The sequence below is a fragment of the Egretta garzetta genome, unplaced genomic scaffold (assembly GCF_000687185.1).
Source record: "Egretta garzetta isolate BGI_Z169 unplaced genomic scaffold, ASM68718v1 scaffold397, whole genome shotgun sequence".
NCBI classification, from domain to species: domain Eukaryota; kingdom Metazoa; phylum Chordata; class Aves; order Pelecaniformes; family Ardeidae; genus Egretta; species Egretta garzetta.
The window spans coordinates 9,083,338-9,144,747 of NW_009260493.1; the positions used below are offsets into that span (position 1 = coordinate 9,083,338).

At 39.7% G+C, this 61,410-nt stretch overlaps 1 protein-coding gene across 1 annotated transcript; it reads right to left on the reverse strand.

Moving 5' to 3' along the window:
• Window positions 1–11,387: 11,387 nt before the first annotated feature.
• ENPP3 (ectonucleotide pyrophosphatase/phosphodiesterase 3) lies at window positions 11,388–51,657 on the reverse strand. The gene is made up of 25 exons (XM_009644362.2): window positions 51,532–51,657; window positions 47,975–48,053; window positions 44,216–44,338; window positions 43,148–43,273; window positions 41,631–41,691; window positions 39,215–39,312; window positions 36,140–36,219; window positions 35,459–35,578; window positions 33,974–34,083; window positions 32,909–32,974; window positions 31,971–32,043; window positions 30,472–30,580; window positions 30,180–30,308; window positions 28,763–28,794; window positions 25,752–25,879; window positions 23,817–23,883; window positions 22,180–22,267; window positions 21,293–21,462; window positions 21,134–21,185; window positions 20,159–20,313; window positions 16,462–16,591; window positions 15,870–15,947; window positions 14,987–15,119; window positions 13,137–13,293; window positions 11,388–11,561 (listed from the first exon to the last, which is right to left on the reverse strand). The coding sequence occupies exons 1-25, from the start codon at window positions 51,646–51,648 to the stop codon at window positions 11,388–11,390; spliced, it is 2,655 nt and encodes an 884-aa protein (XP_009642657.1). The 5' UTR covers window positions 51,649–51,657.
• Window positions 51,658–61,410: the final 9,753 nt, after the last annotated feature.

Consider the following 61,410-nt stretch of genomic DNA (forward strand, 5'->3'; position numbering starts at 1 on the left):
ACCCCCCCACCACCTTTTCCTTCAGTCCTCCACAAACATAACTTCCCAACCTCACAAACACAGCTGGAAGTAAAGCAAGGGAGCAGTTTTTGTATCCAAGTTGATGGATGATTCACAAGCAATGAAAGCAGAGCAGGAGCTAGGACTGCTGAAACGGCAGCACGAGCAGTGCTCATACAAACCCTGGCGACACAGATACTTTTTATTTACATTGCCATAAACGCAGGTAAGTTTCTCAAGTTCCTGGCCATGAGGATTTTCAGTGTTAATCTCCATTAAATATCTTTGAGCACTGTCTCAATCAAACAGATTTTGCGTTACCTTTCTACAGTAAAAATGCCTTTTTTTTGGTCTTCCATTTAATCGTTAATTCACTGAGGCAAAGAACACAGCTCCAGTTGAGGCAGTTCCCTGTTATCATGGGTAACTGTTTAATTCAGGCTGATTCATAGGTTGACCAAGCTCTTTCTTAAAAGTATTTTTGGTTATCCCTTGCAATTTCCATTGAGTAGCTGTTCCAGAAGTTCGCTGGTGAGAATCTGTCTTCAACTTCCAGCTGGAATCTTCTGCTGGCAAATTTCTATATCATTCTAATTATCTGGTGCCAACATTGTTCCATACTGTAGATGGTTCTTTTTTTCTTTCTCTGCTGTTCATCACTGCTATTACTCCCAGTAATAGAGCTAGAAAGAGTGGTTTATCTCCTCTCAGGTTCTGGGTTTGCTTTGCTAAACAAGACAAGCTTTTAAGATCTCTTACTGTTTGGGAAGAGATTAAAGTAGGTAAGAACATAGGGACTTAATTTTCCGTATCATAGCAGGAGCCTTCCTTCGTTCCTGCTCCAAATTGAAATCACCTCTTCAGGAAGTGGAATTACAATGTTCCCTTACAGTCTGAAGCCCCCTTCACATACTGAACAGCAGCAAAAATGTATTATCAGTGTGCATTCGCCAGCCTTACATCAGCTCTGCTCTGTCTCTACCCACAACAGCTACCCCTGGAGACCGTGTGGACAACTGTTTGACAAGCTGCTCAGCTACTGACAACTGGCAATCCAAGACGGGGAGGTGTCACCACTGACCCTGAACAGCACCCTTTTCCACTTTGAAGCAAGCTTTTGGTTTGAACAGCACCCTTTTCCACTTTGAAGCAAGCTTTTGGTTAGGTAAGAGACCACTGCAGCTCTGGGTGAAATCTGTACAGGCTTCAGGATGACTAAGACCGCTTTCTTGGAAGTTTCACTGCCACTGATGGTCATTCCAGGTCTACAAAATAATCCTTGTGCCATCTAGTCTAAGCTGGCCAAACCTGTAAGTAGCTATATGTGAAACCACTCGGAATTAATATCTAAAGAAAAAAATATGTGATTCTTTGTTTCCTCTTCCCTACTTGGCCATTAGGGCATCGCTGCAGTTGCCACTCAGTCCAGCCAAGCCCGTGTGACTATATAAACACCAACACACATGGAACACCTCATTAGTATTCAAAGTCATATGTAGAAGTTGACAGCAATTCACAAATGACACCGAGCAGTTAAAAAGCAGATGGATTATCAGAGACGAGGAGGAAATCATTGCTTTCTTCAGTTTAACCTCAAACCTCAGTAAACAGTCCAAGATGTCACACAGGAAAATCCCTGAGCACAAACAACAAACTGGTGTGTCATGTCCCATATATCATTATCCCATGCTATAGCTGTCCAGAATGCTGTGCAGCTTTGTTGGACAAGAAGTAGACTGTGGATTCAGTGACTCATAAAGCAGAAGCTTGAGCCAGAACATACAAAGGTTCTCAGTGCTGTTTCTCTCTGCAGTTACTGTGCGTTGATCACAGTATAGAAACGTATCATAGAAAATAGGGAATCAATTCCTATGAAGAAATATAATCTTTCTTACAGCGGGTTTCATAAAGTTCCTGAGCTATTCCAGAAATCAGCTAGGCAACTTCCCCTTTGACTTTACGTCATTCATCAGTTGTGTTTCACAAGGACCCGTTTTTTACAGCAAGCAATCAGTAAATTTGTCAAGCGATATTACAGCAATGTGTCCATGGTCGTATTAAGTTGCTCATGACTGGAAAAGTCGGAACTTTCCATAACTGCACAAACAGCAGGTATCAATTTCTGCCTGCTACTTTGAAATATGCACCGCTTGTCTTTGTGCGAGATACAAAAAACTTTTATTCTATTTTTATTTCTATTTCTAGAAAGCTTTCACATGCTTTTATGCACATCTTTTAACATTTGGTAGCTTTTAATAACTAGAACATTTGGTAGTACCACTGACAACATTTCCGCTGGGTTATTTCTCTTCAAATTTTGCACGTGAGGAAGATACTGAAAGAAAGACTACGTATATGTCTGTAACCCATACAGTTTTACAGCATTTCTCATACAGTGATGTTTACTTAGAAATTCTCACTCACAAGTCATTCAGACCAGCAGAAATTTTCTAAGGGTCTTTACACCAGTATATTAATTGAAATCGGTACCTCAGAAAATAGTTATAATGACATACATGTTATCATAAAATGTTGAAGTCTTTTGTTATTGAAAATGCTTATTTCTGAACTTCTCATAGCTCATCCTATTCCTTTGGCAGCAGCCGTGTGATTTTAATGAGTAAATTTATCACTTTTACACTAAGCTTTCTGAAAGTCCCAAGTTGCAGAAGCAGCATGATTTCTGGTCTGAGAAAGCACAGGTGGCAGTGGTCACAGTCCCAAAGACCAAGCAGGAAGAGCTAGCTTATAGCCTGGCTTTATTCCAAATTAATTGTTTAGGGAGTATGGTTGGCACATGAACAGTTGGGCCAGATGCCAAGGGCCAGGTTGGAGAAAGGGATGGGGACTCCTTTTATTGCAAGTGGAAACAGCTGGAGAAGCCAAGGATCACATTGAGCCACAGGTGCTGGGGGGAAACATGACTGGGGCTGGCAAGAGCAAAAGACACTGGAGTAAGAGAAATGATAAGCAGGAACCATGGGAAAGGAAGATGCAGGACAGGAGATGCAGCCAGTAGTGCTTGGCATAAAAAATAGAAACTGATGTGGTTGCTTCTTATACCCAATGTTGTGGGTCAGCTGCAAAGAGGGGCCAAGTCCTTGTTTCCTCCACAGCCCACAGTCTCCTAGGGAAACGTTACCAGTCCTTTTTGCAACGTGCCTCACTGCCAGGTCCTTCTCTTTTCTCATTTCTCTGCTTTCCCACCAGACAGTGTCCTGTTTTCTGTCACTCCATCTGACTATGCCTTTAGGAACCAGGATTACAGGGAATTATTTGCTTCCAAACCACCAGAAACATGTTTGATATGCCAAATAGAGCCTGAAAGTTGTTGGCAATGTTCATAAATAAAAATCTACTCAAACAAATATGAGATCATACCATGTATGTTTCCTAGGACTATGCAGTTAAACTGTTTCCAAAACTGTGCACTACTCATAAGATTAAGTCGCATACCACATAAAATGTGATCTAACTCATAACTGGGGAAAGGAAATGAGGAATGATTTCTCATTCTGTGAAAGAATTAGAGTAAGCAACAGATTGAACTCACCTTTCCCATGGGTCTGCAGTTAAGCTTTTAAAAATGTCAAGGAATAAAACCTGAATATTTTGGTTTTTCTGCATTCAGACGGTGTTTTTTTCTGCCCTTCTTCCTCCTTGTAACTGAAGACTGATCCAAAATGCTCAGTGGTGCTAGGGAGATATCCAGCATCTGTAATATGAACAAAAAATTTAGAAGAATATAAACTGGTGAGATAAAAAGATGTGGACAATGCCCCTTAGGGAAGACTGGAAGGGAGGACTGCAAACTAATTTGTTTTGAATCTGGTGCCACATGAAAATGTGCTCCCAAATACAGAAAAGGTATCCTTTTGCCTAAAATAGAGGAGAAATTCATAAGGAGTAATTAAAACCAGCTATCATTTCTGAAGCATGTTTTGCATTCCTGGCTGATGCGAATATCCTTCAAATGTTCTAGAGATGATGGTATTCACAGCTGTAGTTTTGGTAGTTAGACATAAATCTATCAGCTTTTCTCCTGCAAACAAATGGCAATGGGGAAAAAAAAATCCAAACCAGAACAGCTGAATAGATGGAAATTACATTCCCTGGATTGCCTGCAAAGTAAAAGGAGCATTCATTTCCAAAGTGCTTTTTCTCAGCCATTTTCCATCAATCCTCTTTCTTCCCCTGGAGAGTTGGTTACTACTCCTGAGATTTGAGAGAGAATTCTGTGGCAAGGTCTGCATACAATAACGAGAAGGACAGAGAGATTGTTAGTTCCCATAGTTATTAAGAAAAGGTTTTTTGGTTGATCAAGTTGAGTGTTTTATATTTACAGCTGACTGATACAGCTTCCATCTGTGCGGATGAGTATTAAGCAGCTCACTCAAAAAAGTCTGGCATATCTGAAATGCAGGACTTTGAGAAAACTCTTTTATCTCTTTTATCCTGCCTACAGAATAACAGGCTTGTATTCTTTCACGAAGAGAATTTCATAACAATAAATAAAACCAATGGCTTCAAAAAGCATTCCTGAAAAAGCACAGTGATTAACCTTGCAACCTTTGAGGCATTCCCATTGCTGAGTAGTCACCAGTGGTCTATGCTGGGTCTGATAGCATTCAACATCTTCATTAATGATCTCGATGATGAGGCAGAGCGTACCCTCAGCAAGTTTGCTGATGACACCAAACTGGGAGGAGTGGCTGATAATGCCAGAGGGGCGTGCTGCCATCCAGAGGGACCTCAACAGGCTGGAGGAATGGGCTGACAGGAACCACATGAAGTTCAACAAAGGGAAGTGCAAAGTCCTGCATCTGGGGAGGACCAACCCCAGACACCACCATATTCTGGGAGCCACCCAGCTGGAAAAGAGCTTGGCAGAAAAGGACCTGAGGTGGACACCAAGTTGAACATGAGCCAGCAGTGTGCCTTTGGGGCAAAGAAGGCCAGCGGTATCCTGGGCTGCATGAGGGGGAGTGTTGCCAGCAGGTGGAGGGAGGGGATCCTTCCCCTCTTCTCAGCACTGGTGAGGCCACACCTGGAGTTCTGGGTCCAGTTCTGGGCTCCTCAGTGCAGGAAAGACATGGACATACTGGAGAAAGTTCAGAGAAGGGCTTCTACAGTGATTAAGGGACTGGAGCATCTCTTCTACAAGGAAAGGCTGAGAGAGCTGGGACTGTTCAGCCTGATGAAGAGAAGGCTCAGGGGGATTCTTATCCATGTGTACAAATACCTGAAGGGAGGGTGCAAAGAAGACAGAGCCAAGCTCTTTTCAGTGGTGCCCAGGAACAGGACAAGAGACAATGGACACAAACTGAAACACAGGAAATTCAACTAAAACATAAAAAGCTTCTTTGGTGTATTATGATCCACTGTTTGCAGTGATCTAGAAAATGCATCTAGACTAACCTTCAAGTTACAGGTTAACTTTTCCTCCATCTTACCCTATGCCATCCTTGTAGGCACTCAGAGATCCTCCTGAATTACTGTGGATATCCTGCCTGGTGCCTGCTTAGAAGGAGACAGGTTGCTAAAGGGCAGAACTAGGGAAAAAAAGGAAATGAAAGAACTTAACTGTAGCTCATCATGCCCCTGTCAAAGTGTGGAGCCTAACCAATAGCTCATTTCTCTTTCAGCTACACGGCACTACAGACAGTCATGCAAATTATTAAAAAGCCCTCAAGCTGCCTTTCTAGTGTGCCTTGCAAACACAGCTGGAGTTGGTATGGTTGGCATATCTGTTTGTGAACTGGTGATCTCCCTGAAGTCACAATGTGGTCAAAATTCACTTGTCCAGCCATGACTGGATTCTAAATCGTCTCCTGCTGTCATTGTAACTGCGAACAACATCTGTTGTTGAGGTACAACCAGCTAGAGGAATGGCTTTCTTACTGCCAAATATCAGATTAGTTGAGCCTCTTCTTTGGTAGGAGGGAAAGACTGTGCCCACCGTCTGCCCAGATGATACCATTCTGCCTCTTAGCTTGTAACACCACTCTCTCAATCCCTAATCTTGTGCAAAACCACACATGCCTTTCCTGAGTCATTCCGTCCTTCAGGCAGCAATTTGAGTCAGTGATAAGAGGCAGGCTAGACAGTAAACAAAACTCTGAAAATTTGTCTTTTCTTGGAGAACCTCTGGAAAACTGGAGTCCTCTTCTCCTCAGCCACATTTCTCTCCCATGGGGTAAGACCTGGAGATCTGCCCTTCCCTTGCAGCCAGTCTTGGGAAGCACTTGCTCTCCTTCCAACTTCCAACCATCACAGGCAAAGCAGGCTGTGGCTGAGCTTCCTGGACAGTGGGCAGTTTAGTTTATGTGCCACATCAGTTGCCAGGTCTCCTGACTATACATTTGTAAGTAATTTGGGTCCTTGGCAAAAAACTCCTCCCGCTTCATGTCTGATTGATCTCAAACCCAAAGCTGTCCTAAGCCCTGACCCTGGCTGATACCAAATCACATTCCACCCACCAGTTTTCATCCTTCTGAAGACACTCCTGTTCTTTGGTTCCTGCTCGAAGGGACTGGGAAGGATTCAAATTTCCTGCTAACTTCCACACTATGGGAAGGAAAGTCATTCCAGTAGTCTTCAGTAGTCTCCCAAGGGAAATGTGATGGGGCAGGGAAGTGCTGCTCAATTAAGAGGACACTTCTGAACCTCCATTTCTGCCAAGACATCAGGTCCAGAGCCATGACAGATTTGCCCGCCTCCTTACTGACAGCTCTTCACCCAGGGCAGGAACTGCACAGAAACAACAGTTAGGGTAGAAAAAATCTGTACTTATAAACACAATTGCACATTTTGCATATGAAAAATCCCATCATCCAATGTACAAATATTGCAGGACCAGTATGGCATGTAATTTGAAAAAACAGCCCTTTCTATATCCATTAATACTATTTTCCTTAAGAAAGAACGTCCAAGGTAGGAGTCACAGGTATTCTGTGCCATTAAATGTCTGCACTCAACTTTGAAGGCAGCCTTCAGTGAGGTACTGACAAAAAGCCAGCGGCCTCTGTAATAATAAGTTTGGTTTATATGATGACAGTCTCACAGAGCCAGGGTGTGGTGTTAGGGAAACAGCAGCACTTGCATAAAAAAAAAAAAAAAAATCAGTTAACCTTTTCCTTGCTTTGGCTGTAGGATTTTCTGGAGGAGGGTAGGCTGTGTTTCCCTTGCCTGCTCTCTTTTGTTATTACTCTGCCTTGCTACAGAGAGAAGACTAGCTATAGGTAGTGTCAAATTTCTGTATTTGCTTACAGCTTTGGTTCTAATACTCTAAAACTCAAAAAACCCCCAAGAATAAGAGAGGGAAACAGCCAGATCCTCCTGAGTTCAGATTTTGAATGGCTACAGGAGCGCTCAGTTTCTCAGCTTCAGTAGCGGTCTATGGAAAATCACATCTTACAGAATTTACATTTTCAATTCTCACACATTAGGTGACAGTGAGAGCTGGGACTTGGCAACATCAGCTTTTACAGTCAGCAGATTGATTTATGGCTGTTCCACTCCAGCTTCATACTCAGGGGTCCCAAAACTGGCTAAAACCCACACAAACAAAAGGCTTGCCATTTTTGGGAAGTTATGCCCACATCCTCTAGGAAATAGGAGAAGTTTGAAACTTTCAGAAACAACATTATTTCTTAGTTCTCTGAACAAAGCAGAGTGGTTATCAAAGGAGTATGTTTTTAAATTAAATATTTGCCATATGCTGGTTTTGCTATGTGTTATTGTCTGTTAGCTGTTACTTTTACTGTTTCTTTATTTTAACTTCTGAATTTCTCAGCATTTCTGAGTGAAAAAAATAACCAATTTTATACATTCAGTCAACTGTTCTTTTGTCCTTCTTTTCTATAGCAAGGAACATGTCCCAGGTAGACTTCTTACAATGTCACACACAGTTTCACTGCCTTTGAACTGCAAGGTAGAATTTATTCCCCTCCTACTCTCCCCTACATACCAGAACATTTGTATATTTGATAATTTCAGTGAAGAAGAAGTACTCTTTGCTTTTGAAATGCAAACCAGGACAACCAGTTGAGAGTCTTGAAACATATATGGCTGAAATGTTCCAGGTCAATGTTATTTGAATAAAATAATTTTTTTTTAGATTCTTGGATCAACTTTGCTGTAGTTTGTAGCTTTGGCAGCGCATGAATTCTGTTTGAAATAGCTGTTCATTTCCATCTCCATGCAAACTGAAGAAGTTACTCTATTTCAAAAAGGAAAAAATGTGTACAAGTATCTTAGGGAACTGCATAAGCTTCAGGCTGTATCTCTACTGGTAACACAACCATATGTACACAGTACTGAGGGTTTTCTTATCAATGGGCAAGATTTTTTAATTTTTATTTCTATAAATGGATAAGGTGCTACGTTTATTTTCAAATTTAAACAAAACACCTATGCAAACCTATGAACCTACTAAAAATTTTAGATAAGGTCACCAAAGCTCAAACACTAATGAGCTTCCCTTGCATAAATCTCCAGGGTTTGAGGGCTGCACTTCCTCCCATGTGCAGCTTTAATTACGTGATACAAGGGTGGTGCACAGAGCCAGATCTGTCCCCTCATCATCATCCTATCAACTTCACTACGAGTTCTCCCCATCTCCAATGCAGGCACTGGCTTGTGTAACTGGGGAATGGAAAGCAAGAAAACTTAGCCAACAGGTTACCACCAAATCAGTCAGAAATCTAGATTTGTTCTAAAGCAGTCAAAGACTTGGCTCCCTGCTTGAACTTAGTGGTGATGGGGGAATGAAAACTTCCCATGACTGTTCCTGTAGGCAACAAAAAATGCAACAGGTTTAAGGAGGCCTGTGAAACCACAAGATGGATGTTACAGCCTCTGGGGAGAAGGAGAGGGAACACAGCACTGCCAGAAGCAGTTTATAGCAGAGCTTATGTCACGGGGCGTGACAGAAGCTGCGTGGTACTGCATAGAGTTGGCACTGAGAGAGCTGGAGACGCTGCAACATGAAGAGTGTACCCAGGTATCGGCACCAAGGGAAGACTAAAGGGCTAAGAACCGAGCCCTTTACTCACAGAAAGTTTTCAATTAGGTATTCCTATGTGATCTCCATAGTTTTATCTGTAAATGACCCACTACACTTCTGAATGTTAGGTATGATGACAGCTGAATGAATAGCAGGGGAAATAAGCATGACAGTAGCAAAACCACTTTCATTTTTGCTGTCTTAGGGTAACTGCAACTTCAGAGTCCATTACCACAAAAGTCTGTGTAAAACCCAAGTATGTGATCAGGATCCTCTTGTGTTAGGTGCTATACAAAATACCGAACAAGAAATACAGTTTTTGGCAGCCTGATAGGCAGGGATCTTTATGCAGAAGGTGACAGCTTTTATCAGCAGGGGTGCTTTTGGGTGGGGTGCTTTTGGGTGGGGAGGTTGGACATTTTGATAAAGAAGAATATCAAAGAATCTTGTGAAGGAGGACAGTGAATTAATTTTGCTGCTATGTAAGTCATGCATGAGAGCATGGATGAAATTAATTCTCAGAAGTCTGGGCAAACGCCAACGACGTTATTTCATTATGCAGGTATCCAAGGATATATATAATTCAAACATGAGCATAACTGTTCACAAAGGTGTATCTACACCAGAAATTTGCTTTCGTAATTGAACTAGAGTATTGGCCGGAAGCTTGTATTACTGCCACGGTTGGTGATACAGGGGTTAATTCAAATTTAAATACATTGAGTCACAACAACATCACATCAGATAAGCTGGTCTACTTTAAATTGCTAATGTAGACATACCAAATATTATACTCTTAAGAAATTGTTTGTTTCTTCTTATCTCTGAAATTAATTTTATGAACCTGGACTAGTTAATTTACATGTCTAAATTAGTATGTGTTATGTAGATTCATTGACTAGAGGTAGGGTATGATTTACTATGCAGTGAAAAATCAGTTGTAGTCTTAACTGAGGCAGTTTAGCAGAAGTCTCATATTTAGCTGGACAGACTTAGATGCCACAGTGTCTCAGGGTGAAATACAATTCCATATTCAAGGAGATGGTGTAATGGTTTGACCAAAGATACAAATCTTGACATTCAGCTTCGTCCTACATCTTGATGGAAGATAAATATTGCTAAGCTACATTTGGAGTGCATGTGCATACACTGATGATCTAAGATGTGGGGAAAAAAATGTCCTGTGGTGGTTTTGTTTGGGTTTTTTTTTTTTCTATATAGGCTTTTAAAGCTTCCTTTTTTTAAACAGACATATCTCCTTCAGTCCACAGTTAGTTACAGATTGAAACACTCTTTGACATGTTTCTTTAAAACTCTCCCACCATGCCTGTAAATCAGACAAATGGTCAATTGTCTGCTGTTATTCAGACCTGCACTTAGCAGCATTTTCAGTGGAGAAAATCAGCTCAACACTCAATTAACGCGTGACATTTCTGTAATAGCAGAATCTGGGAATTTCCACTGCCTTGTCCCACTTACCTGCCCTCAGCAGCAATTTGTGTACAGCACAGTGCGAGTTAGGGAGTGTCTGTGTATAAAGTCACTACAGAAAGGAACAATATTTTTCTGATGTCACCACTAATTTTGTGCTCTAATCTCAGGTTTAACTACTTAAAAATAGACACAAACTTTTAGGCATTGCCAGGCATTTGGAAATCGTTGCAAATACAGGGAAAAATCCAGGCAAAGTTCTTCTGGCTAGAGCATTTCTTTTACCTCTTCATGTTCAGAACGCTTTAAGGTTTCTGAAGGCTATAAAATACAGCTCATTTACTCCAACTTCACTTCACTTGTTACTAGCATAATGAATTAACCCAAATGTAAAACACGGGGGTTAGTCATAGAAGACACTTCCACTATACGCAAGCTTATTGCGAGCCTGACTTTTTTTTAAATATGTAGCAGTTTCCATGTGAATTAATAGGTGAGAAAGAGAAATTCAGAACATTTGAGGACATACTAGTATTACATAATCATAACCTCTCTGATAAACACAAGGCAAACCCTACACACACTCCTCTCAAACTGTTTCACTTTCCAACTCCATTATAGAAATACTTTCTATACAGTTCACAATTTTGAGGTCTCTACTACGACACATGTTCCTTCTGCAGGTTTTTTTCAAACCACTGCTAATAAAATATTCTGTTTTGAAAGCCTGGCTCAGCAATGATGATTTAGTTTACTTCAGGTAATTTTTATTCAATTGGCACAAAACAGTTGACCAAAGAACACAAATTTGAAAACAGGAATTAGCTCTTCTAAGTGTATTTTCCTATAGAAGAGTCGTAGTCATGTTTACTACATACTTTAGCAAGGAAAAAGGTTAAATCACTTAAATTTGCTTTCTTCCAAGCACTGACACTTTTTAAACAAACACTCAGTTAATTTCAGTCTCAAATATTGGCAAAAATGTCTTTAGCTGTAAGATCTTGGAGATGGGTTCCTTTCTTTCCTGGTAAAAGTCAAGCCCCGTTAGCAGCTCCACATCCCGAACACGTGCAGAATGAGCCTGAACTCTTTCCTCAACCCATTCGGAAAGTGTCTTATTTTCCTGCCAAAACAAACAAGAACAATGTTCAAACACATAAAAGACACTCTGTTGTTTGGTGGTGGTGTTAGACAATGACCAGTGGTCATCAAACCTGAACTGGTTTGTCAGACTAAAGGCCTCCAGTTGGTAAAACTTCTTTCAGGTTTTCCTAGACTTCTTTACAGCCTTGCATTTAGGGATCTCATTTAAACAGAAACAAATTATGTCCCCTCTCCCTCCTCCCCACCTCCAAAGTAACAGAAAAGCAAAATTATGCTGAAATGTCAAGCATGACTTAACTAAAAAGTACAGTTGAGTCATTTTAAAACACAAGTAAGGACAGTTTTAGCTCCAGTATAAATGAGCTGCAGTGCTCAGGTTAGCCAAACAACAGGCACCTGACGATCTGAACAAAGTCCTTACAGCAGCTCGGTCCTGGTTGTTGGACAGCAATAATAATTGCTAGATAGACAGGGAAAACAATGGAAAAGTAAGCACTAATCAACCAAAAATGTTATTGTTCAATTATTTTACTACCAAGTTTTTTTGCAAGCAAATGGTAATTTGCTTTTCCGTTAACAATATCTGCTTCTGACACAAGTGGTTCACTAAATCTATGTCACTGCAAAACACAATGAATATAAAGTGCTTGGGGCTTGGGGGCTAAACTTGGAGCTTGTTGTTAAACTTTACAAATAACAGATGTTAATTTCTAAAGTATAAAGACTAACTCATTCAAATTATTTATTTTGTATACTTAGTCAACTCTTGACCACCAAAAAGATCACTGGGTAGTTGTGGATTATCCACACCACAAAAGAGGAGACACCCAAGTTGTTTCTAAGCAGCGCAAGCTTGCACCTGTCTGGAGTTATGAGTTCAAAGTTATAAAGAAAGTGAATAAACACAAGTGTATCACTCTGAGGGCCAGTTCAAGTCTGTGCAGCTATATGTGTGTGGGGGGAGACTCTGTAATACACACACACTGAGCTAAGGAACCTTCTGCATCCCAGAGTTTATGGAATAGGCACTCAGCTGGCTCAGCAATACATATTACACTCAGCTAATTTATTTTATTTGCTACAAAATGTGAAGTTTACACTGTTAGTGGTAGGCATAGATTTTATTTAATGGAAGTATGAAGTTCAGCTGCAGAACCATCCATCTAAATGCCTACTGTCTAATTTTGATAAAGGCAGAACAAAGGATTGAAGGAATTCTTCTAGTTGCACTGAAGGGAATCACACTCAAAGTCCTCTGATACCCCTGCAGTTTTTCTTGCAGCCTTCTGTAAAGCTATCTCATCACCCCGTTGGCTGTGCTGCTGTTCTCAGCCCTTCTCAGGAGAGAGCATTTCCAAGTCCTCTTATCAAACCCTTCTTCTTCCTTGCTTCCTATCAGATCACTAGTTTCCAGCTGCCTCTCCTGGAGCTTCTTGCTTTCCTAGTCATCGCTTTAGCTCTCAACTCACTCTCAACTCATGGGGAATGAATTAATTAATCAGTTAGACTTCTAAAGCTTCTCCAGATGACTGGATACCACCAGGAATAAGTTCACAAAGTTCACTGGCACACAGGAGCATAGAACTATACTTACAGCACAGCTTTCAGTGTTGTCAGGTCGATGCGGAATGATAAAAGATGAAACATCCAAGGAGCCTGGACAGTTCAGTGGAGTATAGGACTTGTTCTTGCAGCTAGTCAGAACCACAAAGTAATGGGTTGGGACAGGGATTTCTGTACTGTTTACGTGCCTACAAAACAAACATTAATCAGGGGATTTATCTAGATATTAAAACCACTGATGTTATTAGTTATTTATAGAACTTATCTCAGCATAGATCTTTCACTACTATATGACTTTTATTTATTTTATAATTGAAATAAATACCTGATGGGATAGACAGCCTCACTATTTTTTTCATGAACAGCCAACACACATGGATTAGCCCTTTTGCTACAAGCAGTCCCACTGAAACCAACAGGATTGCTTACATGGTCAACACTCCATTTTCCCAAAGCCAGAGATCTCTATATCTGGAAGAGGCAGCATAGCGCATCGTATTTGCCCTTCATTACATTAAGATTTTCAATCACATGAAACTGAATTGGAGAAGAGTGATGAGAAAATTGGCTTCTGGTTCCTTGCCAGCAAGAAATGCCAGAATGATGACTTGTTGCTACGTGCCATAGAAACCAGTTTAGGATACCTGATTCAAAATGTCTTTGCCTCCCTTTTCTGGCTATTCGTGAACACGGTCACTTTTGTGTATAAACTTATTAGGAGCTGAATGCTTCCCAAATTTGCTGTATATCTTCAGTATTCAACAAAACACCATCACTGAAATCATTATACTGCTTCGTATGACTGCCTAACCATGCTGAATAAAACACACTTATTCCAAACTGTGTACGATATTATGTGGTCAGCTGGGTATTACAGCATTCTGCTTGGAAGGAAGTTCTAGTCTCTCCTCCCTTCCACCCTCCTACTTCGTGGCAGAGCTGATTTTCCCATTCTCAAACCATTTCTGACAGATGTGGTATTAAGTCTAGCCTTGAATAAAACATCTCCAGTGACAGATTCAGCTGTGCAGATTTCCCAGCACTTTTCTACTACGTAAGTGTTCTTACTGTCACAAGGCATTTTCCCTATATTTGGAACAACCTAAATTGTTTGTTCTTACTCTGTTTTTTCCTCCTCTGTCCTCATTCACTAACATAAGTAATTGATCTTTATCTTTTATATTTTTTTTTATAGAATTCCTTTTTTATGTAACTCTTTTCTTATTCCTGTTTGTACACACAGATGAATTTTTAAATGTATTTTTTATGCTACCAGAGCTCACTAAAACGTACCTATAACTTGTCAGACCTTCAGGCGACTTGTGTGAGCCATAGCTATGCAAAGGTACCACTCCGGAATGTTACATTTTACATGCCCAGTTATGTGATTCAGTGAAGGCAAACACAGAAATCTGATCTTTGTTAAAACACATCAGTTTGAGACAACAGGGGGAAACAACAAACAGGTGAGTGAGCACAATGTGCAAGTGAGAAAATTATATGCTTGTACACCTCTTCTGCATATTTAGATGTCATATATTCTCTCAGTATTTCTGTTGCAGAGGTCCAAAAATCTAGGCATAAGCTTAGGAAAAGAATTACTGGTCTGTATCTGTGCATATGTACATGGATACACAAGTAACTGTAAAGCTTTTTTCTCTTTCTGGAACTTCAACTTCTACAGCACTGTATCTGTTTGCAAGAGTATTTGCTGTTGTATGAGTAACAGTGGATGTTTTATTATAAAGGGAATACTCCATTATCCGTGATACTCATTTCTTGTTCTTTTTTAATAGAAGTTTGTTTGTGTGGAAATACAGTGGGAAATAATCTGGTGGGAAATAATCTGGTGTCTGACTTCTGGCTTTTCCATATACTTACTGCTTCATTTCATCAGGAGTATCAAAATGGCCATCATAATTGTAATCAAACACTGGTCCACTAACAACATTTACTCCATTCCTTTCTCTAGCATACTCCTGAAGAAGCACATTATGGAAATAGTCCCATATGTCTGCCATTAAAAGAAAACAGAAGCATATTTAACATAAATTTGAAGTTACTTCACCACTAAAGAAAAATAACATATTCCCTTTTTCACTATAGATGAATAATAAAAAGTTCCAAACTAAACTGCCTGTAAAATCAACTCTGAGCCTAGGTCTAGGAGTAAAACAGGACAATATGCAGTTGTAGAAAATTTCTTATCGATGATCATAAACAAATGTGAGTCAGACTGGATGGAAGGAGTTAATGTACCCTACTGGCACTCGTCTAATAGAAACATCTGCCTGAAATAGATATTCCAAGATTAATACTGTCTGGTTTGAGTTTCTGCTTCATGAAACACGCAGTATCAGAACACTGTTTACAAACTTTGTCCTGTCTTCTCATGAGACCTTGCAAAAGGAAAGAAAAAGTGCCATTTTCATTCATCTTGAGCATTTCCCCTAGGGGATATTTTCATGAGAGTTTCATAGCTAGTATTCATGTTAGGACAGCACACAGGAGATGAAGAGAAAATTCAAGAGTGAATAGGTACGTCTAAGCAGAGGTCAGACAGGACTATATACACAAAAAAATTTAACTTACATAAATGCATTTTAAAATTTCACACATCTACTTTTAAAAAGTTTTAAATATATTTGCATGAGACCTGGATATATTGCAGGCCATGCATTAATGTTTTTAAGTCCTTGTCATAGCTTCATCAAATCCAGAATCATAATTACAGAAAATTAATCAATCAAACTCTGCAACCTACCTCTGAAGGCTCCATACATGGGAACAATATTGCTGGTGAGTAAGGCATCATACTGTTCAAGAGCAGATGAATTGAAGTCTATGTAAAGAACAAAGACTAAATTAATGAAACACTATACAAAGATGAATTTGATTCATATCCCACTATAAACTGCAGGTAGGTGCATGTAATTCAATTACATTTTACATTTGAGCATGAGTGTATGATCCTCCTGCAAACATGTCTCCAAATTTGTTTGTACAATCTGTTCAATAAAGTAATTATCAAATTTGACAATAGGAAATGATTATTCATACCAAGGAAGAGGGACGGCCCTTCATTCCAACCCTTTACATCTTTCCAACCACTTTTCATCACATTCAAATTGTTCAGTTTTTCAAAGAAAAACTTCGATGTTCTAAACTGAAAATATTTGGATACGAGTAGTAGTTGCCCTGCTTTTGGTCAGTCTACAAACACTGGAAACCTTTTTCTGCCCAACATGCTGATCCGAAGAAGTTTGTTTTGGTGTTTGAGTATATGTTTAAACATAAACCCACATCCAGCTGATTAAGACTTTCTAAGCTCTAGCTATAAAAAGAACCATGCTCACTGGGAGGATAGAGGAAACTGCGGATCAGCCCTTCTGGGTAGCTGGAACAATTTTGGCTCCGAGCAGGAGGGATTCTAACATCAGCCCGCAGACAGTCTGAAACAGTGGGAGGAAGAAGAGATGTGTTTTCCTGTGAAAAGGGCAAAAAAAAAAAAAAATTACACCCACGGCTGTGGCTAACCCAATGCTTTGTATGGTTTTAACTTTCTAGAATGGACTTCATTGAATCTTCTCCTATTTTCATAGTGAATCAGGTCAATGCAAGTAACGGACACTGATGTTTTCTGCCTAGTGTTTTTCCTCTACTTCTGTTTTTAGGTAATTCAGGGAAATCCTTATGCAGCTTGTAAAATTGTAGTAGCAAAATAAGGTTATACTTTAAGCAAAAACAGGTGACAAGTTTGGCTCATTCGTCACTTTTACATAATTCTGGAAACATAAACTTGATGTCACATTGTCCTGGAAAGCAGCTAGTATATAAAGATGACACTATCACCTCATCATAGCATCTGAGGATGCTATCTCCATAATAAGAGTCTGTGCTGCTGAAGAGTTAAAGCTAAATAAATTCATAGTAAATTCAGAACATTTTACTAGCTAGCTTCACTAACTTCACTGACACAAGTTAACATGAACACTAGCTAAGATCTGGCCAAAAGTGATTCTGATGAGTATAAATGTTTCTGTAACCTTTACTTTTTTTTTTTTTAATAACCTTTTCCATAACCTTTATCGTAATTTTACGATAGCATTAACTAAAACATCAGAATATGCTTTCTTGTGTTTAACTGCATTTTCTGTTTCATACTCATTTACATGTAATTAATTTCCATTTTGGTAAGAATGGAACATATTTATTTGTTTTATACCTTTATAAGCGGTAGTAAAACATCTAAATTGGTTTTCATTACATTGTCTACTTAGATCGGTTAAAACCAAGCAGAAATAAAGAACTGGAATGTTCCTCTTGTGCCTTTTTGTACTCCTTGATTTAATTTCTTTACTTACTTCTGTGAGAATTCCTGTAGGTGCCCATATTATGGCCAGGTATTATTTCCATATATTAATGGAAAATATATATACCACATGGATTGAAATATAAAAGACAAAAGACTGCCTTTGCCACCTGAGCAGATAAGCTGTCATTTTCAAGCAAATATAAACCCCAATGCAAAACTGACACCCGATCCCTGTGAGCAATTTACCCTTTTTAGTGTCCAAATCAATAAGGCAGGGTTAATGGATCGGGGTCAGTAAAGAAAGCACAATTTTAAACTTAATAATTGAGCTGTGATATTCAACAATGGCTTCAACTTCTTTATGGACTCTGACGGTAAAGCTGAATCAAAGCAACAAAGGTCTGGTTAAACACACCAAGCACTGTACTGAAGAGAACTTCATTCTTCTCACTAAATACACGTCACACCTAATGTTATCCAAATACAGCAGGGAATCTACTTCTGACCTATGCCATGAATCTGGGTTATATTATATTATTATATTAATAGCATTCACATTTTCTCCTACTTGAAGCAATGAGGACACAACTCAATTATCTTCTCATTATTTCACATTTCTTGAAGTGCCATCCAAGTGCCAAGGTAGGAGGACACTGTTTTAGAGCTGTCACATACATAATACATCATACAACCTGTATTTTCAAGCACACTCCCATACATTTAGGAGATGAAGGCTGCTCATGGCTATTTCCATTGGACAACACAAGAGAAAATTCTCCAACTGAAGAAATGAGAATTCATAATGAACCTACAAACTCTCAAAAGACTGAAAAAGCAACCACTCAAGAATATTTCAGCTTGTTCTTTCAAGGATCTACAGGTCAGCAACTAAACAATATCAGAAGCTGCTGAGAGATGAGGATGACTATGTCCATGTTGCCTTTTAGTACAATGAGACCAACAGTTAATGCAACCCCAGATTACAAGCCGTATTGCTAATGCTCTCTGAACTAATACACTCCCTCTGCTACAACCTCTTTTCTTTTCCTCAAAATAGAAGAATAAGCTTGATCAGCCAGACCAGTTTCAAAACTTCCGAATCACACAAAACCAGTAAAACTACAGCCTGCATAATCTGTTTTACTGTTTAAATCCTTCTTTATAGCTACCTAATGTCAAGAAATGCCCCACCTTACAAATTGTGTAAATCACTGCACAGGCTTTATCCAAATTATGAGTAATCTAGGACGCAAATAAAACCAACAGTGGAAATTGCAATTTTCTGTCATTCCCAAGTATTGTAGCCAAAGCTTACAGACAAAGGCATTATCTCTATCCCTCTGTCCTTCCACTGCTGTTATAAAGGTTTTTTTCTCCTAATTTGTACATGTTGTAATAAAAAATCGTTTACTGTGTAAAGTAAGTCAGTGAGTGAGCTCTTACATTTATAACCTTTCACCGTTGTGTCTCTGAGAGTATTACAGAGGAAATCTATTCTTTCCTATTCTTTCTACAGAAAACATACATCATTGTATTACAGTCTGCTGTGAACTACACCCTCCAATACTTCAGTCTCAGTCATTCACTGCTTCCCACAATGTTGCATAAACCACTGTAAGAAACCCCCACAAATATGTGTTTCTGTTGATTTAGATGTTATATTGGGCAAGAACTTTCTTTATACACTTCTTTTTCAACTGAGAATTTGGTTTTCAGAGGCAAATGTCTGAAAAGTTATTTGCTTTTTTTTTTGAGCTTTTTGCTGCTAGTGCTGAAATATTAATATGAACCCAGCTCAGGTGGGACTTTTTAATCTTTTCAAAGTAAAATCAGACAAAAAAACTGCTGACAATTAACATTTTCACTAGGGTAATGCATTTTCATAGCAAGCTATAAGAGCAGATCTTCAAATATGATGAAGCAAAACCAATCTTTGTTGAAATGGACATTTGTTTCACTAGACTTTAAGCCTTCTTAGGGTTGGATTTGTGATCCTTCACCCAGATTGTGAAAAATCAATAAACCTGTCTGAAATACTAACATTCTATCAGCATATATTTGATTAAAATAATTTCCCCATACTTGTACTGATAAAATAAGAAATCATGTAGACAGCAATAACAAGTCTCTTCAGACAGAAAAATCAGTGTAAAAGTTATTTCCTCAGGAGAGCTTAGAAAAAGGGTCAATTTATTCCAGAGCCACATACCCTTGAACTCTCAGAGGTTCATTCAGCTATAATCACATTTTTCAGAAATTATATAATGTAATAGGGAGCAAATAAACAGAACATACAGAAATATGTATTAGTACAAACTGTCTTGCGGAGTTATACAAAGGTTTGTTAATAGGAAAAAGATCATGGTATTCTTAGGAAAGACTAAAAGCTTCTGATTTTGGAAATCACAGCCTGCTTTTCCTCAGGAATTGACAGGCAAGTTGGAGCACTGTCTTGACAGCTTATCCTTTTTACAGAACAGGCTTAATGGAACCATCTCACCAGCAGCTCTATTCTATATCTATGTGTCCCTAACAGATGGCCATTCCTACTTTTTTAAACAATATCTTAAGACAGTTGAAACTTAAAAAATACCAAAGACACCTTTTCCTTTTTCAGGCATAAGGGCCTTAGTCACACAGTATCCACCAGTCCTTAACCAGGATTCCTAATGAATGAGCCACATTTTCAATCCTATATATTACATATTTAAGAATAGTATGGATATTTGGTAACTTACAGGCTTATTTACAGTGTACGCAGTCCACAGTGGCATCCGGATATCATAGCTGTATCCGCTCACATACTGTTGATGGGAAAGGAGGCAGTACACATTGTTGTTCTGAAGAACTCTGGGTCTCCCGTATGGCAAATGATAAGAGCTTGCCTTCTTTACTAGAATTGAAACAATAATTATTGATTCATTCTTCTATAACATTTTGGATGGCACAAAGGTTTAAGAGAGCAGAGAAAAAATGGAGGCTAAAACATTAATAAATGCAAATAAAACCAACAGTAAACATGGGCATGTGTTTCTTTTAAGCTCTTAGCTTATGAGTGGAATAAAAAATGTAGAAAGTAGTTTTCATGTTATGTTTAACATACAAATGTCCATATAATATATCAAACTTTCAAATTCTTGTTTCTTTGCAATTTCATACCAATATAAATCTTTTGAACTTATCTTGCCAGTGGAGTGAAATTTACATCTTATTTGGCTAGGAAGCATTACAATGCTTCCTAAAATTTCCAGAAAGCCCATAAAACAGGACACAGAAATATCTATGAGAATTTTTTATCAGAGAAAGGCAAAGTTATGGTTACAAAGTGGGAAATAAGAGTTATGGCAAGAGTTATGGCACTCTGCAAGACAGTTTGTACTAATGTATATTTCTGTATGTTCTGCATTTCTGTATGTCTTGGAAGTGCTCAGGCTTTCTCCAAAGACCAAGGAAACCTGTATGGTTTTTTCTAAGATTTTAATGGGATTCAGATCCGATTCCTATGCATAAGTGTTGCTATAACAGTATCAATTAGCATTTTTAAAGATATGCAAAGAAAATAGAAAAGAAAGTTATGCTTCTGACTTGGCTTTCCTATGTCACTTTAAATTGTCATTAACATTGTGAAAATTCCCACTGAAACCAATAATATAAAATCTAAACCAGGCATAGATTTAAAAATATTGCTGTCCTTTTCATTTCTTGCTACTTACTTTCTTCCGCGGTGAGATTTAACCTCTCATTTAGTACTGAAACCTCCGGCTCCTGTAAAATATGAGAATCATTCAGAAGGAATCCATAGTTTAGAAAAATGAAAGAAAAGAGAACATATTTGACAAAGATGATAAAAGATCCCAGAAGCCCCTACTTACATGCACGCATGTGCATCCCAGTCCATCTATGGGAGTCAGATGGGAAACTGGACATGAAGAAGGAGATGAGTCTTCTTTTGCATGTGAAGGATTGTAAAAAGGTTTTTTTAAGAGGTGATTCAAGCTGCCATGTGTTCCATTGTTTGGTGCTGGTGTAATATGTAGCAAATCTGTTGAAACATTTGAAATTTGTAAACATATTTTAAGACTAAAATGGCATTTTTAAAAGTTATCTTTCCAATTCTACACATTTTCTATGCATGCATTCTAAATACAGAAGAAATAGCTTATTCCATTACCTAAACTATTATGGTAAACAATACCATCAACTTGCAGTTTTCTAGGGATGTTATCTTCCACTGCATCAAGATTTCATAATTATGTATTTAAGAACTGTTGATACAGTTTTATACATTGCCATAATATTCATAGGATCAGATGGTTTAATGTAGAGTAGAAACGTGATTGCAAATGCATCACATTGTGAAGCATACAAGCCTACTGTATTTTTGTGTGCCGCCTTAATCACTGCCAGGACTGCAATGGTCCATCTTAAGTTATGAGCAAGAACAGTAATTCTCTACAAGATTCTTATCCCACAATTATTCCACAGGCATCATTTCAACAGCAAGCCCATGTGGCAGAAGTGCTTCTGTCTGATTCTTTAGTGGAATCCTTCTGCAATCAGAAACAACCTTCAAAGCAGAACAATTTTTGGCAGTTAATCTTTTGGCACTGTACAGAAGGCAAAAGAGCACAGCTTCAGTGTTTAGTGTGAAAAACCTGGCTTGTGAATGAATTCACTTAATTTTTAGTTGATCTTCTTTTAGCTCTTACAACACTGGTATTTGGTTTGTCACCTAAAGTACTGGATTGTTTCTACTCACCACACATAAGGTTGTAAACCTCGATGTTTTCAAAAGCATCCACTTCTGTTTTGTCTTTAAAGCTTGGGCCATATGCTAAGAATATAGCCTAGATTGTAATAAAACAAAAGTGTTATCTAAAGGAATCCAAATTCAAAACTAATTCAGTTGCATTTTACAGAAACAGGGACACTGGAACAAAATATACTCTTTTCACAGTCATAAAAGTTAAAATACAGGATTGTTCTGATAAAGAAGGCGAATTTTTCCTATTGCATATAATTTTAAAAAAATGCAAAACATAAATTCATTTCTCAGGATACTTTAAATGATATAATGAATTGGGGGGGTGTTCTTTAATATTTTGATGCAAATTATCATTTGCTATGTTTCAGATTCAGACCTTTTTATGTTTTCATTGCAACAGCCAGTAACAATGTCATTTCAACAAATGCAGAGTTATGACACCCACAGATCCTATCTAAAGGCTAATATTGAGCCAGGAATATAAGCATTGGGGGGTGAGGGTTGGTTGGTTGGTTTGTTTTAATACACGTTGCATTTTCAAAAGTCTTTGGGTCACTTAAGACCCTACAGCCGTGGCTAAAGCAAGGAGCAGATAACTGGGGAGACCCATCCCAAGTTCAGCAGAGACCTGTATTGGTACCACCAGTGGTACAATATAGTGCTGGGAAGACCTTTCTGGGGTCTGCAAGTGTTGTAGCAGAACACTGATACTACTTACAGTCTCACATTAATTTCTACTACTTTATAAGCCTTCTGAGTTGCCTGCCATAAGATACAGGAAACATGACTAAACAGGACAATGATCTGTTCTAAAATAATATTCATATGTTCCCATAATAGAAAAGGGATTTTAAATTTATTTTAAAAAGACAACATTAAGATATTTTGCTGCTTTATAAAGGAAAAAAATTTCCTCAGTCACTGTGCCACCAGCATAAGATTATTTATGATTAAAGATTCCATGTTAATCAGAATTTACCTTTTATTTCCATACAAACATTCAGCACCACTCTGGTATATTGACATACGGTTTTAATACAGTTGTGAAGATCTGGAGGAATTTGATTCTTAGGCACAGAATATGGGACTAGTAGTGCCATGCTTGACCTTACTTAAAGGTTTATAACACAGAAAGCACATGAAATGAGATGAAATTGCAATTCAGCCTACACTAATGCACAGGTTATACTAATGGCTTTTTTGTTCTGATGATATGATTAAGTCTTGTGAGATAAGCAAAGACAGGCTTTCAGATGCTCAACTGAACTCCCAGAGCCTATGGAGATTTTTCAATCATTGCTTCAGTAGAAGAATGAAAGAATGAAAGAATTCAGTGTCCCATAGTTAAACATGGTATGCTTGGTTTACTGTAGTCTATCTGGCTCCATGGAGTTAAGGTGAGACCAGACAAGTTTTACTACATGATCCCAAGGAAGCAGGCCTCATACACATCGATGAAAGACAATACAAATATGTGGACCCAGTATGTGTTCACAGTTTACATGTCTGGGTGACACAGAAAAAAAAGCACACTGCAAAAACTATCATATATTCTATATTCTGGTGGTTCACGTAGCACATAGTACATTTCTATATAAGAAGGTGTAAAACTTTAGTAGAAATCATCTTACCTCCATACTTTTAAATTCGTTGTTATACCCATGGTTACCCCTATTACAATATGTGTAACTTCTGTCCCTAAGGAGAAACCATCATACAGCGTAAATAAAAATGGCACAAATAGAACCAGTTAATAACAGTCATCCTGAATCACTGGACTTAGAATCATGTCTTAAGAACTGACTCTGGCATAATATTGTAATACTTTTTGCTCATCCAGTGTTCACTTTTACGAAGATCTCTTCTGTAACAGAGATGTGGACAGAAATAATTATCCTAGGTAGCTACTAAGTGTACAGTGAATCAATGTTTTCAAAATAAATTGAAAAAATCGATGGTTTTGAACTGAGGCCTTCATCTAGCTACAAGTTTCAGAACAAGTGTAATCTGCCGAGGAAGAATTCTTCAGTTGTAGTCTGTGGTATCTGCTTTTTTACAGAAAACTTATAATGGGAGAACTCTGTTGTTAGCCTCTGTGGATCAATATAAATAGGACTGCAAAAGATTTTCCCTTGCAAGGCATGGATTTTCATCATTTCATCATGGGTTCTAAAGGGCGAAGGAGAGATGTGGATGTGTGTATGGGGGTGGGTGGGGGTGTGTTACAGAATCAATAACATGCCAGAATAGTCTGACTTATAGTGAGTAACTCTTGTTTTAATTTACCCGTTGCTTAGATACATGGAAAGATAAAGAGATCGTCATCCCATACTGATTCAATGCACATTTGTCAAGCACATGTATCCTGTTTTCAGAGTCACAGGGAACATTTGAACACAATTTAAAAAAGGGTGACTACGAGATATTTCAGCATGCATTTCTTTTTATATGTCCAGGACAATTATTTGGTTGCAGCAAAACAATCAAGCCATAGACTGACTGGGCATTTTCTACTATTTGATTAGTCTTGAAATTCCAAGTCGGCTCATGCTTCTCCTGCTGCAACACCGTAGCTCAGTAAATACAGCATTGCTACTAACACCACAGGCTTTGTATCGAGTTTTCAAAGCCTCAAGACTAAAGCTTGTCTGCACTGCTCTTGACTTGCTCAGAGATATTTTTTTATTCTTTAGCTCTTACAGCATTTTTTTGTAATGACAAGATGCTTATGCCTAATTTGTTATCTTATCAGCTTATCCTTGTATGGCAAAGACATGGTTTTTATATAGATAGCAGTAACAATTAGTTATTCTGTGTAGAATGGAGACCCCAAAGCTAGAAACAACCCACTGATGGTCAATTAAGGAAATATAGATCTAGAACTGAGCAAAACCAGACTTAGAGGTAAGAAAGAGAATAAAGAACAAACATCTAATGTAGAATGCACAATATCTAGTGAACTGAGATGTAATGTTAACTTGCAGGCCAGTGAAGAATGAGCAAGCTGTAGTGTTAGCGTACATACAGGAAGGACCCCATTTGGATCACTGAGTGAGGAAGAAGAAACATCGACATCATGTTCCTCCTGATGAAGGACTTATATTGCTGATTACTGGCCATATCCACACATGCACCAGACCGAAGCCATCAACCTTTGGACCCAGAAGGGCAGTGGAGGGGTGATCATAACATAACACCAGGAAAAGGGCTGGATATTAGCAAGGCCTTGTATAACAATTTTAACTAAATTATTTTTGAGGCTTTTTCTGTGTAGTAGTATTAATTTCTTTATTTTCTTTTTTCTTCCTTTTTTTCTGTAATAATTTGATCTGGCATAATGACAAGTCTTTTATTAGACTGCTAAGATTTGAATTGTACTAATAATACATTCTTGGCTTTATGTATAAGGTGTGTTTCCTTTTTACACATGGTAAGATTTTAAATGTAACAAACATGGAAATGTAACAAGTCTAAAGCAAAACAGGAAACGATGCATCTGTGAAGGACATTAAAAGGATGAGAATGGGATGAAAAAGGTAAGGTAACAGTCACACAAATTATGTTACCTCACAGCCAGCCACTGTCGGTCCACCAGAAGATGAACTTTATCAATACGGATGTTGTTAGCATAGTGGAATCGTTTTGGCAAGTCGGGCGTCAGATATGGCTTGAAGTGCTGAGGGGATCTTTTGCACTGTGCAAGAGGAAAGAGCCCAGTCATGAGTTTTGCTCAGTATACAAAATAAACCCATCCCTCAGAATTATCACAAACATCTTAGTGAGAGGAATGTGAGCACAAAACACATTATTCAGAGGTAGCTTTTTGGATAACCTGCAGATCTCATTTCTGGCCCAAGAAGCAATGGAGGGAAAAATGGCTTTTTTGGGAACTGTTTGAAAATATACTGCTATAATATGCATAGCAAGTTCACAAATACTGTGGTAAAAGTACTTCTAAGGCTGAAAGACATTTAGTAGTACAGTTTAGTCTATACGTCCATACTAATGTCACTGGCATCTAGTATGTAAGATTACACTCTACAAGAGAAAGTTTATTTCTGCCATCTGTACTGTTCAACAAATAACAAGGAAACCCAAGTATACCTAATGTAGCATGGTCTAGGGTTTTAGGTGCAAGACTGAACATGTACTCTCATGCCATGTAAATGTCCAGTGCTCAGCTGTTAGCTAAAGGCCTTAGCTTTTACATCCACATTTAATGTGTTAATATAAGTATTGTGTCAGCAGGCATGCTATGAATGAGTTTGGTATTGAGAGCCTAATGACAACCATATGACATACTGCAAAGATTTAACTACATATGGCCATCAGGAGCATTGCAGCTGGCTGCAAGCATCACAGCAATGTTTCACAAGTGTTGCTCCTGATCAGGGATCTGGGACAATACAGAACATCTAAAGTGCTGCTAGGAAGGCCTGCTAAGAAGCTGTGTAAGCCAGAGACATGGACCTGCTTTATCACACAGGCAGTACAAACCATAGCATGCCTGGAGTCTGATCTGACACCTTCACCTCTAAGTACTAGAACTGTATACTCTGCATAGAACAACAGCAGCATGTGAAATGAGAGTAAGTGTGCCTGGATAGTCATCAAAGCAGCAGAGTGGAATCCAGGAACATGAAAAATAAGGATTCAGTGGGCTTGCTAGCCCAGGAGAGGAGGTCATTCTACAAAGGATAGTCTAATTAAAGGGAAAAACAGAGAAAATCAACATACAATATGGCTTCATGTCTACTGATCAGCAACTAATAGACAACACACAACCCCCTTCTCTCCCCAAACCCCTCATTCTAAGAATTTGAAAGGGACAAAGTACACAAACTCTAACTATTTATGAATAGAAAAGGAAAGAGGAAGTGTCCTGATACCAGGCTATTCCTGTTAAGCAGAGATGTCACATCTCTATTAGCAGTTGCAGTTTCAACTGGGGTTGAGAACATGGAAATTGTGCTATTCCTTCACACTAATGCTCTTTGATATGACAGGCTCCACATCATACAATGGGATAGAGGATGTAGTACCAAAAATCTCCTTCTGCTATTCCCAACAAGTGACATCCTACTCCTGCATCTGCTCTGGGTGCTGGGGAATAAAGGACGTGTTCTTAGGTATTCAGAAAAAAAATTAAACAGGAACATTCACTGCCGTTTGGACTTTAGTGGCAGGCAAAAGCAACATGTAATATTGCACAACTGTTATTCAACAGGTTAAAGGAAGACCACCAGTGGTGATTTATCAGAAATATACCCAGCTGAAACAGCCCAGAATTTTTCCAAGCTAAGAGCATTTATTTTAAAAGTATCAGAACATCTGTCTAGTGCTTGGACTAGGACTAGTCACAGAATAGAAAATAAATTGGAAATTAAGGAAAGAAGGGAAATATGCAGAAAGCAAGTAGTTTCAATGTTTAACTCACTGTAAATTATAAATGCAAAGAAATACAAAAAGACAACTTTCCTACACGCACTTTAGTTTGTCCACCACATTCATCCCACATGTATTAATGCTCATCTTGAACATTAAAAAAAAAAAGGCAGTTAATTATCTATCTAAAGAAGTATAAGGAAAAACACGCACTGTCACATCTTATCACCTTTCAGTAAAAGAAATAGGTTTGGCCTTCCTTTGTTTTGCAGTCTGTTCTGCACTCCTTTGTTTGCACCATTCAGACCTCAGCTGTCACAGGTTGTACCCACAAGGAGCAATGATCTAGATGGGAGACACAGACAAGCTTGGACTTGCCCCCAGAGCACTACATCCACACAGTATGGCAGAAATCCAAGCAGAACTATCAGTATGGGGCCCAGTGGTGCTGCAGCATACCTAAAAGCACTGCAAGTACTTATGTGATATGTCCTAAAAGATCCTAAAAGAACCATACTGCCTCATGCCAAAGGTCCATCTAGCCTAGTACTTTATTTCCAATCAGACCTTCAGAATTTCCAGAATCAGATACTTAGAGAAAGTGTGTAAGAACAAGTCAAGTATTGAATGAACTTTCTTATTCCTGCTCAGTTTTCTTTAGGCTTCAGGGATTTCTTAAGTCAGAGGTCACTTGTGGATCGTGTTTAATAGCCCATACAGGCCTTTCCTCCATGAATTGGTCTAAAATCCCCCCTTCCTATTTATATTTCCAGCCTCTACAAAACCCTGTGGCAATGTGCTTTACAATGACATTATCTGTTGTGTGGAAAAGTTGCTTTAACCTAGCCTGAGTGCAGCCCTAGTGGTCCAGAGCTAATGGATGCCTATTATCAAAAGCATCTCTGTGTTGTATTCTGTTCTATAATGAAGATACATGCTACTTTCTCCACACGAAGTCAGCCACTTCTCTTTCAAATTGAAGCACAGAAAACTATTTTGCTCTGAACAGAGATCCCCCATGGCAAACCTTTGTGCACCATCTTTGAACAACTTCCAGAACTGCTTCCTATGGTACACCGGAGTCAGTACATTATTTAAACTGGCACAGTAGTCTTAGTTTTTCACAAGCTGTTTTTGATCAGATTCCTATTAAGAGGAACTATGAGGAAATATTACAAAAATATTTACTCACTGTGAGGTTTTTAACAATTCCTTCTGAGTCAACTGTTAAAAAGAAAAGATGAATTAACATACATTACAAGAGCTGAAGGTCCAAAGCTTCATGAGAAAAATTTCATCACACTTTTGTCTGTAAAGTTGAATTTCTTTATTAGCCTGTGAAGATTATGGTAACCTTAACCTTCCATGGGTAGGAACGTTATTTTTCCAAGGGTAACTGTCTGTAAGTGTGGTAGCCTGTGGAAGTACCTAGCACCTTGGGTACATCAAGACAGACTGTAGAAACCTGCCATGGTGATGACTGCCTGCACCCAAAGCTATACACCATCATTAGAACCAAATTTTCTTCTCCCATCTAACCTCTGTTTGAAGTATAACTTTTTTTATACACTGAACTGGACCTGGAGCACTTGTCTTGTATTCCACTTCCAGCAGCAGTCACAGAGAAAAATCCAATCTGTCTTAGTACTTTCACCTTCCACATCTTCAGAGTGACTTCAACCTTTTGACATTAGCTTTCTAAAAAACAAATCTGAGCACTTTACAGAAGCAAAATTCCTTCAGAAAAAGTAACATCACTAGAGGAAATGAGTCAACAATTATATTGAGATTAAGACACATACAAGACATCATTATTCTCTCCTCTGCTTCTTACTTTGCTCCTGGCTGACTTAGACTGTCTTCTACTTAAACCAAAAGAAATCTGCTTTATGTTGTATAAACATTGTGCTTACAAATATAAGTGCAATTAGAAAAGGTAAATAAAAAGTACAGTGGGATCCCAGCTCTTATTTGAGATCTGCAAGAATTATGCCTTTTAGAATACTTTATGAATCACATAAACTCACTAAATAGAGCACTTCCATGGTTTTACCTCTCTCCATTCTCTTCCCTGATTCAGAAAGTTTTCAGATAGGTTGGTTGGGTTTTTTTCAGTCTGGTATCTATTCCAAGTCAGAGTCAGCTCACATGGTTTCAATTTTGTGTTCTTTTGTGACACTAGCTAAAGGGTTCAACCAAGGCTCTCTAACTTTGTACACACAGTTAGAAATAGTCACTGCTTCAAAAAGACCGATTCTGCCAATGTTGCACAAGAAATCTGTGAAGAGAAACGTGCTTACAAAAGACCTGAAGTTCCAGTTCAAAACAATAAAACTATCTGTATTGTCTTCATCTTTCCACATGCCAAGAAAATGCAAATCAGATTCTGCAACAAGCTTTTCTAACCTTCAATTTCATCTAAGGGGGTAATTCTTGCAAAAAAAAAAACCCCAACCCAACCCAACTTCAGTGGATGTTTAAGCCAGTTTAAGTGTAAGAGAAAGCTGTTCACTCTGCTGGTTGCTACTGATTATCCATTTTCCCTAATTATTTATTTATTTATTTCCCAATATATTGATTGTGCAATCCCAGGATTGGTCTACACTTACAGGTAAAATAGTCCTTTGGAACATTTTTTGCTCGAATGCGAGCTGCAGGCCCAGCATATATGTAGAAATTAGTATGTTTGAAGTAATTAGTCATATATTCTAACTGTGTGCAGTAGGTCATCTCCATCCCTAAAAGACAACACAGAAATAGTTATTTTTTATATACAATATATTGCAAGAAAGCTAAAGTAAATTATAAAATAGATTAAAATTAGTAAGCACACATATTACACAGAGGAAGAAAACAATGACTCAGTAAAATTTAGAGTGAAAAAAGAACTATATACATTACCATGATCAGCTAAAACAATGAGGTTTACACATTTGTGCAGGTTCCTTTGTTTAAGTCCATCCATTAGCATCCCCAGTGCTTGATCTGCTAGCTGTAAGGCTTTGATTACCTGTGAGATAAACCAGTTTCATTAGAATTTTTTTTTCTGATTTCAAGTTCTCACTTAAATCTAATCATCAAAGCCTGAAAAAAGTGAGTTTCTCAGTCAGTTTTCAGGTTCTTAATATTGCTGCTCCTTTTCTTTTTACATCACCACTAGACTATAGATGTGCAGAACTCCACTACTCTACCACAGAATATGAGCCTTAATAAAAAGACTCGCAATTGACTTTTTCTATTACCTTAGAAAAATTAAACTTTAAAATATGTTTATTGAAAGAAGAAAATTAACACATTCAGATCAAATTTGTTCCTCACTCCCAAATTTATATATCAGATTTGCAACATGAAACACAATTTTTATTGTAATATGAACATGTCATTATATTAACAATAAGCAGTGTTTCAAAAATATTTACACACACACACAATCTATAAGAGCAGTGTAGCATCCAGGAAGGCATGGTGCCCTTCTCTCATATATGCAGTCCCTTTAAACTTCCTACAGAAAACCACTGACCACCACTGAAGTAATATAGGAGAAACCCAGCACAACCCACCCTGCAGCCTTTCACAGTGGATGGCTCTTCCCCAGTTGGTGCAGCTGACTTAGAGCCTTCCTGTAAGTCCTATGGTAGGGACGATACCTGACTGAGTCTGAGGACTCTGCGTCTGAGCACGTGCACCCTTCTTGTTCCCCTAACTCTGTTGCACTTCCTTGAATGTCTTCCATGCACGAACAACATACATATATATCGTTACACATACAGTAATTGTTTTTTAAGCCCTTATTGTACAAAGAGAAATGGAGTTCCCTTTGCAATTAGCGAGCCTAAAACTAGCCTAGAAATATCAGTTTTTCTGTCCTTGTCTGCTACAACAAGACCTTTTGCAGAAGACCATTTTCAAATATATTAAACAAAACCGCTCTAGGAAGGAGCTGATGTGATAAATCCTACACTCCCCAAAGAATGAACTTTTTGCCTGCAAGCAAGTAAAAATGTAATATTTTTGGGTTACAAATTAACAAACATTGAAGTACAGTGTTAGGAATAAATAAAAGATGTCCCTGAGGATTTGCCAGGCCACATGCTTCCAAATATCACTTGGCAATAAAATTAAAGTTCAGTCTAAACACAACCATTAATATTATTTCTAATATTATGATCTGAAATAATTTTCTGCCTGTCTGTTTGGTTTACAGCTCTTTTGATTCACACACAGTGTTGGAATCATAACAATGGGCTCAAGCACAAGCAAGAATTCTATATAAAAATTCACAAAACAGTCACTGTAATTTTTGATCTACTATCCTTTACAAGTTCATAAGTTGGTTAACTTCATAGTACAGCACCATTTTTAGTGTGATTTAGTCTAAGAAAAGCATAAAAACTACTTACACCACCACTAACTGGTCCAAATGAATGTCCGGAAGAATCTGGTTCTTCAATATATAAAGTGTAGAAATCAGGCCTTGAGTTAGAAATAAATAAGAATGGAATTTTATGAGGATTTGGAGACAGCATTTCAAAAAAACACTTTCATTTAAAAAAAAAAAGAAACTTAAAACACAACTATAAATAACTAATTTAAACCTTAATAAAAGTCCATACAGTAAACATAATCACTCAACTTCCTCTGAGTTTTGTAATTAATCAACATGGGCTATTGAAGTTACAATTTCAGAAACAGCATCCGGTGTCTTTAACTGGTATCCAGAAATCACTGAACAACTTCAAGATCTCAGACAGCAGATCAGGCTGTTCCTTTTTGAGATGTAAGTGGAACTGGCACCGAAAGGCTCTCTTGCTGATTAAGCAGTGAGGCTCTAGACAGCATCTCCTAACAGCAAATATGTTAGGAACTTGTTACAAATTATCACATAAAAGATTTCACTTCTTTACAAAGTTGAGCACCAGTATTGACATCTACTTTTCATCCTGAATTACTGCCTGCAATTACTTTCATATATTGAACCTTTCTCGTGCAATATCTTTCATATAAAATCTTTTATCTATACACTTAGACTAGAAACTGAATTTTCCATGTTTCCTCTACACCATGCACCAAGAAAAAAAGAGAGAAAAATAAAAGCAAACTTATACAACAGTACATCTCTTTCAGATATATGTGCACTTTTTCATCTTTTGTACCTACAATCTTATCCCAAAAATTATTAGCCATACTTATAGCATAGGCTTAAATTCAGCAAATTATCATTTGAGATGGCGAGGAAGATTCCATGTTTCACAAACACCGATAGAAATTTCAATTGCTAAGCATTAAAACCTTTCTAAGGTAGTGTCTCACAAACCAGCTAGATATTACTAAGTGTTACCTCTCAGATTTGGTATAATCAAGCCATTTCAATATTCCTGAAATCCTCTGTTCATATGTAATTGAACTGGGGAAAAAAAAAAAAAGATATGATGTTAGCAAGGCTTTTCTAATAAGCCCTTCTAATTCCAAGATACAGAGAAAGTGTCCACTCTCTAGTCATACAGTAAAGTCACAGACTTAGATTTCAAGAATGATGCATCTTAACAAGGTACCAGCAATCAGTTTTATTATTCTCATTTTTGATTGAATGTAACTCACTTTTAATGGTAAATTACAGATCCTGATTTTGCAAACACAACAGGTGATATTGATGGGAGTACTCCCATATTTATAATTAAATACATGCAAAAAAGAGATTTCAAGTTCAGGACATAAGCCTGAAGTACAGATCAGAAAAAAATGTTATCCTTTCCAGCATGTATAAACCTTGGATTTTCATATTTTAAAAGTAAGTCATGTCCCCAGAAAAATCTTTGTGAGGTCATGTTTTGTTTCCTATGAAGGAATTCACCCATTAATAGCTTTGCTTTCCTCCAAAGTCACGCACAAGCTTTATGTTAGTTACCTACAGTTCTAGGATGTTTTCAGAGTACCAATCCTATACATCACTGCAAAACCTTTGTTATAGAGAGAGACTTGCAGTTATATATTTGCTTTAGATTCTCTTTGTAAATGTAAGGAATCATGGGGGGTTTACTGGAATCATCATGAAAACTTAGAAATAATTTACTAATATCAATGCCTTCCATAAGAAAAAAAAAATACTATGAAGGCAATTGCTATATTTGCACATGTGTAACCTGTGAATTAACTAGGCAAATATACAGAACTATGATTCAGCAGCAGCGTGCACATTATCACACATGTGAGCAAGACCAGAGGGAATTGATCTAGAGTCTGTCCTCCTTCAGTAGCTTCCCTATCCAATATCCTCTCTTCAATTAGTTTCTCTCAGACTGTTGTTTAAAAATCCTGTAGTTTAAAAATCTTGTATTTCGTTTCCTTCAACTGTCATATGGCAATTTGGATTTTTGGAGTAATTTACAGCCCTATAAAAACTTACCTGTTGAAGACACTGTACAAAGTGGGGTATGTTCCATTAATCGGAACATCAGAACCTGGCCAAAAGAAGGTGCCTGCTTTCAAATTTTGGTACATTGCTGTCAGCCAAACCTATGGGTAAAGACATAAACAAATGATTCTGTGGCATTTACACCACTGGAGGACCTCAGATCACCAAAATAAAAATACATAATTGGATCAGAAATATGGGCTACAAGCATGCATTTCTCTTTCTTCTTTTACACACCACACAGTTGCGTAATAACCATATCCGATTTGAAGTTTGTTTTCTACATAGACACTCTGAAGAAAAGTTAGTAGCATGGAAGCCAGGAAACCATTTCTTGGGTATTCTCAGCATAGAAGAAAAATCATACAGGTACTTCCATAATTGGCAACAAGTAGTGATCTTTTTTCCTGTGGCAAATGCCAGTATAATGGATCATGAAGATGGAAGAATGGTTCAAAGCTGCATCAGGGATGTTCAAACTGGACATTAGGATGTGCTTCTTTACCGAGAGGGTGGTCAAACAGTGGAACAGGCTTCCTAGAGAGGTGGTCGATGCCCCAAGCCTGTCAGTGTTGCAGAAGCATTTGGACAGTGCCCTTAACACCAGGCTTTAACTTTTGGTCAGCCCTGAAGTGGTCAGGCAGTTGGACTGGATGATTGTTGTAGGTCTCTTCCAACTAAAAAATATTCTATTCTAAGACATGGATTCTAGTTATATGATTTTATTAATAGAGGGCATTCTTCCTAATCATCTTAAAGAGCACAGCTGTGGTTCTGTTACAAACCTGACGGAATCCATTATGAAACAATAGCACCAAAACCTGGGTACTTGAGTATACTATAAACGTGCCGACACTGACACACATACACATGTAAATAAATACATAAATATATATTAAGTAGATATACTATATACTACATGCATATTTTTTATATTTCAATCAGGGTGGGGTTTTCTTATGAAATGTGCCATATGTTACAAGTAAGTGTTCATTTTGCTGGAAATTAAGCTCTTTTCTATTCTCTTCCTTGCTTTTATATGCCTGGATTTTGTAAGTGTATTTGTAAGTGGATATAATTTGGAAGTAGATTTTCAGATTTCATTTTGTAGCTAGTTGTCACAAGACAAGCAAAAAAATACCCCACAATAAAACCGTATCAAAAATTTACTGTGGTTTCCTGTGGCAAGAGATCCTTTCTAATACTAGCCAAAATATTTAAGTCTTTTTTACTAACTAACTGCCACATTAAGTGAAATTTTTAAGGCTCAGAGTTAACATTTTAAGAGTTCTTTTACTTTCATAAAAAGCAAACTGTTTTGTAGGCAGCCTATAATATGAAGCCTACAGGACATTTAGCATGTATTGCAAATATACCACACAGCTTTGCCTTTTATTCTCTTTGTGTTTTGTTTTATAATATGGCACATGAGCCACTCTAGACATAAAGGAATACCATGATGAGAAATAAACCTACCGGCTGTCCCTTCCACCATGAAGGTTCGAATTTTTCCTTCCCCGAAAGCGAGAAATGCTTGTTCAAGTTTACATCATACATGCTGTTATCAATAATACCATGAGATTCTGGATACAATCCCTGCAAAATGAAAATAAACCCCTGCTGAATCTTGAAATCAAATGGAGATTAAACTATGTTGCAATGCCTACTGTTGCAGTGTTGCAATTATTTTTAGGGCTGTTTTATCACAGAAACAGAACATGCTTTCCTGACTCACACAGATCATCAGACTCCTGCCAATGAATTCAGGGGGCCTGTCAAGTTCACTTGAGTTTCCCTATTTTCTCCCCAGCCCAAACCTGATGTGCTATAGATTAAGTACCATATATGTCATGTGGCTGTATATCAGCTTCCAAACCCATCCAAACACACATTCTCATCAAATGGCTGTGTCCTCACCCATACTCACCCGTATCCAACTAGATTGACAAAGGTCAGGAATAACCAGTTCACAGGCCAGAATCAGATAGCATACATATATAGCCACATAGATCATACCTGCATGTACTATCTCAGCATCTCTATCTCTTTTTTGCTCCTATAGCTTAAGTCCCCATGTCCCACAAGAAGATTGGCACCACAAAATCCTTTCTATGTTGTCCAGATAATGAAAAGGAAAAATAGCAAATTCTCACTTACTGTGACAATAGTATAGTGGTTTGGAAAGGTTTTTGTGGGGTAAACAGCTCTCATGTATTTTGAATGCGTACCACATGTTTCTGCAACAGATCATGGAATTAATATAAATTTGCTTGTATTTTTTTTTAATTGAAAACTAACAGTCTTGAAAACAAAGAAGAAAAATCACCACAGTCAGTTGCTGTGGTATTAAAGGGGAAATGTGACTCCAAATTAAGATGCAAACATTCTGGTGTCTCCTTGTGAGCTAGGCCTACTGTCCCACTGCAGTCAATGGACCCTGGACACTCAATTCAGCTGCCTACAGCCTAGACGCTTAGGTAATTTGAGACATCTTTAATGATCCTGCCTGGCCTTCAGATGCTGCTCCTACATCCTGTCTGCCAACCCAAATGAGTGTCCCAGATATTTCTGAGACCCAAAATGGCACTAGACATATATACTTATGCAATGAGACTGAAGCCTCAGGTCAGCCCAGGCAAGATATTCTGCAGAGTTGTTTGGTGACTAGATGCATGGGAAAGACTCAGTTGCTTAAGCACTGGAGTCCGGTGCCATTTGAGGTAGATACCTTCAGATATCCAAGAAGATATATGCATAAAAGTTGGCAGTTTTGACACAAGATCACCTGGAGATCTGTGTCCTCTTGACACAGCTGCTGAAGGCCACCTAGGATACACCACAGCACTCTGAAGTATACTAGAAACATAGGTTAAGGCAACAATTTGTCCTGCAGCACCCTCTGTCCGTCAGTTGAGCTGACTTGCTCTCTAGGCTCTTGCGCTGCACTGTACAGACTGTACTAACCATAAATGTCCCGACTACAATGAGCGTGTAGACATCTCACATGCAGACGCCTCCCAGAACATACCTAAATGCAGGTGTCATGCTCTGGAGTGAATCCCACCCTGGGTGTCCTACCTTTATCTCCAAACATTGCGTCACTTTTTGGCAATCTAAGATACTTACCATGCCTGAACATCTATAATATCTGAATCTACTGTAGTATCCAACTTATTTACACACAAAACAAAGGTGTGAAGACTGGACGATGCCTTAATGCCATTTTTTAATCTAACTCACATGGAGAAACAGTTCTGTATTAAGCTGTGGTCAGATGATTAGTTGATTCACACTCTAACACTCTTTTTCTTTGATGTATGGCATTTCAGGCAAGGAACAGAAACTGATTTTAACTAAACAACCTCAACTAAACAATGAATGCATGAAATTATTCTACAAAACTGTTCCAGCAGGGTACAGAAAAAAAGGCTTAAAGAATGTTTAAAGGAGGGCTGAATAATTGACAAATACACAAGGAACTCACCATCCTTTTTTATAGTTTGAACAGTAAAGGAGCTACATTCATAGTGTACATATTCTGTAACAACTAGCTTGATTAGCTCTACTAAAAATCCTAGGTTAATGGAGTTAATAGAGAGGAAATATTTTATGCTACAATCAGCGTCACACTTTTTCCTTTGCACAGAAATGAATTTCCCTTTCCTTTCCACTGTAGATTTCTGAGACATATAAGCATGAATGTGCAAAAGCAATTGTTAAAATTGACCACAAATATGAGTAATGCTGAATTAGATCTGTTCTTATTTCAAAGGCTTTCTTGGAAATATACACGTAGCATGGTTTTCATGCCTTTTGTCAATTTGGCATTTCCTTTTCACCTCTTTCAGAAGACTGGAACTGAACACTGACTTCTGCATATGCATGATGTCTTCATTGATTCAAGTTCCTTCCAATGTCAGAATCACATCAAAGAATAAAATATTAGCACAAGAAGTCAGGTTTGCACCCTCATTATCCACAAATATGATTGTTTACTATTCAGTGAAATGTAACATCCGTGTGAAGTTTTCAAATGAGCACAATAGAAACAGAATATGATATAATCTGAACAGGTATAAACACTGTCAATTTAGACTATTACTGCTGAGAAGAAATGAATAAATATGCAGACATTTTGTCCAGGTACAAAGTATCTTGAGAGCTGAGCTCAAAAATATTCAGGAAATTTTAACAAAGTGTGCACTAATGGGTCTCACTTTTTAGAGCCCTTTCGAGCACAGTCTAAAGAACTTCAACTTACTCTTTCTCCCAATATTCAAAAATACTGGGAAGCAGTTACTTGAACCTTAGTGCAATCATATCAATATATTAAATTATACCAATATGTAAATTACATTGCATTTAAGTAATATAGTAATATTCACTGATACACTTTTAAAGATGCAGCTTCTCTTTAATAGCTTAAAATACCTGACTTGAAAAAGTGCATCTTTGAGGAAAATATCCAAATAACCCAATGCATTTTCTCTTTGTATTCTACTTTAATGATGATCTCCTTATCAGCTAGAAGTTTTCAGTGGAGTACCTAGAATGCAGGAGATCCTTCTCTGGAACTTTTTTTCAGTCTTAAACTGTATTTGAATTTCAAACTATTTATTTAATAAAAAGCTGCTGACCAGTATTAGAGGCCTTGCTAAAAAAAGTCACGCTTGCTGTGCACTCAAATACAAGAAGAGAAGGCTGCGGGAAGACCTGATTGCGGCCTTTCAGTACCTAAAGGGGGCCTATAGGAAAGACGGGGAAAATCTTTTTAGTAGGGCCAGCAGTGACAAGACAAAGGGTAATGGTTTTAAACTAAACCAGGGTAGGTTTAGACTAGATATAAGGAAGAAGTTCTTTACAATGAGGTTGGTGAAACACTGGAACAGGTTGCCCAGAGAGGTGGTGGAGGCCCCATCCCTGGAAACATTCAAGGCCAGGCTGGATGGGGCTCTGAGCAACCTGATCTAGTTAGCGGTGTCCCTGCTCACTGCAGGGGGGTTGGACTAGATGACCTCTAGGGGTCCCTTCCAACCCAAAACATTCTATGATTCTATGATTCTATAATTAATGTATAACTTATAATAATGAAAATATGCAACTGATGAGGCAGACTTGATATGTGGTTTTATTATTGCTGAGCAACACATATGCATGGCAGCAGCAAAAGGGACTGGAGAGGTTGCATGTAGACTTTTAAAGACAATAATCAAAATGCTCTTGGTAACTTACTGAGTTTTTCGATATTTGGCAGCAAAGAACTCCAGGTTTGCAAGTATTCTGCTCTAAACCCATCCATTGAAAAAAGGATAAGTGGTGGCAGATCAAACCTACAAGAAAATACTTCTCATCATAAAGGAGTTTGTAGAGTTGGTGACTTGCTAGGATCTTTAACAACAATATAAATTCCACTTTTAAAAGCAGGATCCAGAATTTCCATGTACTTCCCAGAATCAATATCACAGCGTGAGATAAACTTATAGTTCAATTTTGAGAGCAAATACAAAATCCTCCTGAAAAACCACTGGAGGAATAGAATACAAGCTATTTGGTACATAGAGAACCTAGGAAAAGACATTGGCATTTGTGATCTTTTAATTACAAATACAAGTAAAGAAAAATGCTGCAGACTAGCATCCAAATACAAGCCCAGGGTATAGAAAAGCCGAAGTACCTCTGTACATAGCAATGAGTTGAATTCTGTCTCTTGTCTCTTAATGCATCTTAAAAAATCTTTCAGGGCAGCTGCACAAGGACTGCAAAAGTACAGCAATCACCCAGCAAGCAGTTAGGGTCAATTGGCCTCAGTGCTGGGAAATGTAATCTCTTTGCAATGCCAGGTTTGTGCTAACCCCTTACCTTACCACATTCTCTTTGTGAAGGCATCGCTAAGCACCCCATGTTCTTCGTGGACTGTATCTTTCAAGTTTCCCAGCTCTCATGGAGCTGGAGAACACTTTTTTGCCTCAAGGCTCCTGACAAACTGAACTCAAAGCTACAAAAGGAATGCAGCAGCTGGTAATGGGCTTAGAGTAAAACTTCAGGTAAAGAAATGAGGATAAAAGCCTCAGATCTGAGTTCATACAGTACACACAAACTGCAGCTGATCTCCAGAACAGTGTTCAAATCCTTGGTATAAAATTTGTAACTAGGAGGTGCCAGCTGTGAAAATAAACTTCAAAGTTATTAAACATGCTTTCTCTTAACCAACCTAAAAGGACTCCTAAAGAAAGATGCATTAGCAGTTATAAAGTGCTGGTGCTATAGCACCTTTTTTCATAACACCAAGTGACAAGATCAGTAGGATCAAGTAATCTAGTTCTGCAAATTCAGACTTTTTGTTAGCCATCATTACACTTTCTACAGTCTCCTTAGAAACATATTAAGAAATATAAAAATTGTAAACATACAATTAAATTTAAAATGTAGCTTGAAGCAGGCTTCACTACACATAGTATCTAAGAAAAACCCAACTATTTGTAATTTATAGGAATGGTTCACTACACAAGCTTGGAAAATATTGAAGGAGAAAATGATAAAATGCAGTTACTGATAACTGACTCCAAGCCATTTCTGGAGTAATACTTGGAGTGGTAACTATTAAAAAAAAGTTATATATTCACATCAGGCAGTAATCACTATCCCAGTTTGGTTTTCTTTCACAGTGGTCTTTCCAAAACACAGAAGTACTCTGGCATCAAGTTTGTAACAAGCCAGTGTGTATAAAACAGCTTCCTGATTTGAATCTGAAATTAAATGGAACTTTATATAGCAATGCTGTTTACAGCACTTAAAGAAGCCCTTCTGCACTAGTTTCCAAGCTTTAGCCTATGAAACTTTGTTAACTCAGCAAGTTATTTGCCTAAAAAGTGTATTTTTATACCTATGTTGGGAGGCGCATGCAGAAACCCATGAAGAGGCCTCAATACTAAAGGTATTATTGTTATAATTAAACTAAATTGGCAGTAAAACAGAATAACAGATATCATCAGAAACCCCATAACTGAACTAGAAAATAATTCATTTTTCTTTGACAACAACCTTTTAAACTGTTTCTGCCTAGCCTCTACCTATGATTCTGCAACACTACACAAATAGCAAAATGTCTACAGGTGGACATCAGAATTACCATGTTCCAGTGTTTGTAGATACATGGCTGCTTTCATAGCTTCCTTTTTAACTCACCTTTCTTCCCACAGATTATTCAAGTAAAAAAAACCCGTTACTTAGATAAAGAATTGCAATCACAGATTCTAACAGTTATTACAGCTTGCATAAGGTGATTTATCCGAATTATCACAGTTGCAATATGGTAACATAAAATGGACTATGAACTATTTGTGATACATGAACATTGAGATAACTCTAACAGTTTTTCCAGGTCTTTGCAAACTGACTTTCAATCTGGATTTGAACTCCTGTACTCTGCTCTAAACTGTAAATGATAAATGAATATACAACAAAATGACAAAGGTTTTAGAAAGAAAAAACACTGCTAGTCACAAACCACTCCTATAGAATATTTCTCAGGGCAGGAACCTTATTCTCAGTAAATATGAAAACCTCATGAAGACCTGCTTCAGGCCACTGGAGTATTTCTGACCATCACAATGATTTTATTTACTAAGAAAACAAAATATTATCCTACCCAGCTGGACACTGAGGAGTTTCAAGCGATACACATGGTTCTTCCACCCAAGGTATTTCACCTAAAAGGACAAAAGAAAATACTGAGTCAGCATTGAAAAAACGCACACAAACAACAAAGAATTTTCCTCAGTGATCTTTTTAGAATTCTTCCTGGTACTTTTTCTGCCTCAGTAAGAACTATAGAAATGTAGGGTTAAAGATACCTTTAAAGATCATTTAGTGCAACCTATTAGGCCCTCAAACGCTGAAAGGGCTAATGCTTACAGCTAATGCTGTAAGTTGAAAATAAAGCACATATACTACACAGACAAGCAAACAAACAAAATGGAGAAATCACTATGAAAGCTTAGCCAAAGTATTACCTAGTTTTAAATGGAAAAAATTTAAACTGTATCCTGTCCACACTAGGCTACTGCCGCCTTTTTTTGTAGGTACCACTTACACATTTAGAGATGATTGTCAGGGCTCCCTTTAGCCTTTTTTTTCTGTAGAGAGCCCAGACTCCTTCAATCTTTCCTTGTTGACCATGGCTTCCAAATTTCAAGTAATTCTATCTGTTCTCCTTCGAGCATTCTCCACCTGCTTCACAGCTATGCTCATTTATGATAATGTTTGCCCATCTCTTTGGAAGAAATAAGGGAGGTCAATAAAAGAAGAAAGAAGGAAACATTCCAAGAAAGGAAAAAATATAAAGAAAAGAGAAGAAGCAGTGGCTGTTGAAGTTCTTGGCTCACCACAGAAAGCTTCTCTCCCAGTAAGCAGCAAAAGGCAGGGATGTACAGTGACCTTAACTAGGTCAGCTCAATCCATTTAGCACCGAGTCAAACTCCTGACTGCTTTTAGCTTTGATTTGCACTTAGGTGACAAATAAAATTTTGCAGGAGTTGCCTTAAATCTCTGCCACTTCACAATATAAAGGAATTCTGAGAACAGATACCATGTTTTATGGCACCGGTATACTCCTCAGGTATCATTCCTGTAATCTGATTTTGCCAGTACTATTCTTCGTGTGTTTAGCCAGAGTTTGTATGAAACATGAACATGAACAAATGCCATGAAAAAAAATAATTCAGAAATAAATAGAACATAAGAAACCCAATCTGAAAATTAATTTCTAATAAAAAGGATGGGAAATTCTAAATTACGGATGATTACTACAACATGTACTTCAGGTTGCATGAAGTTTGAAGGAAGAACCATGTCTCCAGCTATTTTTGAAAAAAAAAAAAAAAAAAGAACCAACGTTAAAAACCCACATCGGGTGTACGGCTGCAATATTCAAAACTTTCTGCCTTCCTTATCAATGACACACATTCACATTGTTCTCCAGAAACCATCTTTTGCCCAGTCAGAAATACCAAAAGCTTCACCTCAAAACACCTTCATTTTACAAAACGTCACTGTAAGACTCTAATCTTCAGAAGCAAATGCATCAACTTTTATATTTGCCATGTTTTCTCACCTTTTTATTTCACAGAACAATTTATATATAAAGCTTTTTGACTTTTGATTTACCTTTGCAAACACTGTTGTAGTTTACACAGCAGTCTTTTTTCTCCAAGCAGTCATCAGAACAAGAACAGTGACTTCCAGGTATCCGTGTCTCACCACAACGGAAATTAGTGCACCTCCAAGATCGGGCTGAAAATTGGAAGAAAAATATTATGATTCATTTCATGGAACCTTATGTAAAACTCCTGTGTGTAGAAATCCCCCAAAGAGTTAAAAAAAAAGGAAAAAGGAGTTTTTTTGTTAAGCTGTAATTTATGTGCCCTGCTTGAGTGGCTTTAGAAGCTTTATCTGAAAGGAAAATTCAAGATTTGGTTTAACACTTAAAGCCTATTTCTGCGGCCATTGAATGGTTACACAGAGTCATAGAATAATTTATTTTATAAAGGTGTCAACATGTTCAATGCCTTCCACCCTTTCAGGAAGACCTCAAAAAAATAATCAAACCCATATATCTCCTACAGAAGAGGAAGAGAAGGAAACAGATCTTTCCGCTGCTTTTGTACGTGATTCCCAGCAGACAGCAAAAAAAAAAAAAAAAAGAGATGCAAAGGCTGAAGAGGGCTGAAAAAGCGATAAGGATGAAGAAACTCCACCGACCCCAGGCCCCCACCAAGCGCTGCATGAGGCTGAACGTGCATATGGCTGGGAAACACCCGTTCATTTTCTAAAGTGCAAGAGGAGCTGGCCCAGTGCCATCATTTCAGGGCCCCGGTCAAAGATAACCTACGATTTCCGCTCACGCTCATCCACAGCTTTATCTGGGCTAGGAAATACGCACTGCAAATGCTTTGGTTATCCAGAGGGGACAAAAATACAGGGATCTGACTTGAGAAAGATGCAGGAAGATTTTGTGTCCTGCCAGGTCACCAAGTTACGTCCCTCTAGCCATCTAAGTGCAGCAGCACCTCAACACTGCCACGTCTTTCCCTCCCAGAGGAAATGTGGCATAACTTCCGTATGTCTAAGTAAATATGAGAATTTATCCTTTTCCTGTTACTGCCATGTGAAAAAAAAGAAAACAACAACAAAATAAAAATGGAGACCAGTGAGCATTGCCTGTAAGGAACATACTTGGCTCCACGCAGGTATCCTCGTAGTCCCAGCAGCAGTCGCGGCGCTCCTTGCAGCCGCTGTCGCAGCGGCAGCCAGGCACCTCTTTCCCGTGCGGCTCATTGCATTTGTGTCTGCAGCTGACTGTAAGGAGAAGGCAGCAAGTCTGAGTGCTCAGATAACTCTGTCCCAGACAGGTCACTGAAATGGATCAACAGGCTGGGCTGCAGGGAGAAATGATCTGAATAATTTCCCAAATCCGTTTCCTGAGCAATTCTCCAATGCAGTCACTAGCACAAGGGCCAGCACAACGAAGCAAAAGCTGCAGGAAGTCTGCTAGACGTTGAAGGTCCTGGTGGCTGTTTGGGCCATGCTTGCCCAGAGCCCGTGTCGGGGCTGTTTCTGCAGCAGTCTCCCCCGGAGCGGTGGCACAGGGGGCAATGCCTGGGTGTCCCACCCTCCCAGCCTGAGGAGGGGGAAACTGGCGTTTCCTGCTCATTTCTGGGTCCAGGGTGCAAAAGGAAGAACGACTCCCAGTTTGGATGTTCCTTAATGTACCTGCCAGGGAGCTGCGTGGGACGGGGGCTCCCTCAGGGCTGGGCACCCAGAGCCATGGGGGCTCCCCGGGAGTGGCTGGGCAGGGCCTGGCAGCCAGGGCCCGTCCCCTCACCCCAGCCAGGAGCGGGGCAGCTGGGGGAGGAACCAGGGCAGCGCCACCCTGCACTGGGCACGTCCCTGCGGACAGGGCCAGGCCAAGGCCAGGCTGTTGACCTGTGGGTGGGCCTGGCTTGGGGGGACCCATGACCACGCAGAGCAGGGCTGTGGACACTTGGGGACCAACCCTGCTGTGGAGTCGCTGGGGCAGGGTCCGATGGCTCCAGGGGGCTGAAACGGCGTCCTGGGCCATGGGCAGAGTGGGGGCGCTCCAGGGGGCTGGGCAGGGCCCGTAAGGTTTATTAGTGCACTCAGGACTCTGACCATACCTCTCCCACTTAATCATTACAACGTCCTTTAAAAATCTGCAGGTTTGGTTGCTTTGATCGAAAGAAAGAAAAGGGTCCAGATGAGGGGCTTTGTGCTGGAAATGGAGACATGCAGTTCCTCACCACAGCTCTGCCACCTTCGTGCAGGGAGAAGGGAGAGCTCTGGCTCTCCTGAGGACACCTGAGGACAACCCCAAATCTCCAAATATCACCTGCAGCTCCGCACTAGCCAGGACAAGCCTCGTGTCCACATTCTCTGTACTGCAGATATACTGTTTCAACCACTCTGAGCTCCTACGTTTCCAGCTTTCTTGACCACTCACACCATTAGACAGGGATAGCTACAACTACTCAGAATTGCTGATGCAATTCTGTAACAGTTGCCAAAAGGTTCATGCTTTTGCAGGGTGCACTGCCTACAAAATTTGGGCTTTAATATCTACTGTGTAGAAACCATGTAGAGCTGAAGTGATTTTTTCAACCTAGCCAGCTCTTTCACCTGTAGATGGTTCTCATGTTGTACCTTGAGCTTTAAGTGTTTACATCAACAGCTATTGTTCAATGCAAGAAAGCTTTGCAGATAATTAAATTAACAAACAATACATGTAATGAGCATAAATGGATCTGTCAGAAGTAGAGATGGAAATAAGTAATTCAGGGTTGTTTTATGACCAGAGTCTGTTCTGTCAAGAAAGAGCTATGATTTTTCACAAATGTACATAATCATACGCAAACAGTTTTTCTGTGCTTTTTTGGCTAAAGTTTAGAATATTTCATTTAATTTTTCCTCTATCCATTGGCTTTTGAACAACTCAGAGTTGTTCAGATGGTCTACCTGATTTAAAATGACATAGAATATAGTATGGTGAGTCTAAGTCAGAAAAAATATAAACCTTTTCCTCTGTCTATAATGGAACTGTTCATATCCCTCACAATTTGCAACCCATGCTTCTAATTTCTTTACAGTATTTACATAACTATGTGAGGTCAGGAATTCAGTATTTCATTAACTTTTATTTGGAATAGTCACTACAATTACAGGAGCTGTAAGGAAATTTGCCTTGAGTATATAAACAGAACCAACTGTAGAATCATAGAATCATAGAATGTTTTGGGTTGGAAGGGACCCCTAGAGGTCATCTAGTCCAACCCCCCTGCAGTGAGCAGGGACACCGCTAACTAGGTCAGGTTGCTCAGAGCCCCATCCAGCCTGGCCTTGAATGTTTCCAGGGATGGGGCCTCCACTACCTCTCTGGGCAACCTGTTCCAGTGTTTCACCAACCTCATTGTAAAGAATTTCTTCTTTATATCCAGTCTAAACCTACCCTGTTTTAGTTTAAAACCATTATCCCTTGTCCTGACACAGCTGGCCCTACTAAAAAGATTGCCCCCATCTTTCCTATAGGCTCCCTTTAGGTACTGAAAGGCCGCAATCAGGTCTCCCCGCAGCCTTCTTTTCTCCAGGCTGAACAAGCCCAACTCTCTCAGCCTGTCCTCATAAGAGAGGTGCTCCAGCCCTCGGATCATTTTTGTAGCCCTCCTCTGTACTATCACCAAATGCAAACTCTGTGCTAGTTTTAAATTTTTAAATGTACAGAATGACAGATTCTCCTGACTCCTTTCCAGGCCCCCTCTCCCAAGATCACAAGCCCCCAGCACCCATCTCAACTGTAACCCCCTTTGCTCCTGAAGAGCAACAATCTTTCCCACTTCCCTCATAGCAAATGCAACTGCACAAAGGTGTGTGCCGCTCAGGGCGGAGGCTTCCCCTCCCACCCCACAGTGTGATACTGTGTGCTGCTAATTCATCTTTCCCAGGCAGGTCTGGTTATGAAGGTAGCAAATGAAGTTAGTCCCTATTTAGGGCTGCTCTGTAAGACCTGCAGCCAGAGGCACACAAATGCTAACATGCTGATTTGATGCCATCTTTCACTTACTACAACTGTGACTGAGTTCCTCAGGTAAATGTCAGTGAAGACTAAAGCTGTGGCTATCTACATATTTTACACAGAAAGTGTCATCAAAAAGCAATTACAGTTCCATCTCATCCTATTTGCTAGGCCCATAGTATTGAAAGATCTCAGAAGGAGCTAAAACTTGATGTATAAGTAGGTAAAGAAGTTCAATATATGTTGATTAGGAATGAGAAAGAGACTCTGCTTCCTTGAACTCCTCCATTATGAAATTACTATTGTGTTGATTCTAAAGGAAGTGTCTTATTTGATTCAGTGTGGGGTGTGTTTGTTCTCATCCTGCTTGACCTGCTGATATCAAAATGCTACTTTGTTTTTCTAACTAAAAAATAACATTCCACCAAATCAAAGCTTTATCCCCTTTTTGCCATAGCTTTACAGAAATTGAAGTTTTCAGAGAAAATTCATAATCCATTTTAACATTAGCCACCTGAACTATGCCAAATGTACCCAAAGCGTGAGTCCTGAAGATGGTCCAACGATATCTCTTCTACAAAACATATTGCTTAAATAATTGCAAGGTATTATGTGTAATAAATTTTCTAAAAGTATTATTATAATAAAATTTCGAAACCTGTTGCAAACTAGGTTTAACAGTTCTGGGAAGAGAAGCAAGGCACTCAGTGGTTTAGGATAGGTATTTCAAGTACAGTTTGTGAGTGTACAGTGTTTATATAATCCAACTTGAAAAATGCAAGAACTTTATTTACACAAGTGGTGAGTTCTCAAATAGCATTTACATTATGCTATCAAAGAGCCTCTGCTGAAGGCCTTTACCAGATCTAGCTTCAGTGTTAATTATGCTGAAAGTATCATAAACATACCTTGCTCCTGGGTTCCACGGTTCAGTCCTAGTCCTAAACCTAGTCCCAGGGATACAACCACCAAAGCACACAGCAGAACCTGTCACACAGACACAGGAAAATCAAAGTTCATAATTGTGATAAACTGTTATGTTTATTAGAGATTAACTGTGTGATTATTATTTCTATGAACGTGTGATTTCTTATGAACTAATCATTTCTCTGAACTTGTTCATCAAAAAAATGGAGACATTCTGAGCCTGAAGATAGGAGAGGCACAAGAATGATAATCTTGTGAACTGCTTAGCAGGCAACGCCTTAATACTGCACTTTTAACCTACGGCCAGTCCCATGCTGTAATCGGGGAAGCCTTCACTGGGAAAAAGATAGTAGGAACTAAATAATGTATTTATCTGTTTTGCAAATTCTTATTCTGTCTAAAATGAAGGAAATTGCTTTTATTTAGCTTCTGTGTTTTCCTAAAATGCTCACAGGATTTTCTTAAGACACTCAACTGGATTAAGGCTGCAAGTGTCAAATTTTCATCCACATGCCAGTTTCTGGTAACAAGTCACCCCGTTAGTGAGGTTAAAGGAAATTGATAAGAGATAAACAGCCCAAGAAAACCCCATAATGGAGAGCAGCATAACATCTGGGAGATTGGGGAAGAGATGAGGAAGCCTCTATCAGTTTATCTGACACTCGAGATGGACGGTGATGTATACTGGCTGAAAGGCACAGTGAAAAGTGACAACCCTCTCAGAGTATTTCACAGTGCATGCACTCTCCTCTTCACTAAGGCAACGATGGGAAAGAAAATGCATATCACAGGAAATCACCATAAACCAGCCCTGTTTACTTTCCATTGTTGCCTCAGAGCCACCCTTTGCCTCCTGCCTTTTCCAGGACCCACCAGGCATGAGCAAATACTAAGATTCAGAATGAAGTAGCAGTAAGAGATGCTTACTCTTATGCTCAGTATTACTGTAAAGGAGCTTCTTAACTGAGACAACAGCAATTGTAAGGAACTGAGAAAACCTGTTATGTGTGGGCAGGCTATAACCAAGTGCACACATGCCATCCTGTTACTTTTTGCCCATCCCTGCTCACAGAAACACCCTATGATCTTTGTTACTGCCCGTCCTGCCTCGCAGGTGCTGGGCAGAAGTCTGGCAGCAGGGACAGCTGCGCAGGGTTCAGGCATGACTGTACAATTTGGCCATGGAGCAGCTCCATGCTGGACAGTCTAAGCGAACATTATTCCTTCCCATAGACCTGGAAGATCCAGGCATGCAAGCCAAAAAAGTCAGGAGTGTGGCACACTCCAACCAGCCCTCTAACAGGCACAATCAGGAGACCTAACTGTGGGTCTGGTGCGGCACATACCTCTTTCTCTGGACAGATACAGTGGGAGAGGCTCCTTCCAGATCCCAAATTTTCTCCTCCTGCTGCTATGCTCCCTGCGACCATGCTCAGGAATTTCATGTTCCCTACTTGCTGCCCACCCTCTCCAGCCTCATGTCACTGGTTTTTCCCCAAGCAACACCAAACACCAGCAATGCCAAAGTTACTTCCTTCACACTTTCTCTCTCCCCCTTTTACTTTCTTCCTGCTGCTCACTCCCTCATTTTTGTACAGGGGAAATATCCCAGAAGTAGAAACTGAAATGGAATTGGTGAGAGAACTGGGTAAGAGAGACAAATGGGATAAGCGTGTTTGGAAAGATTGCCCAAAGTGGCAGAAATGCCGAAGTCTCTTGAAGAAAGATCCCAGGAGTGAAGGCAGCAGTTTAATCCTACATCCAGCCAGCAAGGACTGAGAATCAGTGGGCACATTTGGGCTAGAAGAGCGGCCACCCTTTCAGGGAAGGGAGGATAGCGCTGCCAGGGTAGCCTAACAGGTCTCGTTTCCCTGAGTACAGATTAGCCCTATCACCAGAGCATGCACTCTTCACCGTAAAGTTCACTATGGTTTTACCCTCCATTTTCATTAAAACTCATATTTGGAATCAAAATAAATAGATGATACTAGACTGAAAGTACAGCTATTACAACAGAAAACATTCCCGCTGCTGCACACAATGAGAGAGCTGAAGCAAAACCCCAAAACTCATAGCAGGTATGCTGCACTTATCATAGCATTTACACAAAGATCCTTGATTTTGGGACATTCATCCTTAGGTCAAATAACATCAGTAGCAGCCATTCAAATCCTCAGACTTCCCACAGCTAACTTTTGTGTCTAAATTCAGGACTATGGCTACTTATTCATAAAAAAGTTGTTCCTAATGCACATGGTGTGTTCTCTGGAGGAGTTATGAGACAGTGTGATGACCGTTTGTGAGTACACAATTCTCTGCCTAAGCTTTCAGGAAAACGTTGCTGAGGAACTACTTCATGCATATAGTTTATCAAAACCATAAATAAATGGTGTAGGATATTAACAGTTTACACCTCCAATATTTAGATTTTGTGTTGTTTTGGGTTTTTTTTCATATAGGGCAGGCATTTGAAAACTAGTGCATTTGGAAGAATTAATACGTTTTAGGACACTTAAACTTCTCACTTTACTCTTCCGAGTACGTCTCGAAAGTATAATTCACTTTACTTCATAGTTAGGCATTTTTCCCACATTGTTTCTCATGACTCATTTATTTTTACTGAAGACTTAAGGAAAAAATGTTTGTCATTTTATCTTCTCTTTTATTCTCAATTTCCAGTATTTCCCTCATATTTTATGCAATCCTTGCCCAATGCAGCATTAAATAGTAAGTTGTACTATGTGGAATTGTTCTGATGACATAGAGCTGCAGAACATCATAACTTGACTTGCTTTTTCATAGGGCCGTTTTCAAAATTAAATTTTGAGTCTTTCCAAAATCAGTACCTGTCATTTTCTCTAAACTCCAATTTACAGATGCAGAGCTTGGGCAAACAAAGTAGACTTAGTTACATATTTTTAATGTTTGTTTCTTTTGTGGCACAAATAGAAGCTTCAAACTGTGTATTGGCTACAACAAAAGATTTAAAAAGCATAACAACCCCCCCCTACACATTATTATTTACAAGGCAGCTGCATGACACTTAAAGCCCTGAGAATGAGGGAAAGAAAAAAAACATTTGAGAGGTGGGACTGACAACACTGTACGAAACAGTTCCTTAGTCTTTTCCCATGCCTTGCTTCCTGAGCCTTTTTCACTGATACCTTGCCAGCATGTTTTGCTTTGTTAATGACAAAGACAAAAAAGTAAGCAAAAAGGAACTGCAGCTGCTTCAGCCACAAACACATCTGTTTCAAACAAATGGATAAAGTGTTGAAGCGATGTATTTGCTGTGCAAAAGAACTGTCAGGTTATCATAGTAAAACCAAAAGTGCAGTTAACTGCCAGAAAATAACAAGTTTGCTTAATAAGTACTAGAAGAACTTTAGAAATCTGCCAGTGAAGTTAGTGCATTCATGCTGTAAAACTTTAAGCACCAATTACCAAGCTACCCTGAATGATTACATTAACACAACGAAACTTCTAAAAATTCCACAAATTTGAGAATTTGCAGCCCTGAAGAACAGCACCTACTTACAGCACAGATAGCTTTGTATTTCAGGAGGGTTTTTTTCTTCACATACTCTGTTGGTGTTAAACACACTTCATCCAAATGTTCACTTTGATGCTTGTTGGTATCATCCTGAAGCTCCATTTTGCCGAGATCTGCCTCTCAGCTGCACGTACGCTGCGTTCCTCAGCCTCCCCAGCCGGGTTAGCTGCGACTAAGACGCTACCCCTGCTTCAAGTGTGTACGTACTTTGTTCACACTTTTTTTTATGAGATGCTGGCTTTTGCATCAGCGATAGGTTTTCAGGAAGCCAAAGTAAGCAGGAAAGTTAGTCACTCGGGAAGGTCAAAGGCTGAAAAGCATTAGCTATGTACAGCGATCTGGTCTGTCACATGGCATTAGGTAAACTAAAATCAGGAAAACAGGAGTAATATGTTGCTAAGCAATAAAATGCAAAACTGACACAAATTCAAGTAGTCAAGTATTTGGTTAAAAGCTGGAATCCAGAGTATGTGTTATCTTCAAAGAAAGTGTTAAACATACTAAACAAAACCAATATGAAAGCAGACAGTTTAACTCCTGCTCTGAGTCACGCCTATGTTTTCAGGTCCCTTCCCTTAATTTAGCACCAGAGGATGCCTCCCGTTTAGTTGCAATCCATCTTTGCCACATACTTCTTTCTCCCTGTTACATGTTTTTTTTTCAGTAGTGATAGATGTACTCATTAAAGACAAATGGCTGTGGTGGTGTGCTCTCCCCTCGCCTCCGACTCCCCCTCCCTCGACGTCTTTTAAGTGATAACCACCTCTGGCAGTAGTGGTAGATGTGTCTGGTCATGAAAGATGCACCCACTGGATGTGGGGGGAGACAGATAACAATACAATACCCAAGGGCTATTGTGGCATGTGCCCATCTAAGCACAGTGGTATATGACTATGAGCCAATTCTCTTACCCCCATAAATACTGAGCAGCCCAAGAGCCCTTTGAGCTCTCCTGCAGGGCAGCGGGCTGCACTCCAGGATCTCCCTTTGAGCAGGGACGCCTCTCAAGGTTACTCCTCGAGGTTGAGAGATTCCTTACTGCAACACATTCTCGTAAGTGGCTAACAGCATGCTAACTTTGACATCTTAGCTAAGTCACATAAAGGATTGATTGTGCATATATAATCCTTTAGACATAAACCGTTGACCAAGCCTGGGACTAGGATTGGATCCAGCCGCACCTAGACTCCTCTCTGAGGGAGTTTAGAAAGCAAGGGGATCTTTTCTGAACCTCATGACTCCACGGGAGGGTCTCCCTGACAGCTTTGTCTAACCCTGTCCTCTGTGCAGTAAATAACCAAGTGTACCTTGCCATCGAATCTCATTGCCTCCCTCTCACTCCATCCACAACAAATTGGCGTAGTCAGCAGGATGGCAAGTAGTATCACTGATTATTTACGGAGGCATGGAGTGAATCCAAGTCGCAAGTTCTCAGAAGAATGGACTCGTGACAGTTGGCATATTTGGGAAGCTATTGAAGAGCTCCTAAAAGTAATTAGGGGCTGAACAAAAGATGGGAAAGGGAAAGGAGTTATCTGTAAGATGCTAAGTGCCTGTTAGATGTGGCATATCAAGAAAGAATAAACAGAAACAGAAAGGAAGAGGACCTAGAGACAGAAATAGAAGGTAGAAAGGCAACTGAGTTGTTACTCTCTTTATAAATTGAACAGTTGCAGAGACAGTTACAGGAGGAAAAGAGACAAAAATTGGGAGAAAGAGTCGAGCTGATGCTTATGCAGGCTCCCCACCCCCCTGACATCATACAAATCAGGAAACTAATAGTATCCCCTGAAGACTGGGATGGGGATATCTGGGGTGATCCTCATGACAGTGAGCCAGAAGATAACTCTTTGTTCCCCACAAAGCCTCCTAAATATGAAGCCAGACCTGTTGTTAAAACAGAAAGAACTGTGGAACCTCAGGGTGGTCATCCATGACATACTACATGAACCATCCCCTGGGATCCATTGCAATTGACAAATTTACAAGATAGATACAGCAGAAAACCGAGTATTTGTGGCGAGTATACCTAAATGGCAGTGACAGAATAATGTTGAGTGAAGACGAAGCAAGTGGCTGCTGAGGTCCAGGAGTCTTCTCAAATTTAGGACCTGACCAATACACCCCACATAATCACCAGCCGAGAAGCTTATTGGGCTGGAGGAATAGACATCATGGAGCAAGGTGAACCCTCCATAATCCCCATTAAATCTCTAAGTAAACTCTCTACAGCTGTCACGAAAGCAGCCTGCATACAAGCCATGCACAAATGAGAGCCCCACGATGTTCCACTATCAGCTACAGTAGATTTCGCAGTGTTAAAACCACTGATTAGAGGAGCCCCGGCAATTCTTAAACCTCACTTAGTTGCAAAACGAGATGAGATTAAGAAAGACACAGAACACAGTGAGGGGTTGGGTGATAATTGCTCAAAAAGCCTACAAGCGACTCCCTCCCTGGGCAGAATTGACGCACAGAATTACAGCTGTGAAATGGGCTGGGATGATAGGCACAGCATTACAGCCGTGAAATGGGCTGGGATGATACACTAGCTGAAACCCAACACCTGAAGTCCCCGGGGAGGAGATCACAAAGACCCGTAAAACAGGGAACAGAAACTAAATGGAAAGGAAACAAATTTAAAGACCCGCAAACAGAATGTTGAGAACGGATGAATGAATTATGGCGGACTGCATTAGCCCTGGGCATCCCCAGAGCTGCGATTCAAGGTCAGCCTACTGGCATTATCTTGACTCTGATTGAAGCATTCCAGAAACGAGATAAGGGTGAAAAGAAGGAGCGTATTTCAACTCCTCCAGCACCAGTCCCCCGAAAGGGAGACAACCCCTTCTTCCCCCTGAGGGAGGAATTGCAGGACATGGAATCAAAAAACGAGTAGTGTCCGGAAGGCAATTGGGCCTGCCTGTCCGGAAAGTGGAAGCTTGTCAGTGGGTAAGTGATGGTGGCCCATACATTTTAATTCCAAAAAAAGAAGAATTCCAACTCAAAGACAATTGGTAAGGTTTTTAATAGATCTAGGAGCACAAATTTAAATACTAACACAACAAGATGCCGAGAAACTGGGCGTGCGACCCGGACGGCACAGAGTTAAGATTACCGGTGTGAACGGAGGGGGAGCTGTGTGCCAAACAGCCAGGGTCAAATTACGGCTCCCGGGCGAGAAGCGCCTGGCGGCTGCTCGCTTTGCAGTTGAAGATCATCATGAAAATATTTTAGGTTTCGATGTTTTAAACGGACGAACCTGGCGCCTGCCGAATGGCAGCGTGCGGTCCTTTGGCTTCAGCACCCACACAAAACCCGGCAGGCTCCGGTGCGGGCGCTGCGCGCAGCCCCTGCGCTCCCCGAGTCACAAATTACTAACGTACCCCAATATCCGATTTCTGCTGCGGCACGAAATGGAATTTCGGAAGTCATAGCTGATTTGGAGAAACGACAAATTATCTCCAGAACCCACTCTCCGTACAACTCACCAGTCTGGCCAGTTCGGAAGCCAGATGGGAGGTGGCGTTTAACGATTGATTATCGGCGCCTGAATGTGAATACAGCCCCGCGAACGGCTGCTGTGCCAAACATTGCAAACTCAACAGCTACTTTGCAAGCAGCTGCGCACCCCTGGATGGCAGTGCTAGATGTAAAGGCTATGTTCTTTATGGTTCCCTTCAAGGAGGAGGGTAAAGAGAAGTTTGCTTTCACTTGGGAGGGGATACAATACACCTTTAACAGACTCCCACGGGGGTATCAACATTCACCCACAATCGCTCACGCTGCACTTTTACAGACAATCTCGCTCCCCCAAGAAGTGAAGCTGTACCAATACATAGATGATATCCTGATTGGAGAAACTTCCCCTGAGGAGGTGGGGGAAGCAGCAGCAGCAGTGTGGCAAACACTAAATAAAGCAGAAATTGAGATTCCACCCAGAAAGTGTCAGGGGGCAAGTAAAGAAGTAAAATTTTTAGGTACTTGGTGCAGTACAGTGATTCCTCCAGACACCTTAAGAAAAATCGACAAGCTGCAAATGCCCCAATCCAGGAAAGAGTTACAGCAATTAACGGGAACTTCAGGATATTGGAGGAAGCATGTACCTGGATTCTTGCCCATTATACTCCCTCCTAAGGAAAAGCAAACCCTGGGAGTGGAAATTAGAACATACAGAGCCGGTCAAAACTAACTGAAGAGTTAAAAACTTATCAGTCACTGGGACCAGTACACCCCCGTGACCCTATTACAACTGAATGGGGTTTCACTGAATACTTACTGTAAGCTGTTTCAGATTGGTCCTAATGGCCCGAAACTGTTTAGCTCAACCACCTTTAAAGAGACAGAACAGCGATACGCTGAATGGGAAAAGGGACTTTTATCTTTAGTCCGAGCTGTGAAACAGGTTGAGAAAATACGATTCTGTGTGATTCTGTGTGATACATCAGGGACAGCGTGTACAGACGAGAGGACCATTTAATTTACTAGAAGCAATCCTAAAAGGGACTGCTCCCCTGGAGGGAATTGCACAAAAACACACTGTCAGAAAATGGTGTGCCTGCCTGACAGGAGTTGCAGAACACATGCAGTTAACTAAAGGGCACACCAAAGTTTCCAAATTACAGGTACCTGTGAACACAGACCCTCTAGCATTACAACAACCTTTTAAACCTTCACCCATTCTGGATGCACCACCCCTCACTGAGGGAACACCAACAGAAAACATTTGTTTTACGAATGCTTCAGCAAAAAGGGTAAATGGTAAATGGCAACATAAGGCCGTAGTGCCGGAACTTAAAAACTGAGCTCAGTACTCCACTTACTGGGAGAAGAGACTGTCCGACTACATTGCAGCCAGGACAGCCTGTGATGGTCAATCTACCATCCATTGGTATTGTGCCAATGACTTTAGCTAAACCTCGTGGCCCACTTGCCTGGGAAGGTACTGATAGCAGTGGTGCGAAACACAGAATTAGTGCATGATGGATTTTCCCTTCTTTTTAATGGGGTAACCTGTTCGGACTCTCCCCACCAAATCAAGTCTCTGTTTTCTCTTGCAGCGCCCTGCAGGATGATAAACGGAAATGCTGTGCTCATGCTACTGATCCAAACCCTAACAATGCTGCTTACAAAGATTTATTTGTGAAAGTAACTTCATCAAAGCCCAAGACATTGGCCTTCACACTGAACAAAATGTTTGTCATTTTGAAATACATCCCGATGAAACCCCTGAAACTGTACTTGTGTATATTGGAAAAGGATGTGTTTGTATGAGAACCCTTTTGTGATTTTATACTTGTAGATAATAGTACTGTAGAGACCAATCACTCAAATATTTGTATTTGCAACTTTACTAAAGTTGTAGGATGTGACTTTCATTATTCAGCTCCAGTTATGTCTTATCAATTGTTACAATCTAATTATACATTGAGTCAAGATTTATTGCCAACCCCCATTGGAATGAATCTTACCTTGGTGAAGAAACTACTACAACATGTTGACCTGTGCCAACTGTTAAAACGCATCCAAAATAATGGACAGAAAACTCTAACCACTGTTCATCATGATACAGAAGATATACACCACACCTTGGAAAGAGTAAAGAAGGATGGAGAACACCATTGGTGGGAAACGGCCTCAAGTTGCGCCAGGGTAGGTTTCAACTGGACATCAGGAAAAATTTCTTCACTGCTTGTTGGGCATTGGAACAGACTGCCCAGGGAAGTGGTTGAGCCCCATCGCAGGAGGTATTTGAAAGAATTGTGCATGTGGTGCTTAGGGACATGGTAGACTTGGAAGTGTTAGGTTAATGGTTGGACTTGATGATCTTAACGGTCTTTTCAAAACAAAATGATTCTATGATTGTGTGATTCAGGGGTGTACCTGCTCCACTGTGGACCTATCTGCAGACACACACGCTTTGGGGTGTATCTGCTCCAGCATGGAGTTACTCACAGGTCACAGTCCCTTCAGCTGGAGTTCAGACTGTAGTTACAGCATGCCTGCTACAGCAGTACAGGAACAGCAACAATGCCCTGGCCGCATGCCGGCGCAGGCATGTTGCCATTGCTGATATTGAAATGTTCCCAGGCACAGCAAAGTTAAGACGATAAGCAGTACAGCAAATAGCAGCCACTATCACCAGACTTGAATATACAGCAAAGCAAGCAAGTCCTGTGGCAAGCGCAGGAGCCTGCCAATTAATAGCTAAACAGCTGTAACAGCTAGAAATCTGGTCTAGCACATTCCAATCAAATCTGTCATTATCTTGAACCCCTCTGTCCCCACACTGGGTACCAAAAAGCAACATTGTGGGTTAATCCCGGTAGGCAGCTCAGCCCCACCCAGCCACTCACTCACTCCCCTGCAGTGGGGTGGGGGGAGCGGAGAATTGGAAGGGTAAAAGTGAGAATACTTGTGAGTTGAAATAAAGACCTATAAAAAGGTAAAGCAAAGCTGCGTGTGCAAGTGAAGCAAAATCAGGAATTCGTTCCCTACTTCCCATCGGCAGGCAGGTGTTCAGCCACTTCCAGAAAAGCAGGGCTCCATCATGGAAGGGAAGATAAGTGCCATAACTCCGACTCCCCCCTTTCCTCCTTTTTTCCCCTAAGGTTTTATTGCTGAGCACTATGTCATATAGTGCGGGGTATCCCTTTGGTCAGTTGGGGTCAGCTGCCCTGGCTGTGCCCCCTCCCAACCCCTACTCTACTCACAGAGAAGGTCTGGAGGCTGTGAGGTGCTGCTCAGCAGCAGCTAAACTAGGGGGGTGTTATCAACACTGTTTTTCATCACAAATACAAAAGACAGCACCATACAAGCTACTACGAAGAAACTAACTCCATCCCTGCCAAAACCAGTATACAAATTTAGAGAAGCAGCAAATTTGACCTCTGAGAGTGTGAATCATTGGGGTAGGCACCCAGGGTGAATTTCTGCTCCTCTGATATCAAAGAAGATAATTTAGCAAATGGAACAGGATGTGCTCTTATATATTTATTTTTTTGCTACTTTTGCCTAATCATTGCTCTAATCTCACAAACACTACTGCCCCCATGATGAATTGCTGTGAAACTTCTCACCAATAAAATAGAAATATAGAACTTCATGAACATTGACCAAGATCCCAGACTTTTCTGTTTGAAGATCAAGGGCCTCACACATTTAAAAATACTTTTTTTCATCCTTACCAAAAGACAATTCATATAAAAAAAAAAAAAGCAATCCATAGGATCAATACTTAAGAGTAAAGAGAGCAACAGGGAAAAAGGAAATAATTATCATTATCCTTTCTGTTCTCAGTTACTGAATTGTAAATTTAAGCGACCGCTCTGCATATAGTCTGTCACACTATACAAATGCAGGGCTATGGTACAGACAAACCTATTCCCCCATAGTCAAACTGCAGTCCTCAGTTCATCTGGCACATCTGGAAATAAGAAGATGGTTTTGAAGAACACAGGCAGGACATCTCTGCCATGTACATGTTAACAAGCACCTTGGGGAAATAGGGAGAGAGATTTCTGCATCACATTGTGTTGTAGCCACTTTTAATTTTCACTCAATTCCTGTAATTTTAAGCTACTAATACAAAGCAGCTGAAAGTCTTCTAAGGCCATCAAGAACTAGACAGGCCTTACCTATCATCAATTAAAAGACACCTGTATACTCACTTGTCATCCATCTTCCAAAAGGAATGGCACTCACATAGGAAAAAAACCCCAAAGCTTAACTATTTCTCTCATAAACATTTATTTTCCTTAAACAAACTGTCATTTTCATGAAGGTTTTTTTTGCCAGAGTAACATGACGTTTACAGTAATTTTGAAAAGTCCATCTCCTTTTCTGTCTCTGGATAAAGAGGGTAATTTCTTCCTCATGCAAATGCTGCTCTTCTTCCATGTTTGGTGAGGCTTGCGGCTCCGTGTCATCTAATCCATGGAGTCTGACAGGGCTTCGTGCCTTGGCAGAGACACCTGGGTGCAATCCCACTGCATAAGTTCCGTACTGTTCCTCCTCTTGAACATTCGGTTCTCTTAGGCAAAGCAGGATGACTATTGCTTAGGCCTGACCTGCTGTGGTGCCCCCGGCCTTCAGCTCCATCCCAATGACCAGATTCTCAGCCAAAGGTAGGATCATAGGTCATTCAGTTTTGTTAAAATGACATCTGGTTAGATGAGGCATTAATTTAGGAGATAAATCACCATTGGGACCTCTTAGGGCGTTCAAGGCTATCACACAGTCCAGTTTTAAAACTCAAAATTGGGTATAGTATTTGGGCCCAGTTGTGGACCAGGACTCTCGTTAAGGTTAGACCAAGTCTGTCTAATAAAGGTAACCAGTTAGATTTAGGCTGGCATGGTAAGTACAGTTTAGAATGAATGTTGGTTAATGACCTAAAATCAAGATATAGTTGTACTAGTCATGAAGTTGTGGACAGATTGTGGCTTAGTACATATTAAAGTTGGATCCAGATCTGGATCCCAAGGCATGGTTGGGAATGGCTTGTGAGTGTGACAGAGCACTAAAGCAGATAAAAGTAAGAATAGTAGACTGGTCCTCAAAATAAGGATAGGACATAATGATGAGTAAAACAACCTCTTTTGGGCTCCACTTCCAGTCCCGTTATGGGTCACTATGGGAATGGATTAGGAGCTTGGCATACAACTAGAGTAGATGCCTATCCTGGGCGTTGCCATTTTTAGAAAATACGAGCCGGTCTGCCCAGGGTGGGCAAGTACTGACACTAAATGTTGATGGGACATCCAAGGGCATGTCAGATTGTACTGCAAAACACTTTAAATAAGCAGACAGTGAGGAGTATAATGAATATTTCTTACAGAATAAATAGCTTTGCGTTAAGGCTGAGGGCAACCCCATTATAAGAGCAATACAAGCAAGTACGAACGGACCTTCAATTATATCCCCCTGTTTCCAGTGACGATTCATCACATGTATATGTAGGTAAATAATATACAGGTATGCATTGTTTGTTTCCTGACCAGGTATTTCCCATTATTGACAAGAAAGCACCAACTTCAATCAATTGTGCTACTGCCTGTTGGCTACAGCACGTACCTCTGCTAGCCGTGCAAGACCTGCTGCCCCTCATATCACAATTTCCTGGGGTACTTCTTAAATTTATGTATAACATTTCTCATTGCCTAAGTTATCTATTCTTCCAGGCCTGTTTACACAAAAGCTGCTTACATTTACAAACTCTACCCATTTCCACATGAGATTTCCCCTATGGGTACATCCTGTTATTTTCCACTCAGCTCCAAGCCTGGACGTGTTAATTTCTCGCTGCTCTCAGGCCTTCATCTGTCTGCTAGAATTTGGGATGATCAGCTTTATTTTGCTGCTGTAGATATAAGTTTGTACCTAGTTACCAGCACTCCCTGAATTCAGGTTCAGTGCTATCTGGGAAGTACACGGCCAAACAGCCACAAGCAGCTCAGAAAATACAGTGTCAGTGCCAGGGAGCCACAAGCCTTTAACACTGTCTGGATTTGGCATTTTACATTTATTTTTAATCTAAAAACCACTGCACTTGTATAATGTATGCTCAGATCCTTTCAGACAAATGCATGTTCAGTTTATACTAACTTTGTGAGTTATTATGGGAAATAACAATGCTAACTTTATAGTAATTACAGTGAACAACAGTCCCACAATAATTTAAGGAACTTGAACTATTAGGTCCCTTACTGTAAGAACCAGAGCACGTACTTTGTCAAATTATTCTAAGAACAGATCATTCAAAAATCAAAGAAACCTAAGCAAAGATTTTAGTAAATAACCCCCCCCCCCACATTTCCCAGATTTTAAATGGCAGCTGCTTTCCTCTCTTCGCCCTCCGTTCCC

What these genes read in the sequence shown, in the direction of transcription:
- ENPP3 (XM_009644362.2), bottom strand. Translation starts at nt 51,648, where the DNA reads ATGGAGCTTCAGGATGATACCAACAAGCATCAAAGTGAACATTTGGAT. An exon ending in CCGTGGAACCCAGGAGCAAG is followed by an intron (nt 44,339 to 47,974) that starts GTATGTTTATGA and finishes TTCTCCTTACAG; the next exon opens with TCAGCTGCAGACACAAATGC. An exon ending in ACCACTATACTATTGTCACA is followed by an intron (nt 35,579 to 36,139) that starts GTAAGTGAGAAT and finishes TTCATTTTGCAG; the next exon opens with GGATTGTATCCAGAATCTCA.